Source organism: Uloborus diversus, chromosome 2, assembly GCF_026930045.1.
Source record: "Uloborus diversus isolate 005 chromosome 2, Udiv.v.3.1, whole genome shotgun sequence".
Lineage (NCBI taxonomy): Eukaryota > Metazoa > Arthropoda > Arachnida > Araneae > Uloboridae > Uloborus > Uloborus diversus.
This window is the reverse complement of record NC_072732.1, coordinates 220,342,235-220,414,323: the sequence shown is the minus strand read 5'-3', so window position 1 is coordinate 220,414,323 and position 72,089 is coordinate 220,342,235. Positions and strand designations below refer to the sequence as shown.

Sequence of the window (72,089 nt, the reverse complement as noted above, 5' to 3'; positions counted from 1 at the left end):
CAAATAAAAAATTATTAAATAGAAACAAAAAACCCGACTGCGTAAAAAACTAAAAAGAAAAATATATAAGCCCAGTAGTTTAGAATGTTATTAAGTACTACTGAATAACTACACCGTTGAAATAGTTTTATACCGTACACAGATAAGACAAATCATAAATTCAAAAGCAGAATAGAAGGATCAATAGTCGGGGCCAATTGAAATTTTACGGGTTTCCTTGACTGGTCAAAAAGGAATGTGCCCCGAATGTTGATCCGTCTATTCTGCTTTTAAATTTACGATTTGTCTTATGTGTGTATCAATTATAAAACTATTTCAATGAAATAGTTATTCAGTAATACTTAATAAAATTCTGAACTACTGGACTTAAAAAGTTTCTTTTTAGTTTTTTGGTTTTTACGCAGTCGGGGTTTTTTTTTTGTGTTTTTTGGGGTTTTTTTAAAAAATACATATTTTGCTGGTGACTTAATTGAGAGTATTATTACCTAGGTTTCATCTTTGCAGGACTTCACGTTCCGAACATACCATTAAAATCATTTTTAGTTAGAATTCTATCGTGATTTCTGTAGTGAATACTTACTCGCACACTTAAAATGTTGGTACCAATTAAAAAAAAATTCTATGTGTGATGGGGGCGTTCGCTTGACCCGAAAATTTATCGAGGACCGCAATATAACTTTTTGAAGTAAATTTGAAGTAAAATTCCAAAACTTTATTCACGCGATTGATAACGATTTCATTGTTGACAGACAAAGAGAAACAAGCTGAAAGAAGGCTTTTAAAAGGGTTTTCAATTTTTCTTTTTGATTCTGCTTTTCGACCAGAAAAACATTGAGCGATTATCCTTTTTTTTTCCGGGTTTTCCCATGGAATCTATAGAAAAAGTTCAATTGCTTTTAAAGTTTATGTATTGTCGCCTTAAAATAAGAGTAACACACCTATACCTAGAAAATGTATTGATATCTATATTAGGGTGCATCATTTGCCCGACTAGTCTAAAATTGTTTTGTCCCTAATTTAAAAATGTTCTCATACCACTAGATAGTATTCCTGTGAATTTTTATGAAAATCAAAATTGATTTAGGTATCCCACCTCGAGGAAGAAGTTTCTTTTTTAAGGTAAATGAACAATTATAACATCAAAAGTGACTCAAAGTGCAATACTGGGAAATAATTTTTAAATTATTTAATTTACATTGTACCTATGTTAACTTCAACTGTTACCATTTTTTCAGTAACTTTCCATAACATGTTTTGTAACTCAGTTTAGGTTCCTTATTTGTTTTCAACTTTCTACCATTTTCTTCTATCATACAATTGCTAATGCTAGTTCTTTAAGTTTTCTTCTTGTTATTCTACCATATGTGTTGTAAACCACTTCAAGAAGTTGATCTGTGCTATTTTAATTCATAAGGTCTATGAATTTTCGAAAGTAACACATTTTGAAATTTTTCAATAAACATGAGTAAATCAGCTGCTGTTGAATCAGTGACATTTTCTCCCCAAACAAAGCCTTGTTCATCTGTACAAAAGGTAAAAGTCAAAACCAGACAATCTTCAATGGTATTTGGACTTGGAATAACTCAAGAGGACTCGGAATTATATTGTCACATGTGTTTGATGATTTAAAAATTGAAGCATAGAAGTCACCAGACATATTTGTTTAAAAGCTTTCGCAAACATTATACATTACTGCAGTTTGTGGAAGAGAATGACGCTGATATACCTATGAATTTATCCAAATTTGATGACAGTTTATTCAGTGAGTCCGCAAGAAGATTAATTGACAAGTGCAAAAACAATGTTATCAAATTAGTTAAATCAAATGTTGTGTTTTGCAGAGGTAACTACTTAGAATTTGTTCAACTTTGTCTTTTATTCTCAGTAAACGATCCAATTGAGATAACTGCAGCAGACTTTAAATGTCTAGGAGCTTTATGTAAAGCAGATGGCAAAACTAATGTATTTAATCAAAATTTGCTTATTTCAACATCAAATCCAAGAACTACCAACTGGAAGAATAACTACACATCAACAAGTTTTAAAATTTAGAAATTTTGTTAATTTTGTCACTTTGGTGTATAGTTCATGGTGGGTGATGTGCACTTCTGTCTTCGATGCACTATGGAATGACTTGCAATTCTTTCATTTACTTATAAAATATAGCATTATTAATTCAGAAATTTCTGGAAGTGCAATTAATGCTTTTAAAAATCACCTTTGGTATCTGACAGAAGAAACTGCCTCTAGCACTATGGAGTTTTAAAGTGCCTGAAGCAGACCGACGTGCTCTTGCTGACAGTATATTAGCCATTAGACGAGCTAATCTTTCTAATCCAAAACACAGATTTGGAAAACCACAGTTTTCAACAGAAATTCATTTTTCTTCAACACTGTGATTTTGCTGGCATTAATTCCTGGTTTTTATTTTTAATTTTGAAGTTAGATTCAGGATTCATGGTGGAAGATGTTCAACAGTGGCCAAATTGTATTTCATATCAGACTTCAAAAATTAATTTGAAAGGAATAAATGTAGTAAACGATTGTGCTGAGCGAGGAATAAAGCTGACCAATGACTTTTTAATATCAGCTAAAACTTAAGGTCCTTACCGGAATATATTACAAGTACTTGAGTATGATCGAAGAAAACTACCAAATCTTCGCAAAAGGTGGAAAATAGATTAAAAACTAAGTTTTAAGCCAAACTTTAATATTTAACCAAGTAATTTTATGAAATGTACTATAAATTGACTTCAATAAATCAAATAATTCTCTCAATAATTAAATAAATGTAAAAAATTGCTTAGTATGTTATTTTTCAGAGTTTTCATAAGTTTCAATTGTCAGGTGGCACACATAGATATTGTTCAAAGTGGGAAAATTTCACACAAGTTATTAATTTTGTATGTAGAATAAAAGTAGCTTAGGGACAAAGCATTTCTAAGCGAAAAAAAAAATTGATGGGGCCTATGATGCACCCTAATCTATATGAATACACCGCATTTGAAATTTCTTAGTTGCCTTTAAAAAGTATTTGATGACATTTTTCTTAATTTCCTAACATTTTTTTCTTAATTTATTTCAAAATAGTCTTTTAAGGGTCATTCTCCAGAAAACGTAACTTTTGAACGCAAATATTTTTCAATTTCGAAAGCTTTTGTTTTATTCTTACATGAAAGTGTTACCTACTAGAAGTAACCATAAACAATAGCCCAGCTAAGTTCCAATTATTTTACTCATAAATAAAAAAAAATGCCTTGTTCTCGGAAATAAAAAAAAAGAAAAAAACTTTTAATGTTTAAAAATCAAGGCCAATTTAAAATCAAAGTAGTAATTTTGTTAACTGTGCAAACAATGAGCTATTTTAATGATAAGTGGGAATCTAATATTAAGCTCTCGTAATTAAAATACGGATTAATTAGTAGTTGTCCTTTTAGTTCAAATGTGTGTTGAAAAATAGTGTTTAGTAAATTTGAGAACATACTGGCATTTTATAATTGTGGTAGAATGATATATTTCCCCTCCGTCATTTATTTTCACCTCAGAATTAATGATATTGAGGTCTGTCGCGGAGGTGAGGAATTTTCCATTAATATAGGTCTAATGGATACATTTTTCAGGGCAATATGTTCTTTATAAAAATGGAACAACGTTTAAAAGCACAAAAAGGATAAAAAGTTTTTTAAAACGCAGACATGTTTCGGAGGCAATAACCTCCTTCCTCAGTGCGAAATGAACAAAACATTTTGTTCATTTTGTTCATTTCGCACTGAGGAAGGAGGCTATTGCCTCCGAAACATGTCTGCGTTTTTAAAAACTTTTTATCCTTTTTGTGCTTTTAAACGTTGTTCCATTTTTATCTAATTTACCTTGCACAAAGCTATCGCTTTTCAAAATATGTTCTTTCTTCGTTGCTATAATCTGCACATGTTAAGCATATGAAAACATGGTCACTTCTTTTTTTACATTAATTTACGACCCTGAAATTCAAACTCACGGAGGTGAGAAGTCACAGTTTTTAAGACAAAATCTATCATCTTCTTTTTCGACAAAAATCTCAGAACTTCAACTATGACTGAAAATAAAGGGGGCTTCCTTGTATCATGGAAAATAAAATTTGATGTCATTACTGCCCGTGTTAATGAGGAATGGCATTTTGTGTTTAGGTAACAGAGGTGAGAATTTTTTGTGTGACACGACTACTTATCCCAAAAAAACGAACTAAAACATAATATTAAAAAATTAAATGTACTTAAATAATTAGTATTTGAGACATTTGTGAAAGGAATAATAAATAAATATATATATATTTTTTAATTAAATGAGTTATTAAGCAACATAAACAGTCAAACAAAGGTGTATGACATGCTACCGGAGGTGAGAATTCACATAGTGTGAACCAAAAATGTACTAAAATAAAAATTATTATTAAAGAATTGTTGGCAGGTTTAAATAGATATATTTTTGATGAAATTAAAAAGCATTGTTAAATGAATTGTTCCTTAACGTTTTTTCTGTAAAAGGTGTGTGACAGAAAAGTTACACTTTTTGAAGAATGACACTAAAACAAATTTTGGCAGCAATTCAGTTCTACATTTTGTTTTTCTTCCGCGTTTTTGCTCTTACAAATGAACTGATTGAATTTGCTTGATTTTCAAATTTTGAAAGAAATCGAAAAGTAAAACACCAAAACCGTTATTTTTGATTTAAAAAATGATGGAGCGAATATATTAGAGCGAAATACAGCTCAGCAATATTTTTTTATTATTAAAAAAAAAAGTTTTTTTCGTGTTTTCCATTTTCTTTTCTTTTTCTTTCGTTGGAGTCAAGTAAGGCGTTTTAATTATCAAATGAATAAATTGAATAATTTTTTCTGCCTAAAAAATCCAACATTTTTGTCAATATTAAGTACTATACAGAGAAATTTATTTTGTTTCTTTTTTATGTATGTACTAATGAACTTATTTATTAGAACAAAGAACCTATTCTGAATCTGTGTAATTCGCTTTGTTACTGGCAAGAATTTGTTTTCGGAGCAGATAAAATTGTCTTTGATTTTTTTTTTCCTACGGGCACAGCACAGGCATTAATGTTAAAACGTTTGAATAAACAAAATTCAAAATATCCTTTCGTACACAAACATTTCTACTCGTTTTACGGTAAAAATTTCTCTCTTACCGCAAAATACTGTAAAAGAAGTAGCCCTTTGATTAGAAACAAGCAGCAAAAAACAGCGAGCAGTAAGTACTGAATAAAAAATTAAAGACAAGTCACATAATTTACATGCTTTATTTTAGTGAAGTCAATTTATTGTAATGTTACTTACTAGATGGCAGCACATAGAGAAATTTATCTCTTTTGAGGCGCCATCTCTAGAATCATTTTGCAACTAAATGGTTGAATTTTACATTCTCAATCGGAAGATTTTACTAATTTTCGCTGATGCTTAATGTTTTTTCCCGGCATCTAGAGGAAAGAATTAGTGTTACATTCAGGAAAAAATAATTCGCATCCTAGTTTTCAAAAAATAAAAAAATTTCATCTCTAGGAATGAATGATATTTTTTTTTTCTTATTCCTCATTCATTTTGTCCAATTTGTAAAAGTAAAAAATTTCAATTAAAAAAAAAATCTTGTACAAAATTTTTATTGATTTTTTTTTGAGGTTAAAGAAAATCTTAAAATAACAAGGTAATGAAATACATTGAAAATGTTTAATGTGAAAAAATTGATAATAAGAAAACTTGAAAAGTGCATACAATGCACTTACAAAATCGAAAGTAAACGAAAATGTTATCTTCCATACATGTATAACTAGAATTCGAAATATTTGCTCCGTCATCTTGAGTAATAGAGTGTAATACATTTTTCCCCCTCCGCAAATTTTATTTTTCTAAATTTAATGACCTTTCCCCACGTACTCTCATTTTAGGACCTTGTAACGACAAGAGTAATTTTACAGCTCAAATTTTCAAGAAACATTCTATTATTTCTCATGAATCAGAATACATTTGAAAACGTTCTACTTGAAATATAAATTGCTAACTTTTTAATTAGCAATCAAATTCCGATTAGTATTTCAATTGAGATAATTATTCATTATTTATTTCATTTTCATTTTTTTTTATGTTTTTTACTCGCATATTTTAAAATTTAATGTGTTTCGTAAACTATGTGGTAAAATTTTTTGGCAGGTATGAAGAATAGTCCAAGAGCCCATGATAGCCAGACATACGTCATAGTATAAAGGCCCAAAATTTTCCTGCGTAAGCGCACTGGAGCAGGTATGAAGGGTTCGCTATTAGTTAAGCTGACTCGCGCTGGCTTTGGCGGGCAAGAGGTAGCAAAGGCGCGAAAAAATGGTGAACAAAAACATCATAGTATAACGCGTGATTTTTTAATATTTTATTAGGGGTACTATTACGAGTTAAACCTTACAAAGCCAGACACTTAGCACGCTGGCTTTGCGCAGCCAGACACTTCAAAGCAGGGAAAAAATGGTGCACAAAAACATCATAGTATAAAGCGCGATTTTTTTATATATTGTAAGGGGTGCTACTAGGAGTTGCGCCTTACAATGCCAGACACTTCGCACGCTGGCCTTGTGCAGCCAGACACATCAAAGTTGGGAAAAATCGTGTCCAAAAACATCATAGTATAAAGCGTGATTTTTTTATATTTTGTAAGGGGTGCTACTAGGAGTTATGCCTTACAATGCCAGGCACTTCTCACGCTGGCCTTGCGCAGCCAGACACTCCAAAGTTGGGAAAAATCGTGTCCAAAAACATCATAGTATAAAGCGTGATTTTTTTATGTTTCGTAAGGGGTACTACTGGGAGTTACGCCTTAAAATGCCCGACACTTCGCACGCTGGCCTTGCGCAGCCAGACATTTCAAAGTTGGGAAAAATGGTGTCCAAAAACATCATAGTATAAAGCGTGATTTTTTTATATTTTGTAAATGGTGCTATTAGGAGCTTAATTCATTTAATTAAATAGCGCAAAAAAAACCCCCTCCTTGTTTCCCGTAGTGTGCAAGAAGTAGCGTTTGACAAAAAAAAAAAAAAAAACCCTCGATATTTTAATTAACTTAATTACGCAAATATGTAACGTAAAATGATACAGCGAAACGTCCGGCGGGGGAGGGATGATTCAAAAAAGAAAGCATTCCTAAGTTAAAAGAAGTAAATAAAAAGCAAGTTCTACCGTTAGCAAAAGCAAAAAAAAAAAAAAAGCAAAAAAAAGAAAGAAACGTTGCAGCGAATTAGATTCAATTACTCAATATCGAATCGAAATCTAGGCAGGACGTCACTGCAATTGGAAGGAACCTTTTCGCACTATTATGACGTCACAGCTAGGTTGTGAAAGGAAGAAAGTTTATTCCCCGTGGGCCATTGCTGGAAGATACGATGTGTTTTAAAAAATTGTAAAAAATGAGCAATTGCATATTTTTGGAAAAAAATTCTTAAGAAGGTGAAATGTTTTTACTACTACATATTAAATTTTCTGAAAGAAATCTCGCATCTTTTGTGGGATGGGTTTATAAAGATTTAAACGCAAAAAAAAAAAAAAAAAAAAAAGCGAAAAATAAAGGTTTTTTTTCGAAGTTTCAATAAAAAATTGAAAAAAAAAAAAAAAAAAATAGCTATCGCGTATATTTGAAAACTTTCTTCTTCTGAAGAGGGATAAATGTTTTGACTACTACATACTAAATTTTCAGAAAGAAATTCCCATACTTTTTGAGGGATAGGTTTAGAAAAAAATTAAACACAGGAAAAAACGCAAAATAAAGGGTTATTTCAAAAGTTCGTAAAAAAAAACCAAAATCTTCAAATTTTTTCGGCCCTCATATTTGAAATTAAATTCCCTGCACTAATGTTAAAAAATTATTTTCCCGGCGCGATTGGTTGGGGGTCTGTAACAAAAAAAAAAAAAAAAAAAAAAAAAAAAAAAAAAAAAAAAAAAAACATAAAACATTTAATTAAGAAAAAAAAATAATCAAAATAACAATTCTGTAATGCAACTAGACGAAAAGCAGGTGCGGATACAGGATTTCCTTTTGGGGGAGGGTCATGGTGGACTCAAGTAACATTTAGACGGTCTGAAATTTTCGGAAACTTTGAGGAAGCCCCCCCCCCCTCCCCGACCGTTTAGCTTTGCGCAGAGGCAGTCTCATAGATAATGAGGTTCTACCGAGGCGTGACTGTTGCTAGTTGAAAACTCCCTCCCCCCGCAAAAAAATTCAAATTTGCATACAAAAATCTTTAAAATAACTATTTATTGTTTTTTTTTTTTTTTCATTTTTTTTTTAAATATTTTTTTAATTTTGAAATGTGTTGTTACCTCTAAATTTTCGGAAACGGCAACCCATGATTTTCGAAAATTTTGGATCACAAGCACCCCTGGGTCATTCTTAAGAATGTGGTCTCACGAACGGCAATTTTCTTGAACTAAGTTAAATTAAATTTAAATAATTGTAACTAAAATAAATCATTTGGTCTGACCTCTGGGATTCATCTTGTAAAAGCCGTGAAGTAACAGTATGATATTTTCTGTTCTAACGGTGAACTTTGAATTTGTGCTGAAAAAAAGTTTTAATCCTATTCAAATTTAGCGACTTTGAACGGCATCTCAGATCAAGATCTCAGATACGAGTTCATAAAACATATAGGACATGTTGATATTTGTAGCGGAACCTGAAAGTTATAGGTCTGGGCCGGAAGTAAAGGATTGTTTGGCATAAAAGTTGTAATTAAACATTAACCAACCAGGGTCGGACTGGGTCCTCAAAAAGGCGCATACCCCAATTTTTCTGAAAGCGTATGTCAATGGGGGGGGGGGGGGATTGCGGAAAGGATATAGACGATCATTTTAGGGGAGCGATCAGTGGCGGATCCAGACGATCCTGTTGAGAGGGGCAATTGAGTAATTCATTAAGGGGGGGGAGAGGGGGGACTAATGAAAATAAATTTTTTTAAAAAGTTTAAGAACTGAAGCATGTTTTTTTTTTTTTTTTTTTTTGAATAATGTGCTTTGTTCAAAGAGTTTGAATGAAAGTTCTAAGTGTTTCGAGTATCACACACACAAGAATAAAAAATTGAAAAAAGAGTTTTACTAATATTTTAGATCTATTATCTAAATTAAACCCTTTAACTTTGGATTCGTTTGCAAACTCGTGAAGTTTTTTCAGTTGTTACTCAGGTCCTCAAATGTACTTTTTTCCTTATAAAAGAAAGGTTGCAGCACCAAAATGGCATCTCTTTTTACCAGTTTACGTACCGAACATAATGAAATACTAAAATTGCATTTGTAAGTAAAATTTGAAGATAGTTTTGGATTTGTTTGTTGATTGAGTTTTGTTTAATATTCGCACTAAGGAAGGAGTGTTTGCAGGCTCTCTCCCGAAAATTTTGGTTCGGAACCCATTTTTAGACTATTTGGAGGTTAACAAGTGGAAGGGAGGTTTGGGGGTCCCGTTCCGGATTTTTTTTTTTTTTTTTTTTTGAAATTTAAGGGTATATTTTCGAAAACACAATTATTTGCTATCTTTGTGTTCTTGGAGGGAAAGATGAGAGACATGAGTTCTCCCCAGTCGTTTATGATAGCTTCAAAAACGCAATTATAGTATTACTAAAAACCAGGGGATTCGGGGGCTTTCCCCCGGAAAAATTTTTGGAATTGAAGTCCTAAAAACGCAATTGTAGGCCACATTTGATGATGTAGGAGAAGACATGGGGTTCAGAACTTTTCAACAGAAACTTTTCGATGTAGGAGTTCCAAAAAAGCTGTTTTAGACGATCTTTGAATGATGTTGAAAGATGAGGAAAGAAAGACATGGGGACTCTTCTCCGGAAATTTTTTGAAATTGAAGTCTCAAAAACGCAGTTGTAAGCCATCTTTTATGACGTAGGGGGAAGGAACGGGGTTTGGAACTTTCCATCGGAAATTGATGGAAATTGGAGCTTTGAAATACGATGGTGAGCCATCTTTGGTAGCGTAAAGGGAAGGGATGGAGTCGGGAGTAAACCGTCAAATTTTCAATATTGAAACTTCAAAAACAATGTTAGTGGGTTTTCATTGACGTTAGGAGAAGGACTCGAGATCGAGGGCTCTCCCCCGGAACTTTTTCGGAATTGAAGTTTTAAAAACGTAATTGAAAGCCCTCATTAGCGACATTTTCGAAAAAGTTTTCGATTCCGGCGATTTTTTCGAAATTAAAGATGCAAAAATTCAAAAGTTTTGACAATCTTCGATGGCATTGGAGAGAGGGGGTCAAGGAACTCTCCCCTGCAAAATATTTGGAATTAAAGTCATAAAAATACAGTTGTAGACGATTTTTTGTGATGTGTTAGGGGTGGGGGAGAGAGAGAGAGTTTGGTGACCTTTTCCCGGAATTTTTTCAAACAATTTTAGACGATTTTTGTTTATTTGGGAGAGGAGAGATTTTGTGGACTTCCCATTGAAATTGTAAAAACTTGACTGTAGGCCATCTTTGTTAACTTTTAGGGGAAGGCACGTTTCACTAGTTTTTTCAATCAAGTGCCAAAAACGGCAATTTACAAAAAAAAAATAAGGAATAAATACATTCGAAATTTCTGAAGTCGCCCAGTGGTTTGATTTCGCATCTTCTGAGTGATATTTTTTTCACTAGGCGACATTGATGTCAAGTGGTCATTATGTTATAAAATGCGCACTGCTACATATCTATACGAAATTCAACTTTTCCACTATGAAATTCATTAAAAATAAGTGTAGAAAAACTCACTGACAAACGCCTAGACAACTGTATTCAAACGGCAACCACTACCGACTCTACCAACAATAATAAACTTGTTCATGTAATTCAAAAATGCAGTTAGACTAATTTCGATGATGTTAGAAGATAAAGAGAGAAGGTCTAGTGGCCTCCCCCCAGCTCCAGAATTTTTTTTTAAATTTTAATCCTAAAACGCTATTGCCGTCCATCTTTAATGACGTTAGGGGAAAAAATGCGATTCGAAACTTTCTTCCAGAATGTTTTCGGAAATCGAAGTTCCAGAATAGGCAGTCTTTTTGATTGAAGATTCCAAGGTCTCTCCCTTTTCTTTTCTTTTATTTCTTTTCTTTTCTTTTTTTTTTTTTTGAAACTAGAGTCTTAAAAACGCTCTTGTTGGTCATCTTTGGAAACATTACGGGAAGAGAGGGGATGGGATAGACGGAACTTTTCCCGGCAATTTCTCGAAATTGAAACTCAAAAGACGGAAAATTTTAGAAGATAACGTTAGGGAAAGCGGGCTCGGAGGAAAATTTTCGAAACTTCAAAATGGAAGGTATGAGAGCTTTCGAATCAATTAGAAAATTCCGTTCTGAATTTGCAAGATAAGTTTTTATTTTTGTTTTTCAGCGAAGGCGTTTGCATTGCATTTCATCATAAAAAGTAGGAAGGGCGCACCTGCCCTCGGGCAGGTTGGCAGGCGGGCCAGTCCGAGCCTGTAACCAACTGACGTAACTAAAAAATTATATTGCATATTAATTATAATAAAATAAACATTAAGATAATAGCTTCTTATGACGGTCACTGCTCTTTATTATATTTTATGTACTGATTTCTCTGTGAAGAAGGTTCATTTCATTCATATATCTGAGAATGACACATCCATCTTGTATGCAGTAATATACTATTACAACTTCACTTAAAAATGCGGCGAAAATCTAATTAAAAATTAAACATTTTCTGAATAATTCGGTTGACACCGATTGATTCTTTTCAGTTGCAGAAAAATCGGAGGTGGACGAAGACGTCGCAGTCTCAGAGTCTGATACAGAAGTTTTTTTTTTAACTTTGCAAAAAAAGACAACAATATTTTGTCACCCGAAGCTTCATTGGTTTTGTCATAGGAAGTCCTTTTCTTACAAAACGCGGCTTTTTTCTGCACAGTTTCCGTCTAATAAAAGGGGCTAACTTACGGGAAGTTTCGCGCAAACACGAAACTAAAATTTTACATTTCTTGCACGACACAAAATCCAAAACACTGATTTAAACTTTTTGAATTAACTATTTACAGCACATTTACAAATAACTCAGCACGAACAAAAACGAAACTGTCTAAAGATCACAACAGAAAGGAATAATAATTTACAGATACTTTACATAAAAATATTTACACACTCAAATGTTTTATCAATTAATTGCCTGCAGTTTTACAATAACTATCATAGCGATCGGGTGGCAGACACTTCTTTGTTACTTTTCATTTTTCGGCGCCTGATGAACAGCGCCGTAGAAAAACTGTCTCAAGTGCAGCTATATATCAATAGAAAAATGACATATGATGCCACAAAAAAAGGAATTCAAAAATTTTATTTATGGTTTCGTTCTGGTTTTTTTTTCAAGCAGTCATTTTCACTACTCAAATTCAATGAACCTTGTAATGATTGCAAAGTATTGTCGCAGATTAAGGGAAAGGGTCGCGACCGTCATGACCTCCCCCCCCCCCGCTCCTTGTATCCACTTCCCTTCATTGTTCTGCCCAAAAAAATTGAATTCGAAATTTTTTATTTCGATTAATTTTTTTATTTTTTCAAGCAAACATTCAAAAACTGTCATGGGTTTGGGGGGGGGGGTCATGATGACCCCCCTTGTATCCGCCACTGACGAAAAGGTTGACCAGTAATACGATTTTTCATGTCTGAGTCGCTCCTCGTAAATGTGATAAAGAGTCTATGTAGGTCTAAATAAAAGTGCGACAAATTGAGGAACGACCCTGTACGGCAGAAGCCGTACCTATACAACTAAAAAAGATACTCAGTAATTGCACTCTTCCCGCAAGTTAGAACAGGATTAAATATGTAATGTATTAGTGCCAAGAAATAAAAGGTGTTATTATCACATTTCATAAAAATACATAAAGTTGCTCACTTTTTTCCCAACTTTGAAGTGTCTGGCTGCGCAAGGCCAGCGAGCGAAGTGTCTGACATTGTAAGGCGTAACTCCTAGTAGCACCCCTTACAAAATATAAAAAAAATCACGCTTTATACTATGATGTTTTTGGACACGATTTACTTTGAAGTGTCTGGCTGCTCAAGGCCAGCGTGCGAAGTGTCTGGCATTGTAAGGCGTAACTCCTAGTAGCACCCCTTACAAAATATAAAAAAATCACGCTTTATACTATGATGTTTTTGGACACGATTTTTCCCAACTTTGAAGTGTCTGGCTGCGCAAGGCCAGCGTGCGAAGTGTCTGGCATTGTAAGGCATAACTCCTAGTAGCACCCCTTACAAAATATAAAAAAATCACGCTTTATACTATGATGTTTTTGGACACGATTTTTCCCAACTTTGAAGTGTCTGGCTGCGCAAGGCCAGCGTGCGAAGTGTCTGGCATTGTAAGGCGTAACTCCTAGTAGCACCCCTTACAATATATAAAAAAAATCGCGCTTTATACTATGATGTTTTTGTGCACCATTTTTTCCTCTGCTTTGAAGTGTCTGGCTGCGCAAAGCCAGCGTGCTAAGTGTCTGGCTTTGTAAGGTTTAACTCGTAATAGTACCCCTAATAAAATATTAAAAAATCACGCGTTATACTATGATGTTTTTGTTCACCATTTTTTCGCGCCTTTGCTACCTCTTGCCCGCCAAAGCCAGCGCGAGTCAGCTTAACTAATAGCGAACCCTTCATACCTGCTCCAGTGCGCTTACGCAGGAAAATTTTGGGCCTTTATACTATGACGTATGTCTGGCACCCATGGGCTCTTACTCTATTACTGCATTTTATAATTATGCGTTAATTTCCATTACGACCACATTAGTGCCTTCCAGCAAATAAGAAGATCTCTGTTCGTGGATTGCATGTTTTCATATACAGTGAAATCTCTTTGCATCGAAATATCAGTTTCAATGAAATAAGTTTTTAGTCCTGATGTTCAGATCTATGCGTCTATCTTAATATCTAATTAAAAACTTCTTTTCCTTGATTAAAAGAGCAAATCTTCAAAATACATGAAAAATTCAAAAATTAAGTATGAAATTTTACAAAATTTTCTTGCTAATAAGTATTTTAATAAAGATATCAATATCCCTTTTTGGTTCGTCAAAATAATTATAAAATACTTGAAAAATATCAAACGAATGCTTTTTCTCCTTTAACTATTGAAAGAAACCTATGCAGTAGAATTCCTATTTTGCGTCACTTATATTTAACGTTTTCTGTTTTAAGTGGTTTTTACTCGTCGATCCAGAGTTCTCTTCAACACTGTTCGAGCTATTTTTTCAACATATCCCTTCCCCGTTTTTTTATACGACCAACCTAAGCGCAAAAGTACACTACTGGCCATTAAAATTGCTACACCAAGAAGAAATTGCCAGAATGAAGCTAAATTTTGCACACGTGATATAAAATTGACATTAGAAAGTGATTACAAAATGAAAGCAAATTGATCATTTATGGTTGGAAAAATCTCGAATGAATGGAGGTTAAGTAAGTCACCTCTAGCGTGAATGTACGATGTACTTGAAGCGAAACAATCGGGCATTGAGACATAACAGTCTCCTACGATATCCTGCGTCATCTCGTACCACAGTTGCTGTAAACGTGCCACTCATTCGATCAAACTCATACGTGTTAGCACTCACGACGGGGCTCCCAGGAACCATTTTTTAACATGACAATGCTCGGTCAAACACAGCAAGGGTGTAAAGGGATTTCCTCTTCCACATTATCACTTTCTCTGGTCTGCGTGATGCTCTGTCTGCGATTTGTGACTTGTCACAAATTGAGCATATCTGGGATCACTTGAGACGGTAAATTGGACAGCCTGTAAGTTTGATCAAATTAGTGGCGCGTTTACAGCAACTGTGGTACGAGAAGACGTAAGACATCGTACGAAACTGCTGTACCTCAATGCTCGACCGTATCGGTTCTTAAATTCCAGCTAGAGGTGGCGCAACAGGGTACTTAAACCTCCATTCATGTGAGATTTTTCCAGTAATAAATGATCATTTTGCTTTCATTTTGTAATCGTTTTCTAGTGTCAATGTTGCCATCACGTGTGCAAAATTTTGTTTCATTCAGATTATTCCTTCTTGGTGTAGCAATTTTAATGGCCAGTGTAGTATTTGTAAAAAACTGAGAAATTGCTGTTTAAAGTTTTGCACTTCCATATATTTGATTCAGGTGTAACTTCAGACATTTTTGAAAACTATTTCTCATTCATTACCATAAAATGTATTGAGATGAAATATGTTCCAAAGAAAACAACAAAAACTAAATTTTACAAAAAAAGTGCAGATACGACTTTTGTGCTTCACAAAACCGCAGTATACTGCCGTGGGAAAGTAAAGCGCAGTTTCTGCAAATTTTTTATTTTGCCTCTTTTATATTTTTGTCATCTATTTGTACTATAGCTTCATTGTGCAAGTTTGCTTATTTGATTTCCCTCTGAAAATAAAGCCCACACAAAATAAATAAATAAACAAATAAACGTCAAATTCCAACATTTTCCTATTGTTAGTACGGAATCCAAAACGCGTTTCTTTCCAAATATCTCAAAATACTATTTCTGTAGATATTCAATCATGCTTCTGTGTTTCTGCTTTGCCTTCTAACGGCAGTATAGTTATATCACATTTTATCAGATAGTACACAAACGAAAATATTTTCATTTTGTTTAGATGCACTTTTCAACAAAATCAGCTTTATTGTCTTTACAGATCTTTGAATGACCCCAGTGTAACACTTTTCTTCTCATTTCGCTTTTACCCACCATTCCTATGCGAAAAACGATAAAGGGGAGTTAAACTTCATACAAGAATTTCGTTTTTTTTGGGGCAATTACGATTGCTTATTGTTCTCACTTGACTGTTTTAGGCGTCCTCTCTCATTTCATTTTCTCACCGCCACCCTCCGCACCATCACCGTCGACCGGCTCCTCATGATGCTGCACCCATGCTTTCATCTCCAGGTTGCGTCAATATCCTACATACACAACCACACACACACATACACAACTACACACACATAAACACATACACCTACACACATACACATACACAAACACATACACACACACAAACACATGCACCTACACACACACAAACACACACACAAACACACACACATACACACACACAAAAATATACACACAACTACTCCACATTCATGCCTGCACACAGACACAAACACATATGCCTACACAAACACACAAGCATGTACACAGACACACACACAAAACACACACACATCCAGGAGAGCTCATTATCGTTCATGCCTGCACACAGACACAAACACATATGCCTACACACACATACACATACCCCGCCCCCACGCACACACATTCATACACACAACTACCCACACACTCATACCTGCACACAGACATAAACACACATGCCTACACACACATACCCCCCCACACACATAAATACACATGCCTACATACACACACACACTTGTGATTGCAAAAAACATAATTTGAATTCAAGAGGTCAAAATTCAAATTAATTTTTTTTATTTCTGAGGATTCCCCAGTACACATCACGAAACAACAAATAGACGTTCAGCACGAAACAAGCTGTTCTTGGAGCTCGTTGTCATGAACGACATCCCCTTTCTTGATAACTTTATGAATCAACGAATTATGGCAGCCCATCTGATAGATCAAGTGCTCCCACCTGTAACAGAAGAGACATTTAGATCATATCGAACAAGTCAGCTGTATTTTCAAGTACTGTGTAAGTTGACCACTTGCGGTGAACTACTTTAGTGGTCAGCTTAAACAGGTGGTCATTTCAAAAGTTGATTCATATATGATAAGGGCTGATTCAGGGCGGTCATTCCAAGCTCGTCAGCTTGCGAGATCGAGATTTTCGCTCACGTGATCGGTTGTGACGTAGAAATGTCAAATATCAGATTCTAATCTACTCGAACCTAGCCGCAAGCTAAGTTCGAGTAGATTAGAATACTACTTGCAACATTTCTGTCACAACTGATCACGTAGCGAGAATCGATCTCGCAACTGACGGTTTAACACCGCTGTACCTGAAAAAGCGGTCAACTTAACTGAGGTCAACTGACAAGGGTGGTCAACTTCACAGGTTTTACTGTATCGACTGTGCTTCCCAGGACAGACGAGAGGTCACGGGGTCCGTCTCTTAAGGGGGCCCGGCTCGGGATCGGTGTGGTATACATTTAACAAGTTTTATGGCGTGGGGGGGGGGAGTGCCCGGCGACTGAACTGAAAAGCGGCCCGCATTGACTCTCGGCGACCCTGTGCTTCCTCGAAAATAAGCATCGGTCTTATATTAAAATTTGCTGCGAAAGATATGCTAGGGCTTACGTAGGAGATACGTTATTTCTTTTTCATGCACGATAATTAATTAGTTCAGTCTCAGGCATTCTTCGCAATCAGAAGTGCTCAATTCATTGACATATTATTTGTTCCAATTCTGGGAGTAACAACTCTTGCTTTTGGCACTCATTTTATCCAACTTATTACTTTATATATAAATATATATATATATATATATTATGTAACAAAAAATAAAATGCTAAACGTTTGTTTTTGAAGCAAAGTTTAAAAAAAAAAATACTGAAAATTGTAAGCAGCAGCAAGCACATTCCTTTGTTTCGTTTTAAACGCGCACATTTGTTGCCCTTATAGTTATTATTATTTTGGAAAAGTCTCCCAGCTATGGAAAAAATAGCATGAAAAGAAAAATAGTTCTCTTTAAATGTTCGCATTCAGTTTTGAAGAAATGTTGTTTTCTATGGTTTAAACCTCATTTCGGCAGAAGTAGCGGAGTAGGGAAATCCTTTTCATTTAGTAAATAATGCGTGGCAACTGCTTTATAAGCCATGTCGTTCACGTTTTGGTTGTTGTGATAATACGTAAGTACCGAGCATTCATGTAAAAAGTGCAGTAAAAAAGTTTTGTGATGGCTACAGCCCAGTATTCAAAGAAGTTGCTGTTGATGTACTGACCTGTTGGCATTGATGATGATCATGTCGGCGTTCTTGCCCTTCTCCAGGGATCCGTGTGTCTCGGACTTTCCCAGTGCCTTTGCGGCGTTGATGGTGGCTGCGTGGAGTGCTTCCGGCATGCTCAAGCCTAGCAGCACACACGATAAGTGCATCACGAGGGGCTGAAGAGAAACGGAACACTCGATCAGGTCCTTATCTTCTATATATATAAAAATGAATGTTTGTCTGTATGTCATCCATGAACTCAAAAACTACCCGGCAGATTTGGCTGAAACTTTCACCGTTTGTTATTTTTGGTACTGGGAATGTTTATAGACCAGTTCGAAAAAATCCGATCGATAGTTCCTTTTTTATTCCAATTTAAGTCACAATCCATTGGATAAATACGAATAAAATGCAGAAATTAATTCGCGTGAAAGATCTCATTGATAAGAAGTTAGCATTTTTCTTGAGTTTGAACAAATAAATTCTTTCTTTATTGTTTTATGGCTTTTCATGCAACGGGGGGATTTAAAACTTTTTCTATTTGATATTTTTAGCGATTGATTGATCTTGCAAACTGCGTGAGTACAAAATTTGAGTATAGTCACGGTTTCACTTGATACCTGGACCGATTATTATGAAAATTGCTATATATATGTATTTTTCCACGGAGAAGGTGCATAATATGCTCATTGAAGCCACTCGCCACCAGGTGGCACTGCAGAGTAGCAACTTCTGCCCCGTTCAACCGATTGTCATGAAAATCAGTATAATGATGTATTTTTTGTTGGCGTAGCAACGCGCGTCGGGTACAGCTAGTAAATACAATAAAATTTCGTTTACCTAGCCCTCGTTAACTGGATCTCTGATAATCAAGATAAATTTAAAAACTGCTTAAGGGGTCACAGTACCTTTCAAGCAATTTTTTTTTCAATTTAAGTAAATTATATTTTTCGTTGAAACCATAACATGCTTACTTACTTTGTAATCAATAATTTATTTCAAAATTTTTAAAATATTGCTTACTTTTTTTAAAAATTCAAAATATTTGGAAAAATTTCAATTTTAAAAAATCCCTAAGGCTTTTTTGTTTTTAAACTAATATAAAAAAAGCTTTTTGCTAAACGATCACAATCATCATCTCTAAAAATCTGTGCATTCATTTGCTTTTGTGTTTACTAGACAATTTTCTGTGATCAATTACGTAAAAAAATCGTAATTTTTTTCAAAAAAATTTGGTTTTTAAAGGTATAACATGCTCTAAACATTTGAGTAATTTATAAAATGCTTATCCAATGCACAGTTTTTTTAAATATATTATCCTAATTGCAAAAGTATTACTTTAAAGCTGTATCTTTAATAGAAAAAAATCCTTAGGGATTCTTATGACACGAAAACACAAAAAAACGATCATCGAGAAAAATCAATTTAAAGTTTTCTTTTTGCATAAGAACACATAGCGAGCATGACCTATAAACACTCATAACTTTTTCAATATTAGAACTAAAGCAATGAAACTTTTCCCCTGTGTTTGGACTAGTGTTCAGTTTCGAAATAAGCAATAATTTTTTTTTTGATCGTTTGGTCAATTTTTGAGGTACTGTAACCCCTTAAGGCTTTCACATCCGGCGTCTATATGAAGAAATAACATTTCCGGGCTTATTGGCCGTGGTCTAAAGGAAAAAGAAAACCAAGACGTTTCGCCAAGCTCTGCCGTTGACATTATCAGTGGATGAGTTCGATGTGACTGAATAACGAATGTTACATCGAACTTCATCCACTGATAATGTCAGCCGCAGAGCTTGACAAAACGTCTAGATTTTCTTTCTCCTTCAGACCACGCTAATAAGCCCGGAAATCTTCAGATAAAGTTTGTAGATTTTACAATTTATGTTTGCATAGAATTTTTTTTTTAAATTTTGTTATAGCAAGAACGCAACTATAAGTATATCACAAACGTTCGCCTTGTAATTTAATCGATTAATGATGAAGCATTTGCTTGACGTACTTCACTTAAACGCCATTTTTGCTTGAAACAGAAGACAGAGGACGAATTCTTTAAGAAATGATGCAAATATATATATATATATACATATATATATATACCTGGACCTCCATATATCGAAGTAGCAGAATTGCGGGAAAAAAATTCGATATATAGAAATTTCGATATGAAACGATCTTATTTTATCATAAAAGTAATCACAAAACATTAAAATAAAGCTAATAGTCGTGTATGAAACACAATTAATAATTTATACGATGCAATAAAACCTGTCAAGTTGACCACCCTTGTAAGTTGACCGCTTTTTTTAGGCGCAGAATTAGCCATTATCTATAAATAAACCTCTGTAAGTTGACCACCTGTTTAAGTTGACCATTAAAGTAGTGCACCGCAAGTGGTCAACTTGCACAAATTTCACTATATCATCAAACGAAAGTTGATGATGAAAAAATTAACAGAAATGATATTTTTACGCCAACTATACATCTTCATATTCTTCGGCAATTCAACTTGATCGCAACATTAGGGGATTTTCGTTTTAACAAATGTGATCGAGAGAAAAGTGAAAAATTAATCTACTTAACTTGACTGATTTTTACTGAAGCTAAGAAGACTAGAAATGATAATCAACAAACAAAAGGGATAATTTGAAACTGATTTTACAGTGTTACTGGTTACAGCTAAGTTTTGAAATAAACTTAAGGGAATTTAATAACTTCAGAACGGAACAACGACGTAACTACACACCTTTCAACCCCAGATTTCTTATGAGTTCCGTAGTAACCTTTAGTGGACGTAATTTTCTCCTCTAACCTTCATTTTTCATGAGACAAACAGTCTAAAGAGGAAAAAAAAATCTACGAATGTCTCGAAAAAAAATCGATATATAGGGATCTTTTCAATATATAGAAACTATTTTTCTATATGATGAACATAGAAATTTGCTGGGATTTCGATATATAGAAAATTTCGATATGTGGAAGTTCGATATATGGAGGTTCGACTGTATATATATATATATATATATATATATATATATATATATATATATATATATATATATATATATATATATATATATACAGTGGCTCCCAAAAGTGTTCGTACACTTTGAAATTTTTTAGTAAAACCAAAATAACTCGAAACTGAATTCGAATATGAAGTCCAATATTTTTTCACATCATTCCTATATCATTCTAAATACAACCTATTGGTTTTTTCAAAATATTGACGGATCTTCTTTTTGAAATGGGTCAGAAAACGAAGATACAGAGAAATAACACGCCACAAAAGTCATCGTACACTCAAATATTTTCGAATAAATTCATGATTAAAATTATCATATGCCGTTTTATTAATATTTTTGCATTGTGTTGACCCTTTTAAGTCATTTGGCTTTAATTTTTTGTTTATTTATTCCTTAATAGTGTGCTTATTTGTATAAAATGGCTGGTATTCGTAAAAAACCGCAAACACCATTCAAAATTTGAATTTTTTTCCCACAGCAGTGGTAAATTGGTTTGAAATGTCTCTAAATTAGTTAATTTATTTGTTTGTATAGTAAAGTGCTTGACAAAATGCTTTAAAGAAAGGAATCGGACCGAAAACAAGGTAAGAAAAGGTCAACCGGCAAAGTTGACAAAACGTGATCGGAGATTTAAAGTTAAAAAATTTATGAAAAATACACATTTGAGTGCTGTAAACGTTTCTGCAGAGTTAAATGAAACATATTACATTTAATTTTCACCTAAAATTGTTCGCCAAGTTCTCTGATTAGCTGGATTAAATGGGACCTCTTCCCGCAGAAATTTTCTTGGTCGTGCGAAAAACAGAAAGCTTACGCTTTTCGTCGCAAAATCAACTATAAATAAGCTAAAAATGTTTTAGAATCACGTCTTACTTACAGATAAAAATTAATTTAACATTTTTGGTTAAATTGTTGTATAACTGTAAGTAGAAGAAAAAATTAGACACTTAATCTTAAGAACTTATTTGAATCAGTTAATCAGGACGGTGGAGGTGTTCTAGTGTGAGGGTGCATATCAGCATCAGGACTTGGTAGTTTGTAATTTTTTGATGAAATAATGAATCATGCTGTTCCTTTAAATATTTTAAAAACCAATTTTGAACTCTTAGCCAAAAATTTGGTTATTGGAAACAACTTTGTTTTTTATCAAGATAACGATAAGAAGCACACGGTTTTCAACATTTGCGTCTAGTGCCACGAAAATTGTCCTAAAGTTTAGAAAAAAAACCCAAATCTCCAGATTTTAACTTAATGTAACGTATTTAGAGGTATCTGGGGGCTAGATTACGAAAATAGGGCTTTAAAACGAAAATAGAGCTAGAAACAGTAAGACTCGAAGTGTGGTAGAACACTTACTCAGAAATTACGCAAAAAAAAAGAAAGAAAAAGAATGAAATCTATTCCCAGACGTTTAAAAGGTGTTATGAATACTGTATGATATTCTACTAATTAATAACTTAATCAAAAGTTAGATTATTCAATAATATATAGACATTTTATAAAGTGTACGAAGACTTTTGTGAGATAAAATTTCCGGCACTTTTTGGTTTTTGATTTTTAAAAATTAAGTTTTAATATTTTTTAAAAACTTTTCATGTAGTTTTGTTAAAAATTTGATCATAGATCTTATAATAAATACCTATTCTGAAATATTAATTCTAACCAATTGATTGGGGACTATTTCGTTGAAAGTCGTAGGTGTACGAAGACTTTTGAGGAGCCACTATATATATATATATATATATATATATATATATATAAAGAACCACCGCTCGGTTCTTATTACGAATCTTGATTTTCGCAAGTTGCAGTGTTGTGCCGTGATAATCTACCACGTAGGAAGAGGACAAAGCTACATTCACAACATCTTTATTTTTACATAGAATATACCAGCAGGAACTTCTCTTAACTAACCAACTTGTTTAGTTGTGCCACGATTTTTATATAGGGAATATCATTAAAAGATTACAGATAATTATCCCTCGATCATGTGATCTCACGTGATCTATATAGGAGGAGCAGATTGCAATAACGAAATATTATTGGGCTTTGCACCGCAGACAGAGGCTGGCTTAAGTCTGGAGGGAAAAAAAGTGTCTGGTAGGTACTTTAAGGGGAATCTCATCTGAGCCCAGAACATAGCCATATATGGTATGAGAAGCATTTAAGTGTGTAATAAATAATGTCTGTGACTCATACGCGCTGACATATAAGTGAACAGAACTTAATATGGAAAAGGCCTAGCAAAGGATTTTTCATATTACATATATATATATATATATATATATATATATATATATATATATATATATATATATATATATATATATATATATATATATATATATATCCACTATAATATTAAAATCTGTTCGCGTCCGTCTGTCTGTCTGTCCGTCTGAAGATCAATCTTCTCGAGAACCGCTGCGAATCGAGAGTCAAACGAGATACCGATCAATTCGAAATTTTCCAAAGAAAACAATAGGACCAATCTCGTAATTGTGCGACTTTAATTAGCGGAGATATTAATTAAAACGTTAATTAACATAACGTTATTCAGGAATTTTTATTTCTTTCCTGTTGCCATTTTGCATATGGGTGAGCAAGTAAAATTCTAATAATTGTTTTAAAAGAGATTTTTTTGGCTGCTGTCCAAATCTTAAAACAACGTTTCCATCCAGAATTTCATTTCAAATTAGTTTAAAATTGGTTGCTCTATTCGGATATAGCCTTTATTTTATCGTCTGTCCTTTTTTTATTTTTTACATTCAACGTTCTTAACTCTTTTCCTCATATAAAAGTTGTTTCTTTAGCTACAGTGGCTCCCAAAAGTCTTCGTACACCTACGACTTTCAACGAAATAGGCCCCAATCCATTGGTTAGAATTAATATTTCGGAATGGGTATTTAATTATAAAATCTATGATCAGTTTTTAACAAAACTACATGAAAAGTTTTTAACAAATATTAAAACTTAATTTTTTAAAAATCAAAAACCAAAAAGTGCCGGAAATTTTATCTCACAAAAGTCTTCGTACACTTTATAAAATGTCTATATATTATTGAATAATCTAACTTTTGATTAAGTTATTAATTAGTAGAATATCATACAGTATTCATAACACCTTTTAAACGTCTGGGAATAGATTTCATTCTTTTTCTTTCTTTTTTAGCGTAATTTCTGAGTAAGTGTTCTACCACACTTCGAGTATTACTATTTCTAGCTCTATTTTCGTTTTAAAGCCCTATTTTCGTAATCTAGCCTCCAGATATCTCTAAATACGTTACATTAAGTTATAATCTGGAGATTGAGGGGGTATTTTCTAAACTTTAGGACAATTTTCGAGGCACTAGACGCAAACGTTGAAAACCGTGTGCTTCTTATCGTTGTCTTGATAAAAAACAAACTTGTTTCCAATAACCAAATTTTTGGCTAAGAGTTCAAAATTGGTTTTTAAAATATTTAAAGGAACAGCATGATTCATTATTTCATCAAAAAAATACAAACTACCAAGTCCTGATGCTGATATGCACCCTCACACTAAAACACCTTCACCGTCCTGATTAACTGATCCAACTAAGTTCTTAAGATTAAGTTCCTAATTGTTTCTTGTACTTACAGTTATACAACAATTTAACCAAAAATGTTGAATTAATTTTTATCTGTAAGTAAGACATGATTCTAAACTATTTTTAGCTTATTTATCATTGATTTTGGGACGAAAAGCGTAAGCTTTCTGTTTTTCGCACGACAAAGAAAATTTCTGCGGGAAGAGGGCCCATTTATTCCAGCTAATCAAAGAACTTCGCGAAAAATTTTAGGTGAAAATTAAATGTAAAATGTTTCTTTAACTCTGCAGAAACTTTTACAGTACTCAAATGTGTATTTTTCATGAATTTTTTAACTTTAAATCTATGATCACGTTTTGTCAACTTTGCCGGTTGCCCTTTTCTTACCTTGTTTTCGGTCCGATTCCTTTCTTTAAACCATTTTATTAAGCTCTTTACTATACAAACAAATAAATTAACTAATTTAGAGACATTTCAAACCAATTTACCATTACTGTGGGGAAAAAAATCAAATTTTGAATGGCGTTTGCGGGTTTTTTTACGAATACCAGACATTTTACAGTAATAAGCAATATATTAAGGAATAAATAAACAAAAAATTAAAGCCAAATGACTTATAAGGGTCAGCACAATGCAAAAATATTGATAACACGGCATATGATAATTTTAATCATGAATTTATTCGAAAATATTTGAGTGTACGATGACTTTTGTGGCGTGTTATTTCTCTGTCTCTTCGTTTTCTGACCCATTTCAAAAAGAAGATCCGTCAATATTTTGAAAAAACCAATGGGTTATATTTAGAATGACATAGGAATGATGTGAAAAAATATTGGACTTTATATTCGAATTCAGTTTTGAGTTATTTTGGTTTTACTAAAAAATTTCAAAGTGTACGAACACTTTTGGGAGCCACTGTATGTTTATTGATTGTAGTGTAAGTTTATCATTCACCGGCCTCATATTTTGGTACATTTAGGATGTGCGACTAATTATGTTTATTTTGTTGGACTTTTTCCCGTCACATGGGTGAGTTTTCGAATTGTAATAACTCTCTTTTTCCTTCCTGTTTCTATTTTTGAAATACAGTTTGTATCGTTAAAAGAACATGTTAAATTAAGATTGTTTGGATTTCTTTAAGTGAAACAGAGTTGAACAAAAAAGATTGTTTTTAAGGATTTTAACTAAAGCTAAATTGGAATCTGATGACTTGGTATTAAATTAATGCTTATTGGTATTTATTTAGTCTTGGTGCTTTAGTTTCACGTAATCAACCAAAAAGTGTGTGTCATTTTATGTAAAAAGTTGATTGTAATTGTATAAATATTTCAGATATAGTCTATCAGATGTAATTCATTTTAACGTGCACAGACACAGATTATAGTTGATAATGCATACATTTTCATCTTTTTTGTGCTAATTGAAAATACTCATAACTTGTATCATTGATAACTATGATTAACGTTAAAGAGATCTTTGCCAAAAATATGCTCTACTGGTGTTTTGCTAACCTTGCATTACGCGTATTTATTTACTCCTTAGCGCTTTAGAAACTGACGTCAGAGTAATACAAAAACATCAATTCGACATATCTTTCATTTTTTAACTAGCCCGTGCAACGCCGGGCACGCAGCTAGTTTATACTATTATTTTCTGTGTATATCTGTGTGTGTGTGTCTGTAACCCTATCACCTGCGGACTGGCGATGTCGACCAGGCCAATTCTGGTACCGTTGGATGCAGGACATCCAGAGGATGCCATTCCATGCTGTCTCACCCTTCCTAACTTTAAGGAGATAAGAGGCCAGAACATCCAGGCGTAAAAACAAGACAATCGTCGATTGTCATCGGCCGCAGGTGGCACTGAGCCACCGTGGAAGGCGAATGGGGGTTGGTTAGAAAAGCCCCCTAGTAATGCATTGCAGTTTTGTTAAAGCACTATTTTGTATCGGAATATACGATAAGCCCGCTTATTTTAAGGATTTGTTTTGCTTATTAGCCGAATCAACCAGCTTTTTGATCGTCTGGAATACTCTTCGTCCCAGTTAGTCGGGATAAATGAGTCATTTAGGGTGAATTAGGATCATTTGGTTTAGCTTTTTCCCGCATCATATTTTTTTAGTGTATTTGACTCCAAAAGAAACGGCAGAGGGACCGTGCTGCATTTTTCTGACAAGGTAGACCTCTGTCTACTTTTTACTTAACAAAATTTTTGGCAACACTGTATACGGTTCGAATCTAATCATTCTATAGTAACTGTTCAAAATCAACTCTCATATGCTGATTTGAAGTCATCGTCCAATGTTGCAATGAATTATGAAAAATAATATATTTTAGCAACTTTTGAATTTTCCGGATTGTGACAGCTTGTTTTGAACGCATTCCGGATTATTTGCATGCAATAATTTTTAAAGTTATTTTTAAACTAGAAAATTGCCCGTCAAGGTATGGCGGGTGAAAATTGAACGAAGCCATGGCCTGTTTGATGATAGTTTGACAGTTGAAATTTTAACCCTAACACCAGTGGATGAACCCTAAACTCCAGTAGGTAGCAATCATTGTCGACCACTTTTCTAGCAAAAGACACCAGTAAAACAGTTCAGTTACCGGATCCAGTTCAGCCTTGTCAAAATAGTCTTTCCCTGCATGTCAAACATTATTACCAAAACATATTATCAAATTATCATGCTATAGCACGAGTTTCATCGTGGATGACATCAGAGCGTTACTCGATCAATGAATTCGTTAATATATATATATATATATATATATATATATATATATATATATATATATATATATATATATATATATATATATATATATATATATATATAGAAGAGAGAGAGAGAGAGAGAGAGAGAAAACACTATCATATACTGTATTTATAATCTGGACAAGTCAACCAAAATGAACTTCAGTACTCAGTATGAAGTAGTAAGTAGACTCTGTATATATATATATATATATATATATATATATATATATATATATATATATATATATATATATATATATATATATACTGAACACTCTCTCTCTCTCTCTATATATATATATATATATATATAGAGAGAGAGAGAGTATTGTCGCAATCTATATAATTGAACATTAAAAAAATACAAGATCTGTCTTTCACACAAGCCGCGCAAGAAACGCACGGATACCGCATGCTGCCTCGGGGCTCCTACCCTTGCTATACGAGTTTTCGTTCAGTTTTTTACCACTAGAAGCACTAACACTATTGAAATATAATTGGGACCGCTTAAAAAATAGAAACTTTGGTCTATAAATGTATCCTCACCATAGCGAGGCAAAAGGCGTTCGGGTTGAAGTCGGAGCCGAAGGCGACCGGAACGCCCGCCTCAATCATCTTTCTAGCTGGGGGAGGCTTCAGTCGGAGGATGTAGGCGGTGGTGGGGAGGAGGACCGCCACCGTGCCACTGGAGGCCATGGCGGATATTCCGGCCTCCGACACCTCTTCCAAGTGAGATATGGCCTCCGCCTTCAGATCGGCACCCATCTAGAAACAAAAAGGATTGATGCCAGGTGAAGTAGTATAACAGGAATGACTAGCGGCATTGACATTGATTAACTTTTAAAGCAAAATTGATAACATGCATACACAAAAAAAACGAGCTGATGTGTGCATCACATAACTTCCTTTTACTCCAATTTAATGTCATTTCCCCTTTATTGGCAATTTTAATGTGATTCAATAGTTTACTCTAAATATCACCAACAGTGGCCAAATTGAAACAAATTTAAAAAAAAAAAATCGCCAAATTTGTCGCCAAGTTGGCGACCAAAAGACTGGCGATATATCGCCAAGTGTCTGACAAATTATAACACCACTTGAGTTTACATCGAAATTAACAATGATTTCCCTCCCAAAAAGGGGCAAAAGACCCCCTTAGAAACATCCGAATGCAACCAAAAGGGAAGGTGCACAACTAGACCCCACTAGGAGTCCACGTACCAAATTTCAACTTTCTAGGACATACCGTTTTTGAGTTATGCGACAAACATACGATACATACATACGTACATACAGACGTCACGAGAAAATTCGTTGTAATTAACTCGGGGTCGTCAAAATGGATATTTCGGGTGTCTGTACGTTCCTAGGCATATATCCACGTGTGTCGGGTCGAAAAAAAAAAAACTCAACATTCATTCAGGGGGCGAAAAATGGAAATTAAGGCCGATTTTTGAGTGAATTTTTTTTGCGAATACAATACTTCCTTTTTTGTAAAAGGACGTAAAAAAAGCAAATGAAGTACATGCCAATTTGTACGAAAGAATACGAAATTGCTCCAATTAAATTGTCCTGAAATTTATTTATTTATTTATTTATTTTGTATTTTAAACGAATTAGTTATTTGTCAATTTACATTACTTAATTTTTAATGTTCATAATTTATTATCATTAATAGTATAAACTTTCCTTTTCAGCTCAAAAATTTTCATCTTTACTAATAATAAAGCTGAAAGTCTCCCGATCTCTCTCTATCTAGATATCTGCCAGGATCTCTGTGACGCACATAGCGCCCAGACCGTTCGGCCGATTTTCATGAAACTTGGCAAATAATTAGTTTATAGCATGGAGGTGTGCACATCAAAGCGACTTTTCGAAAATTCAATTTTGCTCTTTTTCTACTTCAATTTTAAGAACATTTTTACCAAGCAAATGATCACAACGTGAACCATTAAATTACCAAATTATTATAACGTGGAACCGTAACATGGGCATGCCAATTGGCGAGAAATTCATCATCCATTTTTTTAAATATACAGGCGAACCAAATGACCTTTTCATTTTCTACTACGGGCAAAGCCGTGAGGGTACCACTAGTAACTAATAAATTGATTACTGTGAATTTAACTCTGTATTTAAACATTTTTTAGAGTTTATATTATGCTGGATTATACATTAAAAAGTTCATTGTATCAGAACATCGGTGTTTTTCGATCGCTGTATCGAAACCATCGAGGTTTTTCATCGATGTCACACCAAATTTGAAACCTGTTTCTCTAAAAGTAACTTTCTTGCATGGAGAATCCTTTTAGCGCGAAGCTAACAGCAGGGAAAAAAAAGGGATCTAGATTTGTTGCTGTAAAAGTAGCTTTCTTACATTAAGCGCTCTTCTGCCGCGAAGCTAACAGCAGGGAAAAAAGAGATCTAGATTTGTTTCTGTAAAAGTACTTTCTTACATTAAGAGTTCTTCCGCCGCGAAGCTAACAGCAGGGAAAAAAAGAGATCTAGATTTGTTTCTGTAAAAGTAGCTTTGTTACATTAAGAGCTCTTCTGCCACGAAGCCAACAAGCAGAGAGATGGAAACCTAAACCTGTAGTGTTCTGTAAATGTAGCTTCTTTACATGAAGAGTCCTTCACCCGCGAAACTATCATGCAGAGAAATGATGATCCGAACGCGTTTCCGTAAAAGTAGCTTTCTTACATGAATAGTGCATTCACCGTGAAGCGACAAAGCAGAGAATAGCCAACGGACATTTTTATGAGTTGCTTCGCCCAACACTTAAAAGCTCCAGCTCTGTTTTGATTCGAATAGCTCTATGAAACTAAGAAAAAAAAGCATTCTTTTTACTTCCTTTTACAAAAAAAAGGAAGTATTGTATTCGCGAAAAAAATTTCACTCAAAAATCGGCTTTAATTTCCAATTTGCTCAACCCCAAATGAATGTTGAGTTTTTTTTTTCGACCCGACCACACGTACATATGTACATAAGAACGTATAAACGCCCGAAATATACATTTTGACGTTTCCCGAGTTAATTACAACGAGTTTTCTCGTGACGTCTGTATGTACGTATGTATGTGCGTTAGGGTGGAACGAAAAAAACAAAGTTTTTATTTTCAAATTATAATAGTGCAGAAAAGTTGCGATTGGTGAAGACTTACAAAACAAAACAAAAATTTTTAAAATCGGATAATATCTTCCGATCCCGCAACGAGCCTAAAAATTTGAAAAAATGGAAAATTTCATGTGTTTTTAGCGATTTTTTAAAAACTTTGCTCCAACGTTTCTTTTTAATACTCTAAGACGGAAAAGTTACGATTGCTGAAGTCTTCAGAAATTAAAAAAAAAACATATTGAAATCAAATAATACCTTCTGGTCCAGGAACAAACATGAAAAGTAAAAAAAAGGGAGAATTTCTTCTTTTCTTATAGTGATTAAAAATAAAATTGTTCTTGTTTTTTTTCCCCCGGTGTTACAGGGAAAAGCCTTTTAAAAAACCCTATATTACACATAAACATTAATTTATTTCTTCACTTTTAAGGTATCTTCTAAACATGCAAAACTACCATTCTTTACAACAATGAAACATTTTCAAATAATAAAAAGTTATAAAATATTTACCAAATTTACAATCCAGCATACAAGTCTTATTGTTTGAAGTGTTACTTGTTAAAGCTAATTTATAATCAGATTTTTTGGAAAATTCGGGCATAATTGACCTAGATTTCAATGTTGCTCTTATGTAGCCATCTCTTTATTTAAATCCACGCACTTAGAGTGAAGCCTCCGTCACTAACTTCACAGATCTTTCGACAGCTTGCGTATGGCAGGGGAATAGTTTTATATCCCAGTCGGGTATAGTGCCTGTTGCAACAAGATTTTCAATGTCTTGTTAGGAACTTTTCGAAGAAAAGGTGGAGAAGATAGCTTTGTCGTGTTCCAATTAATAATCTCTGTGTAATCTTCTGCTTCGAAATTTAGAGATGGAATGACAAAGTTTCTAATGCTTTTGCCTTTAGAAGCAGACTCCCTGGCTTTTAAGACGTTTTTAAACGCTAGTTCTCTTAAGTGCCTCCTTTTATCAAACACCATTGCCATTAATAAGTTTTCGGGATGCACAAAGAAAGAGTTTCTTTCAATGACAGGGTAAACAACTTGTTTTAGATTGTCGGGTAAGTATCGACAGGTTTGAATTGTTCTGTAAACATGAATGGAACCATCTGTGAAATTTTTGCGGTTCTTTATTTCAAACCAGATCGGCATGTAACATCTCAAAATAAAAGTCACTATGTATTTTTAAGTCACCTGATGGGATCGATACACTTACGTACAGTCTAAGGACTCTATTTGCACAAGTGAGCCACCTAGAATGTGAGAGTGGACCGGGGTCACGATTTGACAAATCATTTGGGCAATTGCCACCCTTTATTGCCTGAGATATATCTAAAAGATATCTTTGATCCTTGCTCAAGCACTTTCTGTTTACATCTGGAATTGTACAGTCAATTGCTTGAAAATCTATTACTGGCAGTTTTTCGCAACCTCTGAGTTGTTCTCCAATTGGTCCAGAAAATGAATTTGGGCCAGTTGTTCCACCATCCAAATACCGAAAAAGATGGCGAAAAGGCAACTCAATGAAATGTAATAAACAAATAGCCCATTGCAATGGTCGTCCAATATAAATTTCAAATTGACGAATCGCGCCACTTTTCCACCCAGTATTGATTTTAGTACCATCGCAACCTACGATGGCTAAATCATCCAGTGAAATTCTTTGTTCATTTAGATATGAAACAATGCTATTCACTATGTCTTTGGCTGATCCAGAGTTTGGAGACACGTGGCCAATATGAACGGAATCAGGTTCTTTGATAATAGAATAATGCTCTTCTTTCATTGTTCGCCGAAATTGCTTTGATTCAGTTTAATGCCACTTTGCAGATCTTTTCTACTTTGGCTCTTTTCTCTCCTAATTTTTTGTCTATCAACAACTTTAGAAGTATCTGTTTCAGTCACTAAGCCAACGTCTTGAAGCACACTGGATGCTATGGCAGCAGTTGCACGATCAGATACGCCATAACGATCGCTACTTAGTGCCGTAGTTTTCAGCTTAATCCTCATCTGCCACCGGGTTTTCTTCTCTGGGTCGGTTGACTTGTAATCATTATCAGGTTCTCTCTTGACTGAACAACTTGGTTGTTCTTCATTTGAAAGATCAGATTCATCTTTCATGACTGAAACGCACTCAGTAACTTTTCGTTTTAAGGCATAGGCTTTTCTTTGAAATCTTTTTTTCAACCTTTTTGTTTCCTTTTGGTCCAAAGTTCCAATTTTTCCTATTCCATGTTTCCTCTGAAGATAGAGGAATCTTTGTTCAGAGATCGGTATCTTTTTAGATTTTTCACACATACATTTCATGCAAATTGGACATTCACAAATATCTGGGGTCTTTTTACAAGTGCAAATAACATTCATTACGCACTTACACGCAGAGACGTCAAAGAGTTTCCTTGCTTCACTTTTAAATTTATCAATCCTTTCTTTAAAACTTTGGTTTATCCTTGTCTCGGTTGTAAGATCTCATGAAATTGAGATATTTTTTATAGAAGATATCAATGAGCTGAGCAATTCTTTTCAGGGAAACTGTAGGAATCGAGGCCTTATCAAAGAAACATTTAACTTTTTTGCGTCACTATGTCCTTAACAATGGAAAAACTCACTTTCGTGTTATTGACTTTTCCAGCTAACTCAAATCTCTCTTGAAAGCAACTTTGAAGTACATTTTCATAAGTAGGGAGCTTATTTGTTGGCAAATCTCTCGGGTGGCCAAATATAGGGCACTCAAAGGACGTTCTCGTAATTCTTTTCTGCGAAGATGGATTCATGTTTGAAACACGTTTAGCAGAGCAAATCGACTTCACACGCACATTAGAAACATTGAGAAATACTGATTCCAGCACGACTGCTTTATTCATTTAAGTAAGATATCTATAGACACAAGCCAACTAAAAAGCTCATAAATTCAAGATCGTGAGGCACTAATGGGGCGTATTAGATGCATACACTGTACTGAGCGGCATAAATAAATATAAGTCTCGCGGGATTAAAGGACCATGTGAACAATTTCACAGGCAGGCTAATACTAAACTATCACATTTGTTTTATAAACAAACGTTCTTCCATTAGTATTTCATACCGAAATTATGAGGATCGTCAAACTAAAATAATAAAAAAAACTGAAAAAGGGCTTAAAGTTTACATTTTTTCAAACATGTAGGTTCGTTGCGCGATCGGAAAATATTGTTTTATTTTAAAAAGATATTTTTTTTTTGTTTTGAAGTCTTCACTAAACGTAACTTCTCCGTTCTGTAGCCTGAAAAAGTACATTGAACTAAAAATGTTAAAAATTCGGAAAAAACCCTGAAATTCTCAACTTTTTCGATTTTTTAGGCTTGTTTCTGGATCAGAAGGTATTATTTGATTTCAATTTTTTTTAATTTCTGAAGGCTTTACCAATCATAACTTTTCCGTCTTAGAGCCTTAAAAAGAAACATTAAAACAAAATTTTTGAAAAATCACTAAGAAAACACGAAATTTTCCAATTTTTCAAATATTCAGGCTCATTGCGGGATCGGAAGATATTATCAGATTTTTAAAATTTTTGTTTTGTTTTGTAAGTCTTCACCAATCGCAACTTTTCCGCACTATTACGATTCGAAAATAAAAACTTTGTTTCTTTTCGTTCCACCCTAATGTGCGTATGTATGTGTGTATGTATGTCGCATAACTCAAGAACGGTATGTCCTAGAAAGCTGAAATTTGGTACGGAGGATTTTGGAGGAGGGTGGACGGTTTCGACAGCGTAGCATTTAGAAGACTTTTTCACTTTCAGAGAAGTAGGAAAGGGGGTACAATGGGAAACAAAAGAACAAGGAGAATGGAGGAATATAATTAGCTGACCAACAAAGTATAAGATGTAATATAAAGATTTTGTTTTAAAAGTATGAAGATTTTTCCCAATGGTCTCTATTTTTTTCGAATTAATAACTTCATTTTCCCAAGACATATTCTTTTCTTCTGTTCAGCAAGAAAGAATGGATTTGAAGAATAATCTATATACTCAGAATTCTGGGATGGGTACGGGCTCTGTCTGCCTTGCCTCTGGTTGCGCCACTGATACAAAGAAAGAATAAACTGGCTCAGTTCATTCGAAAAGGCTTGCTAGAAAACATGATTCAAGCAAATTTTAAAACAGAAACCGTTAAGGAGGGAAACAATACAGCATCTCTACAAGATTCATATACCATACACTGAAATTGCCAATGTATATGTTAAACTGTGAGCTTTTAAAAGTGCGCAGCTTATTAACTTTTAGTGGAAGCTCAACCAGGACGTATGATACTTCTTGAAAAAACATATTTATTTAGTGCAACATCAAGAAGAGCCAAAGTTAAAAAGTAACTTGTTTATTATGGCTCGTATATACAATGACATGTTAAAGGAAATATTGAGAATACGCTCTTTACAATATTAAGTAGCTCATTATACTTTAAATGACTTCTGAAGCCAACATTGAAAGTCAAAGTATGAAACGTTAAACATATTGAGCTATGATATTCACGTCAAGAACAGTAAGCCGAAGCAATCGGCAGAAACGGACAGACTCAACTGAGCTGCCGAATAAGACAACCAAGTCTGACTTGGGTTGAAATTGAAAGGGAAGAAGGCAAAGTGCCGGGAGCCTAAATGCTACTGGCAATTTGCATATTCTGCTGACGCGATCTTGTTGCAGGAAGGAAAGAACGAATGAGAAAAAACTAATGCAAATTAAGGTTGCCAACACTTTTGGAAAATAATTTACCTCCTTTCGTAACAGTATACTTATTACAGGGTAAATGGAAAATACGGAGTCAAATTTTGAAAGGAGTAAGAGCGGAGATAACAAGTAAGAATCATACGGAAACATATGAACGAAAATGCAATGCTCACGCACTACATGCACATAAAGTCAGGAACTGACGTATGCAAAATAGCTCACAAAATTGTTACATTAAACGGACTTTTTAGTGTTTAAGAAATGCTTAAAGCGGTTATTTAAAGTTCATGTGCTAGATGAAAGCATGTCAAAGTGGCTTGCCATTGCAACGGCTGGTGCGTTGTCACTGCGACGCATGAACTACAGCTTAAAGCCACAAATTTCAACAAAAGGATTTAAGCCTTTCGTAAGGATTAAAGTTCAACTATCAACATCAACTAGACCTCTGGCCCTCAAACAATGAAGGACTGCGTGCCAGGCGCCTTGCCTTCAGAAGACAACCCAATAGATAGTGGTGCCATCTATGGACAGTTTGAGAATTTAGAACCAGGTCAGGAGCCGAATAACTTTCTGGTCTAGCACCCCCAGAGGTATCGTTTCACTTGGAGGACATTGTGACCACGAGCATATTTAACGTCGCCCAGGCACCAATAATGACGACGGTGGATCTTCGACCAGCGAGGAGCGAACCCGAGACCCTCCGACCCCAAGTCCGATGCCTTACCGATCAGGTCACCACAGCCCAGGATTAAAGTTTTGCGCAAAATAATCGTTGGCTCCTGTAACTTATACGATTCTTACTTGCTATCGTCCCTGCTAAACCTCTTTAAAATTTGGCCACACTTTTTCCGATGGCCCTGTACAAGCATATAATTTTATTATTTAAGAAATGAATAGCATTAACGATCAAGAGTGCATAAAAAGTAAATAAAACAAAATTACAAAAGATAGTGTGAGGGATTTTTCAATGACAGCACTAAACTAGAAACTAGCTTCATTCTATTTACATTTTATCTTTTCTTTATCGTTTATTGCAGTGGTGCCAACCTTTTTCTACTCGAAAGCCGACTTCCTGTTAATATGGTTTTCACGGGTCAAAACACATAAAAATTTCAAACTATTTAAAAATTTTCAAAATAACATAGGAAAATATGGGAGAAGAAGAAACACACAAATAATTGTAGTTATCAATTACTTGATGCTTCTTTAATGAAATGCATCTGTTTTTCGGATAAAAATTTTTGAATATTTTTCTCCAAATTTGTAACATTGTCATCAATAGTGTGTTTTCAGTAAATTACCGCCCATTAGCCAGGGCTAAAGCAGTTGAAACGAACCATTGCTTCGGTTACTCGTCTGGTCTGCTAATTCTATATTAGCTATCAGTTTGTTTCGCACTCTTGGCTTCCTTCAGTAAATTACCGCCCATTAGCCAGGGCTAAAGCAGTTGAAACGAACCATTGCTTCGGTCACTCGTCTGGTCTGCTAATTCTATATTAGCTACCAGTTTGTTTCGCACTCTTGGCTTCTATAAGAGGTTTTCCATCTCCAGCTCAGTCACTTTCTTATGCCGGGCTGATGAGTGCTAATAAGCACGAAACTGCAGTCCTCGACTGGAAATGACTGAGCTGGCGGTGTATTTCACGTAATAGTGTGTTTTGATTTGCAACAGAAAACAAGGTAACGGGCCACACGGATAAGCTTTGCCGGTCGGATGTGGACCGCGGGCCGAAGGTTGGACACCACTGGTTTATGGTAATTTTTTCTTTACTTAGTAATGTCTGATATTGAAATATCCCTCAGTACCTCTGCTGCGCCCACGGGATGTAGCTCGTCTCCATGGAAATTGAGTTGAAGGCCCAGAACTCGCCCGGCCTCCAGGATTCGTCGACTCTGCTCGACATCGAAGACGCCCTTTTCGCAGAAGACGTCAATGTTATCGACGGACATATCGTTCGTGGCCATCATGAGCTTGAGTGCCGGCAGTTGTTCATTCAAGACGGATTCCGTGGCCTCTTCTGGGGTCATACCTCTGAGATGGAATGGAAAAATATCCTTACAGGTTCGTTCCAGTTCTAGTTAACAATATAGTTACTAAGTGAAGAAAATAAATACAAATACAAAAGTGACGACCAGCAACATGCTCTGGGCCCAGCTAGGCTGGTCCTAGTCAATTTACAATCCCCAGTGAAGATTAACGGCCCTCTTAAAACTGTCTACTCCCTTGCTCATTACCACCTCTTCCGGTACGCTGTTCCAAGGTTCCACTACCCTGCTAAAGTAGTATTTTTTCCTAATATCCATGTTAGCCTGAGATTTAAATAGCTTTAAACAATGACCTTCTGTCCTGTTTCCTGTTTACAGTGCTAAACTTTCGCCCAGTAACATCTTTCATTTTAATAAATTTAAACAACTGAATCATGTCCACTCGGTCTCTTCTTTGCTCAAGACTGCACATTTTAGCATTCTAAGCCTGGAATCGTAGTCTAAATGAGAAATTCCATTTATTAGCCTTGAAGCCCGCCTTTGAACCCTTTCCAATACATTAATATCTTTCTTAAGATAAGGAGGCCAAAACTGAGCAAAACTCCTAATGAAGTCTTACCAAACTTCTATATAAGGGCAGAAGAACTTCTTTAGATAAGGGAAAAGGTCAGTCACGCCCCTGGCCGACCGGTACTATGCTTTTACTGAATTAACATAAGCTCATAATGTTTAAGTACTAAAGCCAAGAAAAACGGAAGTTTATATTGGTCGAAAGTTATGTTTTTCTTAGTACTATACTGTGGTGAATTGTTAATCATATACTTGTTTCCGAGGGTTACTCACGGCTTTAGCAGATATCCGGGCCTAAACAAGGCAAAAAAAGGAAAAAAAAAAGTAGCCGTTTCAATTGACCTTTGCCCTCAAAGTCATGAGTGAGCCACCAAAATATTTACGCTAACATGTACCTACTGTCTGACGACGGATTGTATGGAAAGACAAACATCCGTTTTACCGCCGGAAATGGCCGAATCTATTATTTTTTTACTGATGTCAGCTTTTGCAGAAGCAGAGTCTCATTCAAATGAGCTTAATACGCGCATCAAATTTTTACTTTTCTCCCTTATTCACATAGATTTGTCTTATCTGGACATTTGAAAATTCCATGCAATCCGTGGTTGGACAGTAGCATCAAGTAGTATCCACATTTAAAAGAATTGGCTTGGTTCACTCATTGCGTTTAAAGCAAAGCAATCATATATTTAGCTCTTTATTTTTGATGACCTTAAACTTTGACCTCTACTCTAGGACAAACAAATCAGTTTTTCAAAAAACGAAACCACTTTTTCTTATTGTAGTGCCAGTCCTGAAGTTTTTACGAAAATTGAAGACATCAACTATCAAGCCCCCATTCACTTTGGGCAGCTTTAAAAAAAAATTACTCGTAAGTTGATAATGTTGAATTCACAAATTTAACTGCATTAACTGAAATTTAATTCGATTTGCTGCCTATACTTTCAAGATTATAAAGTAGATGGGACACCTACATATATTTAAAAATTTAAGAAATACAAAAAAATAAGAATATATGTCTCCTGGGTAGGCTTGAAACACCAACTTTACATTTGAAAGTTGTAGCCAAATGCGCGACGGAGGCTTCGCTACAGAGGAATTGCTAAATGATTTTATGTAAACAAAGCTCGATGCATGCGCGTCAACGTTTTTTTTTTTTTTTTTTTTTTTTTTGTGTTGTTTTTCCCCAGTTCACTCGAGCCGCACAACGTCCCAAAAGAGGCATAGCTCCAAAACTAGCATACTGATTCCTAAGTTTTTTTTGAGCAATCACGATTGCTTATTGCTTTCATTTGACTGTTTTGGCATCCTATCATTTTATTTTTCTACCAGCACCCTCTGCAGCACCACCGTCGACCGGCCTCACGATGCTGCTCCTCTAGCGAAAACCGTCTCCAGGTTGCGCCCATATCCTACACACACACGCATACACACACACACACTCATGCCTGCACACATACACAAATACACACGCACACACCTACACACACATGCACACACGCGTACATACAAATTCCTATACACACACACATACCCACACACTCATGCCTGGGCACAAACACAAACCCCTACATACACACACACACTTGTGATTGCGAAAAACATAACTTGAATTCAAGAAGCCAAAATTCAAATTAATTTATCTTTTCTTTTCTTTTTTTTTTTTTTTTTTGTACCTACCTCAGTTTTTGTGAGCGAAGGATTTAGAATAGAGAATTTAACTCTACGGTAAGCTATTATTATATTTTTTTTGCATAATTTGCGTGACAAAATATTCGTGTTATTTTTTTTTTTGCTGAATTTTTAGAAGCCTTCTTAACAGGAACTAATATTGCAATAAAATTCTTAACTAACCATTCTAAATGAGTTATGCTTTTGAACACACTCTAGATCAAGCTAGGGGGGGGGGCGTCGTTGCTCATCCTGCGCGATTGAAATTTAAAGGGCGCTCTTTTAAGGGTACATTTCTCCTTTTTAGAGGGAGTGGCTCTTGCTTTAGGGGGTCTTTGTGGTATTTTGGGGATGCGCCATTGCTCTTTTGGGGATGGAATGGGCACCCCTGCTTCATTCACAGCATCTACTCACTTGGGCACTGCGTGGGCTCCACAAAACGTAGAAGAGATGTCGACCCGCGTTTTTTCCCGCGCTCGTTGTATGACTCGCAGCATCTTCATCTCGGTGATGGCGTCCAGTCCGTACCCGGACTTTGCCTCCACCAGGGTAGTTCCACTCTTCAGCATCCCGTCCAGTCGGTTCAACAAGAGGCTGAGGAGCTGATCCTCAGTTGCCAAGCGCGTTTTCTGCACTGTGTGATAGATTCCTCCACCGGCCTTGTGCACGTCCATGTACGTTGCGCCTGCCAGCTGGAATAATAAGAACAAAGTATTCAGGATCAGTTGCGGCAAAATGAAACACGTGGTAAATGGAAACAAACGCTATCACCGCACTAATGGTCATTTTTGAAACTAAACTGTAGGTTAGTAAGTGGACGGTAACACGAAACATGTGGTAAATGAAAACAAGCGCTAATATCACACTTGTGGTCTTTTTGAAACTAAACTGTTTTTGAGTAAAGGGTTGGTGACATGACACATGTTGTAAATGGAAACAAACGCTATTATCACACTTATTGTCAGTTTTGAAATTAAACTGTTGGTGAGTAATGGGTTGGTAACATGAAACATGTGATGGATGGAAACAAACGCTATTACCCCACCTTGTGGTCTCTTTGAAACTAAACGGTTAGTGAGTAAAGGGTTGGTAACATGACACATGTTGTAAATAGAAACAAACGCTATTATCATATTTACTGTCATTTTTGAAACTAAACTGTTGGTGAGTAATGGGTTGGTAACATGAAACATGTGATAGATGGAAACAAACGCTATTACCCCACTTGTGGTCTCTTTGAAACTAAACGGTTAGTGAGTAAAGGGTTGGTAACATGACACATGTGGTAAATGGAAACAAAACGATATATTATCATACTTGTGGTAGTTTTCGAACCTAAACTGTTGGTGAGTGAAGACTAAGTAACATATAGAAGAGAATCTGAGAATTTCATTTACTTCGAAACAATTGTGTAGGAGTCATCATTGTTTGCAGATGACCAGAAAAAAAGTTGTGTTTTAAAGTTTAGGGACCTTACGTTTTCTTTTCCAGCAGGTCTCCTAATACGACATAACTGGTTTCAACTATTTAGCAGTAAGTTACCGCTCCTAAGCCAGGACTAAGCAGGGCCTGATTACTGAATAGGCCAACTAGGGCATGCCCTAGGCAGTGGCGTAGCGTAGGGGAGGGGAGCAAAAGGGGCACTCGCCCCGGGCGGCACTTTGCTAGGGGCGGCAAATTCTGTAACACTACCTTTTTTTTAAGATGGCGCTTTGCAATGGATGGCGAATTTTGTCTCATTAAATTAACATCAAAAACGTTTTTTTTTTCTACTCTTCAGTTCTAAATTGTCTCAGGAAATTTTTCTCATTAAGCAACGAGCACAAAATACTGGATATAGTCCGGGAGCAAATGGTTTCCCGTGCGATTTTTGTGATACAATTATAGCAGTTAGTTTTTCTGAAAGGTATTTGCATGAGGAAAACGAATTCAGATGTTGCCACCCCCCAAAATGGTGCAGGGGGGCTGGGGGGCAGCTATAACTGCCGTGGGGGGCAAGTGATTTCCCGTTCAATTTTTGTGATACAATTGTGTGACTTAGCTTTTCTGAAAGGTATTGGTACGAGAAAACCAAATTTCGATAATGCCAACCCCGAAAATGGTTCAGGGGGGCGGCTATAACTACATTTGGGGGGGCAAGCTGTTTCCCGTTCAGTTTTTGTGATACAATTATGGGAGTTAGTTTTTCTGAAAGGTATTGACACGAGGAAACCGAATTTGGATGATGCTACCCCCGTAAATGCTGCAGGGGGCGGAGGGGGGAAGGGATTATAACTGCATTTGGGGGGCAAGCTGTTTCCCGTTCAAATTTTATGATATAATTATGCGAGTTAGTTCTCCTGAAACGTATTGGCACGAGGAAACCGAATTTAGATGCTGCTAACTCCGAAATTGGTGCTGGGGGGCAGGGGGGGCGGTTATAACTGCGTTGGGGGCATGTAATTTTTCGTTTAATTTTTGTGATACAATTATGGGAGTTAGTTTTTCTGAAAGGTATTGTCACGAGGAAAACAAATTTGGATGTTGTCAACCCCGAAAATGGGGCAGGGGGGGGCGGGGGCGGTTATAAATGTGCAGGGGGGCAAGAGGTATTCTGTTCAATTTTTGTGATGCAATCATGGGAGTTGGTTCTGCTGAAAGGTATTGGCACGAGGAAAACGAATTTGGATGTTGCTATCCCCTAAAATGCTGATGGGGGGCAGGGGGGGGGGTATGACTACAAACATAACACACTTATATATTCAAAATTTCTCGGTTTACAACAAGTTTTCAAAGTTTAATATGCTTAAATCCACTAATAACAACATTAAATGCAAAAAACTCCGAATTAAATTGCTGACACGTGTTTCGAAGCTATTAAGAGCTCCTTTTTCATTGTAAAAGATGTGAGTTTATGAATGAAAATTCATCCGACTAAAGACGATCTTTCCATTGATAATGGGTTCCTGGTAACAAAGTTTATCATTTCAGTAAAAAATATTAGGAGGAAGGGGGGGGGTCCCCCCCAAATTTTTTGTACAGGTGTTTCTTTCGGTTTCAGAATATAAAGAGTATTTTTGAACAAAACAAAACATTTATTGAAACCGTGACTTTTGTTTTATTATGCCAACATTATAAATTTTAGGTAAAATAACAGAAAAACTTCATTTTTTCCGTAACAATCATGTGCTGCCAAAATATTTAAATCGAAACAAGAATGTAGAATTATATTTACAGAGATCAACACATAGACACTCATTTGGTAACGTTTGAAATAAAAGATACATTTTAAATTAACCATTAAAATAAGTTTTTTTATACACAAAACCATTTCAGGAGAATATTTGATCTTTCTTTTTTTTTTTTACTATGCCAACATCATAAATTTATGGTAAAAGATCAGAAAATCAACATACTTTCCGGTACAATCATGTGCAACCAAAAGAGTTAAACAAAAACAATATTATGGAATTATATTTGCAGATATCAACGCATAGGTACTTAATTAACAATGTTTGAAAGAAAATATGCATTTAGATTAACCATTAAAATAAAATTTTTACATGCTTAACCATTTCATAAAAATATAGCTATCAAGAATTTTGAACAAAAAGTAAGCAATATATAAGTAAGCAATATATAAGTAAGCAATACTAATGAATAACAGCAATTAAAAATCCGTATCACTGTCAGATTCATCGGAACTGCTTCCCCCTTTCCAGTTAAAACAGTAATTTGCATCATCCAGATCTAAACATTCGCACATGTCCGTGCATGGAAATCCACTGCGCCTGCATTTGCATAAAAGTGTGGAGCATTTACTTTTTTTGCATGAGCATTTTACCAGTTCTAAAATCGCCTGTGGGGCAGGTTCCATGTTTGTCATCTGGGGAACAAATCTGTTGTCGTGCTTTTCCCAACCATAACCAGCATCTGGCTGTGGAATGTTTGGGCCCGCAATAACATCATTTTGCCAAATCATAGCTTGATAGTGTGCTCTCATAATAGCATAGCGAAGAGCTGATTGTGTTGGGGGCATTTTCTCTGATTCGGCTATTTTCTTTTGAAATAAAATAAACCGAACAGAGCCAACATCCGATTTAGAGCAGTTTGGCATATAAAGTTTACAAACATACCGCTCTAATGCAGCAAACGTATCGTCAGAGGGTGTAGAATGCAATCCTAAGTTTGCAAAGGCTTGCAAAATATTTGAATCGCATTGCTGCAAGACTTTCCAACAAGATAGTTTACCCTTCCCAGCAAACACTCCAGTAGTGTCACATCCAGTAAATGCATGAAAGCCAGGTAAGGCGTTTGCTTTTTCTTTCCCTAAAGCCTCGTATATTGGTTTGAGAGCAATATGTCTCTTCCCTTTACTGCTCCCTACAATGCACGAAGTTCTGGAGCATAGCATGGGGTATCGCCGTAGAGCCAATACAACAACATCCGTATCTGGCGAATGAATGTGTATACTAGAGGCACCTCGTAAAGTTGCATCAGCAGCGTGTAAAATTAACTTTGTGTCTGCTTCTTCGTGTGAGCTTCGTAGATGCTCCACCGAAACGTGGGTTGCTGCCGCTTCTTTTCGCCATGCCACAATGATTGGTAGTTTCAACTCTGAAAACCGAAAAATAATTTTATTTGCCAAATAGGCGGTTAATTTTTCTTTATTTTGCACACTTGATAACAAATTTCTCATTGTGATGTGTTTTATAATTGTTTGGTCTGTGATATGATAAGTGCATATGACGAGTTGCATTTTTCAGTGAAAGAGGAATGTCATATCTATCAAATACTACTTGCACTTCATCGTACGAAGTATAATATGCTTTTACTTTTTTAAGGAAATGATTAGCCAAATCTTCACATGTGTTAATATGTTGTGGCTTATCAAGGCTTTGAAGAAATGCCATTCCGTCTATAATTGCAACACGCATATGGTTGGGCGTCTCTGGGTTTTCGAAATCTTCATTCTGAATTAGGGATTCAAGAATGGCAAGAAGACCACTCTTGCTATTTGGTAAAAGCAAGTCACCTTCAGGTGTGAAGAGTGCACGCGGCACTACCGAAAGCTCGAAGTTGGATATAGCATCCCTGAGATCTGCAGTTGGTCTAGATTTTGCAACTAATAGCAATCTCACAAATAATGCACGGTCTTCTTTTAGCTGCAATACCTTAGTCTGAATTTTCACGTTTGTTGTTTTTCCATTACTTTTAAACATATTTAGTTTCAACATCGTCATTTTGTGCCATAAATTGGTTTCATTACTTTGAATGCGTGTTTTCACAAACTTGTCATAAGCTGCCTGGCCAATGACGTTTCTATCGCAAGTATCTTTCTTAATGCTGTCATTCATGACAGCCTTAGTCATAAAATTGGTGAGATCAGCTGATGATTCTTTAAAGATATTACCTTGGTTCTGTAGCACCTCTGCGAGAATTTTTACATTGTGCTCATGTCTGTCTAAAAAGGGTTTTGTGTCTTCGTGGTGTCCTACCGCGCTGTTTTGAAACAATGCCAACCGCTGCTTTGCATTCTGCAGCAAAAACAGCCATAGCAGGTGCAATTAAAAAAAATCTCGTTCTAGCTGATGGAATTCGTGTTATACCAATTAAACCTCCACTCACTTTCATTGTACGGTTGATGTGTTCTAGAGCATGATCCGCCCCAATAGCACAGAATGGTATAACGTTTCTGTTCACGACCCAATTGCCTCTTGAAAACTCGTGAAACAACTCTGGATTAGTTTCTGGGAGAGCTTGCATTTCTGCCAAATATAGTGGAATCATACGAGCATAATGATGCTTATCGTGAGCGAAAAAGTATTTAACTAGTACGTCAAGGGAGTATAAATGAAGTTTCCAATCACCAGTTCTAACAGACTTTAAAAATAAGCATAAATCTAACACCATTTCTATGTACATCAACATCACTTTTGCGTTCGGAATTTTCTTGAGTTTTTCATCAAATAGTTCCATTTTTGCATACACATCTTTTGATTCAAGAAGTTGTTTAAATTTTTGAATTTCCTTCCTTATTGACTCTTGGGTTTTAATGCTACTGCAAAAGGCGTGTTCTAAGTGTGCAAATGCTCTTTTAATGTCCTCTTTCATGTTTGCTTCTTGTGCATAAAATTCTTCAATGTAGTGTGAAAAGAGTGCCTGAACAGTTACTAAGTGTGCTTCAATTCCTCTTCTTACGTGTTTTCCAAGAAAAATTGAACTTGCTGTTGCCGATCCATACAAGCCACTGTAAATCCATGCCATATCCAATCCACTGTTTTCTGCAAAAGCGCCAATACACCGTAGCGTTGCCATTACTGTGTGCAGTTCCCCTGGTCTGAGCACAATGCAATCAAGGTCATTTCTGCTCATTTGCAGCTGTTTTGCTGGTATATACAAACCCATATCCAGTGTAATGACTGTCTTTCTTCCATTCCCCATTACTGAATAATTAATATTTTGAGCCTGAAGTAAAACAGTAAGCAATGTGCTCCATTCAGTGGATGGTGCATTGATCAATGGTGCAACATGTACCCTAGTAGGTGGTAGTGCATTATTTGAGTATGAATTGTATGCGGACCAGGTAGGAATCTGGTTGATCGAGCAATTTTGACCTACACTGCTGTCTGCCTCACTAACTATATTTTCTGTTGCAGTAGATAATGTCTTTGCTATGAGCCATGACTTAATTTCCTTAACACTAAGATTGTCTTTGATTGAAGAAAAATTTGTATATGACGGAGAATTTGGGGCTGGTTTTGTTGGCATGCTGCATTCTTTCAATGAGTTCCCTTATGAGTGACATCTTGGTAACAACTTCGATGCCATGATGCCTTGTTGTCAGCCAGTATTTTTGCAGTCATTCCACGCAAACGGATATCAGATGAAACATACTTGACGTTTTCATATTTAGCATTTTCTAGCACACTCTTTAAAACCTTTTCATGTGTGGTAGGGTTAATGATTAGTCCTTCGGTGGATTTCTCTTGACATATAATACATAATGTATAATTAATTCCTATTTTTAGCTTTGTATTTGGTTCAGTGAGATCCATCTGAAAGTGACTAATTGCTTACTAAACTAATAAACGACGTGCGTCAAACTTCTGCATACAATATTTTTATTTTAAATGAGCTAGACTAAAATAAGAATCCCTTCTCCTCTCTTTCTTAAAAATAAATGGTACAACGTTCCCTTGTTGACGAATTTCCATTTCATGTGACTCCAGAGAAAAAGTGGCCAATTAAAGTGTCCAATAAAATAGATAATACTGGTGACAGCAATAAATTTCTGTTTTGACCATTTAAAGAGATCTGCTCTTCCCTCTCTGAAACTTGTTCGTGAGAATTTTCTTTCAGAAGAATAAAAAGATACGGTGTGCTTCATAGAGAAAAGAGATATTGTAAAAAACCAATAGTATCACGATCTGATTAGGAAAATGAGACCCATCAAGTTGCTTTGTAGAATAACTAGAGACATATAGGTTGTAAAACTGGACATGCCGATTCCGTGAGAGCTGGATCAGATTTTGACATTGTTGCTTTTGGAAAAACTGACCGCCAACCAAGAATTGAAGATACACTAGGCCGCAATACAAAGGGAAGGAAGAGATAAGCAAAATTAAAGGCGGCGGCAAGGAACTCATGTTAAGCTCTCGTAACAATGCCTTTGTCCTCCGCTTCTATGAGTACAAAGGAGAAAGGAGAAAAAAGACCTCCTTCGACATATGTTTGTTTCTTTAATGTACGAGCACCATGGTGTTGGAAATTTCATCCAAGCGCTCCCACCACTTAGTTAAAATTTACTTTAAAAAAAAGGAGAAAAACTCAAACGAAAAAACATTATTCTTTCAGAGCTGGGGCCGTCAAAGCCGTCATTTGGGTGGGGGGGCTTAACACTGCCCCCCCCCAAATGATAGGCCTGGGTAAAGGGTACAAATTTATTTCGGAAGAGGAAATATATACAAAGAATAATAAAGTACACAAATACAATTTTGCATTTTTTTAATCAACGGGGGGGGGGGGAACCCCCCTTCCTCCTAATATTTTTTACTGAAATGATAAACTTTGTTACCAGGAACCCATTATCAATGGAAAGATCGTCTTTAGTCGGATGAATTTTCATTCATAAACTCACATCTTTTACAATGAAAAAGGAGCTCTTAATAGCTTCGAAACACGTGTCAGCAATTTAATTCGGAGTTTTTTGCATTTAATGTTATTAGTGGATTTAAGCATATTAAACTTTGAAAACTTGTTGTAAACCGAGAAATTTTGAATATATAAGTGTGTTATGTTTGCAGTCATGCCCCCCCTGCCCCCCCATCAGCATTTTAGGGGATAGCAACATCCAAATTCGTTTTCCTCGTGCCAATACCTTTCAGCAGAACCAACTCCCATGATTGCATCACAAAAATTGAACAGAACACCTCTTGCCCCCCTGCACATTTATAACCGCCCCCGCCCCCCTGCCCCATTTTCGGGGTTGACAACATCCAAATTTGTTTTCCTCGTGACAATACCTTTCAGAAAAACTAACTCCCATAATTGTATCACAAAAATTAAACGAAAAATTACATGCTCCCAACGCAGTTATAACCGCCCCCCCCTGCCCCCCAGCACCAATTTCGGAGTTAGCAGCATCTAAATTCGGTTTCCTCGTGCCAATACGTTTCAGGAGAACTAACTCGCATAATTATATCATAAAATTTGAACGGGAAACAGCTTGCCCCCCAAATGCAGTTATAATCCCTTCCCCCCTCCGCCCTCCTGCAGCATTTACGGGGGTAGCATCATCCAAATTCGGTTTCCTCGTGTCAATACCTTTCAGAAAAACTAACTCCCATAATTGTATCACAAAAATTGAACGGGAAACAGCTTGCCCCCCCAAATGTAGTTATAGCCGCCCCCCTGAACCATTTTCGGGGTTGGCATTATCGAAATTTGGTTTTCTCGTACCAATACCTTTCAGAAAAGCTAAGTCACACAATTGTATCACAAAAATTGAACGGGAAATCACTTGCCCCCCACGGCAGTTATAGCTGCCCCCCAGCCCCCCTGCACCATTTTGGGGGGGTGGCAACATCTGAATTCGTTTTCCTCATGCAAATACCTTTCAGAAAAACTAACTGCTATAATTGTATCACAAAAATCGCACGGGAGCTAAAATTTGACCATTTGCTCCTCGACTAATACTAACATGCGTGCGGATCATTTATCACTGGACCTGAGATAGTAGGACGAGAAAGAGAGCGTTCAACCTCGTTCGAGAGGATTTTAAATCATGAAGATCGACAAGCAGTCAAGGGCGGACTGGGTCCCCCAAGAGGGCGCCAACCTTGACTACCAAAGGGCGAAAAAAAAAAAAAAACCCCATCGAATGTGCACAGGTGGTTAGAGGGCGTGAAAAAAGAAAAAAAAAAGTTCACACGTTCGAGGATGCAAATAAAATAAAATAAAATGTTTAAAAGAAATTGAATATTTTGCATCTTGAATTCAAGTTATGTTTTTCGCAATCAAGATTCACGAATGTGTGTGTTGTGTACGTGTGTAGGGGACAGACTCCACCACCACTGGCCACCACCCAGTTTTAGTCTCGCTCGCTGAGGCCAGTGGAAGGTGGAGTTCATTGTGTTAAGTTTATGCTTCAGTTAAGCCTTAACTTAGTAGCTTGAGATGAATGCAATGAACGCTTGGAATGAACGCAAACGATTTCTAACCATGACTACGAAAATTTGGCATCTTTATAAGGCGCAAAATAAATAAGGAGGCTCGTAGGTTTGAGGGAGCAGGGAAAAAAACCCGAGGGTGCGCAGGTTCGAGGGCGCAAAAAATACAACAAAAGGCGCATAGGTTCGAGGGCACAAAAGACAATGAAAGAGGTGATGTTGAATGTCGCAAATGTTTTTAGGGTGAAAAAAAAAGTGCACAGGTTTGAGGGCGTAATCCCTACCCCTCAAAAAAAGCGAAGGCTTAGAGACGTTCGAGGGTGCATCGGCCAGTTCGCCCCTGTAATAAGTAGTCATTGCCTTAACTAACTCCGAGAGTGTGCCTCCACGTGTTTCCAAAAACCTTACGCGCCAGTGGTTTTTTTTCGCTCCCTTGATCCTGAGCGTCTTCGTTTTTTTTTTTTTTTTTTTTCGCTCTCAGAGGTGACCGCCACCGTTTCCCTCCCCCTTTTCTTTCTTTGCCTCACGAACCTGTGCACCAGTTTCTTTTTGTACCCTCAAATCTTTGCACCTTTTTTTTACGGACTTGGGATTTGGGAGTCAAGGTTGGCCCCCTCTTAGGGCACCCAGTCCGCCCCTAGTAGAAAGATCTGTTTTTTGGGTCCAAAACGTCAATTTCAAACAAAACGAGCTGATGTGCCTCACATGACTTCCTTTTACTCCAATTTAATGTCATTTCCCCATTATTGGCAATTTTAATGTGATTCAATAGTTACTTCAATAGTCAACCAACAATGGCGAAAGAAACCAGATTTAAAAAATATATATATGTAAAAAAAAATCGCCAAATTTATCGCCAAGTTAACGACCAAACTTTGCAACCAAAAGACTGGCGATAGATCACTAAGTGTCCGCCAAATTATAACACCACTTGAGTTTACATCGAAATTAACAATGATTCCCCCCCCCAAAAAAAGGGGGCAAAAGACCCTAGAATGCAACCAAAAAGGGAGGTGTACAACTAGACCACACTAGGAGTCTGCGTACCGAAATTCAACTTTCTAGAACATACTTTTCTTGAGTTATGCGACATAATACGCACATTCGTACATACAGACGTCACGAGAAAACTCGTTGTAATTAACTCGGGAATCGTCAAAATGGATGTTTCGCGTGTCTATACGTTCTTAGGCACGATCCACGTGTGGTCGAGTCAAAAAAAAAAAAAACTCAACATTCATTCGGGGGTGAGTAAAATGGAAATTAAGGTCGATTTTTGAGTGAACATTTTTTCGCGAATACAATACTTCCTTTTTTGTAAAAGGAAGTAAAAAAAAATTTTTTTTCGAAAATGCTTTGATTAAAGGAAAATATTATCGCTCGTAGTTCAATAATTTTTTTCAAAAAATATTTTGATCAACAATATTTCCTGTTTGACATAATATTGTATTAAAATGTGAAACATCTTTTGGATAGTAAAATCTTATTTTCGTTCTGTGTAATATTAAAAATGTCGTTTTTTTTCTGTGTGGGGGGGGGGGGGGCATCTAGCAGGAGAATGCAAGAGGGGAGACAAATTTGGTGCCTGCCCCGGGCGGCAGAAACCTACGCTACGCCGCTGGGCCTAGGGCCCCCACATTTTAAGGTCCCCCAAATGGCTAATTTTTTAAAAAACCCAATAGCTAAAACTGTTTCTGCCGATAGATAAAATTGTAAGGGTTGACCACACAGGGGCCCCGAAAAAGCATATGGCCTTGGGGGCCCCCTGATATCTTAATTGGGCCCTGGGAGTAAGGCAGAACTGTATGCAATATACCTGTACGATGCTCTTGTGTAGGTTATGTGGACTCATTCAATATCAATATTGAATGAGTCCATATATATTCAATATTATTCAATTTGCAATATTCAATATTCAATAGGCAATAACTCATTTCGAACAAAACAATACATTTATTAAAAACGTGTAAATATAAAATCCCACAATGAACTAAAGAAACTGAAAACACCGCCTTAACCACTAACAGAAAATACAACTGACAACAACTAACTAACTAACTAACAACTAACTGGCAAAAATAATCAAAATCAGTTTTTATGACATAGGGGCACTTGTGCGCACCTACTTGACGCACACTGCCAACGCGCCCTCTACTTTAATATATGCAAGGGATTTAACAATACCAGAAAGCCCGGTTATCACATCCAGAGACAGCAGTTGCGTTCTAATTAGAACTCATCAGTCTGAAACGGTGAATAACCGAGCTGGAGGCAGATGTCATCTCATTAAAGCCGAGTTTCTCTCACTAGCGAATGTCCGCAGCATATGGCGCGGCTCGACTCGTGAATTAAAAGCAATGCTGGAGGTGATAACTGGGCTGTCTGGTACACTGCATTTAGTTCTGCCTTAACCCTGGCTTATAGGGGCCGTAACTTTTTTTTTTTTTTGAGCAATCACGATTGCTTATTGTTCTCATTTGACTGTTTTGATGTCCTATCTTTTTATTTTCCCACCGCCACCCTCTGCAGCATCACCGTCGACCGGCTCCTCACGCTGCTGCTCCTATAGCGAAAACCGTCTCCAGGTTGCATCCATGTCCTACACACGCGCGCATACATACGCAGCTACACATACATAGGCGTCGGAACCGGGGGAGCTGAGGGAGCTTGAGCTCCCCCTGGAATATTTCAGACCGGCTTAGCTCCCCCGGAAAAATTCTTGCACTGCTGCTTTTTGCCGTACAGTGTTTACCTCAAACCTGATTTCAAAAATGTGATCTGCCTTTTTTGGGAATTTCGGAATTTCTACCCAATGAACAACAAATGTAGTGCAGATGGAGTGGTCAGTGCACTTGAATTCACCTTCACCTTTTTTTTCACTGTTTAGACACTCTTGATTGCCGAAATGCGGGAAAGTGGACTCTACTCCGCGGCCTGCGAAAATTAGTACCAGTCAGAGGCGTAGCATAACCGAACATTTTGGGGGGGGGGGCGCCATAGCCATCACCAAGAAGGCCTTTGCTACCCCCCGCCCTGTTTTTCTGAAATGGCGTCACCAATTTCATATTAGAAATGAAAAAAAAAAAGCAGAAAGGAAACCTTTACGATCTTAAGAACATGTAATAGAAATGATAAATGAACAAATAGAATAAAAGTGTCAAAAAGAGTTTTTCTGCAAAATTTGAAACAAAATGCAATTTCTGAATATTATTTAGGAACATCCAAGCAAGGTTATGCATTATGATTTACCTCTGAGGAGCGCTGAAACGTACGTTTCGAGCATATTTTAACGAAAAGAAAGTATTCACTGTTTAGTACAAATCTATGACAAGCGTCAGTCAAGTAAAAAATGAATACGTAAATAAACATAACTTCATAGGGGCTGCCGGTATTTTTAAATTTTGTTTTCTTTTTCTTTTTTTTTGTAAAAATATCATCATGAAAATAGTGATTAAGTAGAGAAAAATATATGTGCCACCAAAATACATTTTAATTAGAGAAAAAGTTGAAGCAGAGTAAGGCGAGATTTAAAAATGTTATGACTAGTCACACCACTGCTAGTGTGCTAGTTCTAAGTGTTTAAATACAAAAGGCGAAATTAAACAAAAATTTTATAGCGATGTTCTGGAGACATGACATCTAAAACAAAAGAAAGTGTGAAAACTAAGATAAGTCTGAACTACCAAAAAATTCAAAATATTATTATTATTTTTTTTTTTTTTTTTGACGGAGGCCGCAAACGCTTGTATTTTAAACAAATAAAAATATAAGGCTAGAAATTGAAAATTTCATTATGAAAAAACCAAACCACTGAAATAATTTTGGAAATGAATAGCAGCGGAGAGCGAAGACACATTGGCTTGGTTGGATAAAGCAGCGTGCTAATGAGGGAAAGGGTGGGAGTTCAAATCTGGGCCGAAAAATATCGTTTTAATGGGTTTTTGTTTGTTTCCACTAATATGCAAAATTCTAAGCTGTATATCTGTTGTTAAAATCAAGAAACAAAACATTGATTTTAAGAGGGTAAATCGAAGTTTGACTTTGCAGAAGGATAAATTTCAATTTATTTTGCTGCTTTACTACGCATTGCTTTGGTCTATAGCATCTCGAGGTTGCATTGAAATCAGAAAATTCTTCCTTTGAACTCGAATAATTCGCGTGGGTCAACTAGTCATCTAAAATTCCGTTTCTGGAATTTTACTATTGGAAAATTGCTGAAGATGGATCCCGAACCTCTCCTCCAGTAACATAGCCAACTATCACCTAAAACTGCGTTTTGACAACTAACTTCGAAAATTTAATTAATGAGTTTCAGCCCCCCCCCCTCCCTCCACCTCCGCCAATATAATTTAAAATAATCTTAAATTTCGTTTAAGACCTTACCTTTCAAATAATTACTGGGGTAAAGCACCCGAAAACTCACCCCTAACATCATTAAAAGTCAAATAAAATTGTTTTTCTAGCTCCAATTTGCAAAAATTTCCAGTCTTCATAACGATATAAAAGATGGCACACAGCTGCGTTTCTTAGATTGTTCATTTTCGACAAATTTCTGGGAGGGGGGCCCCGGATTTCTCCTCTAATTAACATCTCCGAATAATGTCTAAAACTGCGTTTTCAGAGCAACAATTTTGAAAAAATTTCCAGGAAGAACCCTAAAATAGTAACTCCTTAACGTAATTAGAGAAAAAATATAAAATTTTTCAAGTTTCATTTTCGAAAAATGCCGAGGAAAACGCTCCCAGGCCACTTTTCCACCCTAGCATTAACAAAGATCATCTAGAATACATTTTTAAGACCACACAAATTAGAAAAAGCATCCTATTTTTGATTTTTGAGCTAATTTCTTTATAATTCTAGAACAAAAGATTAAGTGTCTAGCAAGCTGGGAGTGATGAGTCAGTTTGGCATTTAAATATGAATAGCATGGGTGCTCCAGATATAACTATAAAATATTGCTAAGGTTGTTTGTACTTGTTCAAATAATTTCAACTTTCCAAAAACTTATTTCATTTTAAGTTATCTGACCCCTCAGATTATACTTTACGAAGTTACAGTTATTCTTGTTTTTTTTGCTTTCTAAATTACGATTTTTTTCGTCACTTACAGATATATTTTCATGACAAAATTGTTACTTTTCATCTACTATTGCAGAAAAAACCCCCAACAATATTATTATATTAATATTTTATAGTTTCTATCAAAGACTTTTACAAAAACTTATCTGAACAATATAATATATAACGAACACTTCATTTTAACACATTTCCAACGTTCTGTTTCTCCGCCCTCCTGTTTCACCTATTCGCCTTTTTCTAGTTCTCAGAAAATAAGAAATTCTTCTAAATGCTACACTGTCGAAGCCTCCCCTTTCCTCCGAAATTATTACAGAGCACCTCAAATTTTGTTTTCAAGGCTCCAATTCCCTGAAAATTGCCGGAAGAGAGTCCCTGGATACCTTGCCCTCCAATAACATGGGAGATTATGTAATGTTCCGTTTTTGGGACTTCAATTTAAAAAAATTGCTGGGCCCCTAACGCCAACGAATATGATCCACAGTCGCGTGTTTTAGCGACTACAATTTCAAAAAAAATAACGAGAAGGAACCTCTGAACCTTTTCTGATAACATCATTGAAAAACGCTCTCTAGTAGGACTTCAAGTTTAAAAGTTTCCAAAGTAGAGCCCTAGTACAATCTTTTCCTCTGACATCATTGAAGGTTGTCTACAATTATGTTTAAGACTCCAAAATCGAAATATTGGGCGGGAGATGTAAATCGATTCGAAAAATCGATCGACAATCTTCGAGTCATATTTTCACTAAAGTCAACAAATATGGTATACAATCGCGTTTTTAAGACATTAATTTCGAAAAATTTTCAGGGAAGGTATTCAAACCTTTTCTCCCCTTAACATTACCAAAGATCGCCTAAAAATTCGTTTTTAGAACAAGAATTCTGAAAATTTTCCGGGGGAGGATCCCCAAAACTCCTATATTTCTACGTGCTCATCATCGAGTACTGACTGACCATCTTTCAAAACCAGAAGTTCTATCACCTCATTCTCTCCACAAACAATTGATACAAGATAAAAAAGAGATGGAAGCTTCGAAGCTAATTTCATATGTGGAAAAAAAATTTAAAGTCCCCCCCCCACCAATTATTTAAAGGGGCCACTGCTTCTGCCCCTTACATAACAGACACTTCTCATAATGTGTCCCAGCTCCCCCTACTTCTACAAAGTTCCTACGCCTCTGTACACATACACACGCACGCACACACACATACACACAACTACCCACACATTCATGCCTGCACACTGACACAAACACATATGCCTACACACACATACACATACCCCCCCCCCACACACACATGCACACATTCATGTACACAACTACACACGCAATTATGCCAGCACACAGAAAAACACACATGTTTACACACACATACACATACCCCTACACACAAACAAACATACCCCCACACACAAACACACACGCCTACATACCCACACATTCATGCCTGCACACTGACACAAACACATATGCCTACACACACATACACATACCCCCCCACACACACATACACACATTCATATACACAACTACCCACACACTTATGCCAGCACACAGACAAACACACATGCCTACACACACATACACATACCCCTACACACAAACACACATACCCCCACACACAAACACACACGCATACATACACACATTCATGACTGCACACTGACACAAACACATATGCCTACACACACATACACATACACACATTCATATACACAACTACCCACACACTCATGCCTGCACACAGACACAAACACACATACCCCCTACACCCACAAACACACATACCCCCCCCCCCACACACACAAACACACACGCCTACATACACACACACAGTCGTGATTGCGAAAAACATAATTTGAATTCAAGATGTCAAAATTCAAATTAATTTTTCTTTTTTTTTTTGCGGTGCGTTTTATTGTGCGGATTACTGATACCTATGATTTTATGATACAGTAGAACCTCTCCATTAGGGACACTAAGGGGACCGGAAACTTTGTCCCTTAAGTAGAGGTGTCCCTTATTCGGAGGTGGATGAATTGATGCATGCAGTATATTAACTGGGTATAATTTCGTACTAGACATATACTATTAGCTAAAAATGCTAAAAATGATGTATACTGAATAAAATTCAAATCAAATGAAATTTCAAAGGTCTTTTTGATAATTAAAATTTAACAAAAAATTTGAAAATGGTATAGCTTTGTAACCTTCATGAATTATTTTGAAGTCATTCCATGACTGAACATGAATGTGCATGAACTTGTTTGATTTCACGGAATTTAAAATTTAATATGATTTAAATTTCAGTCAGTGTTCACATTTTAAGTTTTTTACACGAAGCTATTCATGGGCCGTTAATTATCCTTCGGCTGTGAGCCTACTTGAAAAAAAAAAAAAAAACTAAGAGGAGAAAACACGCATGCAAATTTTAGCAAGAATTTCACAATACATCATCTTTGTACAAGTTAATGTCAAACTTTCATTAGTTGAATTTTAGATTCCTTAACTCCAGTAAAGTCAATACTTCGTATGATACATTTATAAATTAGTTGTTTAAGTTTTCTCTGTAACTGTCCCTTAAATAGAGTGTCCCTTATTCAGAGGCAAATACATGGAGGTTCCAATTCCAGGGACTGGGACCAGAAAAAATGTCCCTTAAATAGAGGTGTCCCTTATTTGGAGGTGTCCCTTACAGGAGGTATTATTGTATTTTAAATTTTTTTTCGAAATTTCAGGTTGATATGCTATATCCGGAGTTTGCGCACTCTAAAGTCCCGCCCCATTCGGTAAGCACTCTACCACCAGTATACCAGAAAGAACAGGTTGCTTTCTAATGGATTCACGATTCAAATAAATAGAAGGTAGTTTCTTACGATTACTGGAGAAAGGGTTCTAATAAAATGGGACGTGGCTTAAGAAAATGCGAACCCTAGAGTTTTGAAATTCATTCGGCATTAATGTGAGGAGAGAAAAGAGTGATTGATAAGAGTCAGTGGCGCACACAAGGGAGAGATCCAGGGAGTCCGGACCCCTCCCATACCGATAGGTCTTGCTTTTTCCTCCAATTGATTACGATTCTACGTATTTTGTACGCATAACAATTTCAAGCAAAGGAAACAATAATTTCAGTTACAAGAAGTGAAAAATAAAACCCTCATGTTAAAAGATTTTTAAAAATAATGTGCACTTTTCTGGTAACGAATTGCCTAAAACAAGCAGAATGGTGATTATAAATGAATACACTGTAATAACCATGTTTTTAGTTTTGTAATTACAGATTAAAATGAGATTCTATGAACTTCTATACTTATATAGTGCTTCTACAACGATGAATTTGATTTGCTGAATCATTTTTTAAGTACGAGAAAATTAAATGCATAAATTATTTTGCTTTCTGGTTAATTCTTCATTAATTCTGGTTAAGTACAATTCATTAAATGATGTTAATTATTTATTTAATAGTTTATTTATTTTTTTTTTTTTTTTTGTTTTTTGTTCCCGATAATCGATTAAATCAAGTTAATATGTTTGACGGCATATTGGGGTATGAGATGAGAATGAGATTTTTGATCTTGGACCCTCCCCTTACAAAAGTCCTGTGTGCGCCACTGATAAGAGTAAATGTTGCTAATTGATGACATACCAACCTGAAATCTCTGAAAAATATTTAAACAAAATCTATAAATCATTTTGCACTAAATGTTGAAATCAGTAGTCCCAATATTTTGCGGAAAAGTTTTAAATGTGGTTCAAAATATTTAGAGCCAAATTTTCGACTTAAATTTAGCGACTAGTTTGGGACGGAGTGAATATTATTGTATTATTCCCCCCCTCTCCCAATTACTTTAAATTTGTTGATGCTTTGAAAAATTTTTGGTCTTTTTGTCTCCGATCTTGTGCTTGTTTTGCTGCTTTTCTTCGCAATCATATACTGTTACAAGTTCAGGAAACTTTTATGGTAAATGTTAGGTTAAAAATAGAGTGTTTACAGTACAGAAAAAAAATTACAGTAAATTGTACCAAAAGAAAAAAAAAGATTGCATTCCAATTGATACACCACGTGACTTACAATGCGAAACACATAACACCGTGTTTATATCTCACTCGGTGTGTTCCAACGTGTATGGTGCCCCAACTTGTATTGTCAGGCACAGTCCACAGTCGCCTGCCAATATGAAGGTCCTGAGTTCGATCCTACTGCGCGCACTTTGCGTTTTTAAACTCTTGTTTATTCTACCGTTAAATTTTATATTAAAATAGGATTTTACGATAAAAGTTACTGACAACATAGACACCAGTAACTTTTACCGTAAAATTTCAGGATTTTTTTTAACAGTGTAACTCATTTCAGTTTGTTACACTTGAAACTCGACACCCTGTTAGTTCTACCTAGATAGTATCGTCATCGTTCCAGCCTTATTTCAAAGCACAGAAAAACGGGAGATTATCTCAGAAGAGAAACATGTTTCTTACCTTCATGGCAAACTCGTTTACTCGATCTCCAGCCCAGACGGGATGAGTATGGGCATCCACGAGACCTGACACAGAAAGAAAGAAGAGAGGATACTGTCATTAGAATTTGAAAATATGTCCCCTGCCTTTGTTCCTATTTATGATTGGTTACGAAGTTAACCAAACTAGTCTAGCGACTAGTTATGTTTAGACAAGTTATTGAGCAGGATTTTGTACAGGTTATAAAACTTAACTGCAACATAATTCAATAGAATGTTGTAAGAATTTTTTTCATGGAAATATACTGAACATAAATTTAATTTAAGCTACAAATAATACAAAAATAAAGAAAAAGAAGCAAAGAACCTTTTAAGATAAATAAATACCTTTGTGCTGAACAGTAAAGTAAGAAAAAACAACGTCAAAAAAAGCACAAATTGCCAGTTACAGCAGACACGTGTTTCGACGTTACAGGGAACGCCTTTTTCAATGCAAAAGGTAATGAGCTTATGGATGAAAAGACATCCTTACTTTAAAGAACCTTTTACCAAATATTTTGCTTTTAGTAATTTAAAATTTAAAACTTAATAGATGCTAATTCTATTGCAGATAATGTTAATTTGAAAAGAAATTCGGGACCCTGGGTCTAGGTCCAGTCGGCCCGAGCGGAAACCAGAGATTAAGTACTCCATGTGTTATAATTAATCTGAGGTTAGGACTTTGACAGATCTTTCTTGGCTTTTTAACCTAATATTATTTTACAATGGCCGCACCCTGTTTAATTCATCAAAAAACTGAATCGCTCTCAGCCAGTGGTTGGAAGTAGCGCGCTACAAGTAGCGACGCTACTGTAGTAGCTACATTTTTTAGTAGTTTGTAGTGTAGCGCACTACTTTTTAAAAAAAGTAGAGTAGCGAGTAGTTCGCTACAAAAAAAAAAAGTAGTTTGTAGTGATTTCTGAAAATAACTTTTGAATAAAGTTTCAAAAAAAAAAAAAAAAAAAAAACGCGTTTTCAAACAAATCTGACTGGTGCAAGTCTTTTGCGAGTAAAACTTGCACCAATCAGATTCGTAAGACTGAAAAATACAAGCTGACCTCTGATATATTATTTTGACGCCACGCGTTCTATCTGTTTGACGCCATTAGTTTGTTTGGCATAGAAACTTACACATTTTCACAATATTCGCCTTGAATAGAGCATGGCTTAGAAAGAAAGAAACGAAGTTTTTCCCTTTCATGCAAACTTTGCCCCTTAAGCAAAATGCTTTCAGTATCAATTCCATTTGCACATACAGTTGGATCTCAACTTACGCGAGGGATGCGTTTCAAACTTTAGATAAACAGCCAGCTTTGTGAAATTATGTTTTATCAACTTAATATTTAGAACGAAAATAATGCGGAGCGGCGATTTGTACATTAACAATATGACGTTTCGACTAGTACGGTGCGAGGAATTTTGGCTTTCAGTGATGCTAAAAGGAAATTCCATTCACGAAACTAATATTTAGTACCCAAGAAAGAAGGTGATATAAGCCCTGCGCTTCCGCTCCGAAAATTTTCGTGTTGCGGGTGAGGAATTCGCGTCAGCTGCAAAATTCGTTTCTCGAGTAAAACTCGCTATATAGACATTTCACGTTTGTCGAATTGCGTTGTAGCCCGAGACCACTGTTGTTAAAAATTGCACATTGAAGTAAATAAGCATTTTTAGTTATGTTTCATGTTTCGGATAATTAGTAGTACCGTTTGGGATATTTTCCCTATTTCTATACTTTTCTTTTTTACTGATTAAATGTTGATATATTAACATATTAAAAATCAATTATTAAATGTTGTGAGTTTTTGAGATTATTCGGTAAAATTGAAAAATGATTTTATTTCATTTAATCAGGGGCGTAAGAAAATAGATGGTGTTCAGGTTCGGAACCCTAGCTTGAAGTGCAAAAGCAATTAATTCCTATGAAATATAAGTTCCTTTAAAATCAACTCATATAATGAAAATTCAAGTTTTTCTCTTTCGTTTAAAAGACACTTTTCATCATCTAAATCAATTTTATGTTTATGTATGTCTATATAAAATTTAAATCAAATTAAGACTAAATTTATCTCAATTTCAAGCAGCCGAGTTACACTTCTTGAATGAAATACTATTTACTGTCGGGAAAGGATTAAAATTTTGAAGGTTTAATTCCTACCACTTTAAAATTCTTTCTTGCAGGGAATATTCGTGCAAATGGTAAAAAATGTTTGGATTGGCGAATCGTTTCAGTAAAGGCAAGAAAAAATATATAATTTATAGCAATACATTTGACCTTCCTTTTACGCGGGGGTTACGTTCCACGGAAATGCCGCATAAATCGAAATCGCGTAAATTGAGACCTAATAGTAGTGTTAAAATAGGGTTAGGTTCCGTAGATAAAAAAATACTTCATTCCAGTGATGACTAATTGTATAATAAGTTTAATGTGTACTTATATCGATTATTATGCACAACATGCATAAAGAAAACATAAATTAATTTCATGTTCAGTTCATAAAAAGGAGCTGGCTATGATAGTCTTTTGGCAGTCATTAAGAATTTTGCTCTGTAATTCTTTGCAGAGCATTGACGCATGCGTGATCACTTGCGTCATTTCCATGATAGAATCTTCTTTCACTAAAAAATCAGAACGATCATTTCTATTGTCTAGGAAAGGCACAACATTTTAAAGATGAACGTACTTGGTTATGCGTCACCGAAGTCGGTATCCTCGTTGTTTTTTTATCACTCCTAAAAACTCTTCTTCCAGTAAGTTCTGAACTGTGTGAGTTTAATAACTTTACTTCTGGAAAGAGCTCTGGGACCAATTGCAAAAAATGTCTCCAGTGGCCCAAGCTCGATTATTAGCATGCCAAAATGCAGTTCATTACGTGCAATCTGCAATCTTTTAGGAGTTAGGATTTTGAAAGAGGGGAAATTTTTATCTGTTTGCATTGAAGAAACAGCGTAAAACCGAAACTCATCCGCGTAAAATTAAATAAAGGTGTCAAATCTTAAACCGCGTATAATCGAAACCGCGTAAAATAAACCCGTGTAAAACGAGGGTCTTCTGTATTCCATGTTCAAATGAGCCAATATATCAATCTGAAAAATTTCATTCAATCCTCAAACGGTGTGTATGTGTATGTTATTTATTTATTTATTTTTTAAAAAAGTAGTGAAGTAGCGACTACATTTCAAAAGTAGTTTGTAGTTGCTACATTTTGGAAAAAGTAGTTGTAGTTGTAGTTAACTACATTTGTGTTAAAGTAGTTGTAGTTGTAGTTCGCTACAAAAAAAATGTAGTTTTTCCAACCACTGCTCTCAGCAAGTATCGATGAGCGCTTAGCTGTACGGCTGACTCGACGTTATCACAAATTTGCCATTTCAACTGCGCTTGCGCGCGGACTTGGCTGATTTCGAAACTCTTGCTCAAACTAATGAAAAACATTTAAATTTGTTAATATGAGATAAGAACAGATAAAAATTAGAAATTACAAAGCTTTCTTTGATTTAGTTTTTACGCCTCGGTAAAGATTGAGTTTTGCGTCTTAATTATTTATGGATTCTGAGTCTGATTTTTCTATCAAACAAAGGCCCTTTTCAGGGCCAAATTTTTAACCTCAGAAGAGCGTACTCGACCTGCAGCATCACTTCCAATACAAAGCGGAACCCTCAACCGAAATACAAATGTATAATACTAAGCTGCTTACGCCTAACGTAAAATATCCGCAAAAGACGGATATTTGTAATATTCCGATCAGTTTTGAAGTACATAACGTGTTTTACGTTTACGTTAAATAAATATTTCCAAACCGATAAATATTGAAGTGTCATTTTTCTCATTTCTTTATAAAAATTATCAGTTATTCATATATATAGTTTCATATAATGTATCCCGAAATTGCTGTGAAAATACTCTAATCGCATTCATTAATTTGTTGGGACTCTAGCACAACTTAAATATAAACAAGCAACACGAAATCTTAAAACAGAAAGCCCAAAAAGCCAAGTCCGTGCGCAAGCGCAGTTGAAATGGCAAATTAGTGATAACCGGGATTTAACGTCGAGTGTACGGCTGTATCTCTCACTGCTTACCTGGTATGACGCATTTTCCTTCGGCATTGATTTTCTTCAGAAATTGAACATTTTTATATTTTTGAGCGATGGCTTCATCCGTTCCGAGATCGTGGATGTTGCCACAACTAAATAAGAGAGAGAAAAAAAAAACGAAGTTTGAATTTTGAGCTCTTGAATTCAAAATATGTTTTTCGCAATCACGAATTGCGATAGGACCCTACTCGTTGGGTTTCTTGTTTCTACTAATGGCTTTCATCGCAACCATAATTTTAATTCAAGCCGTCAAAATTCAAATGAATGCCAGGGGGTGGATGCAGGATGGGATGTTATGTGCTGGATACTGTTTTTGCGTTTAAGAAAAAATGTATATACTGTCGAGAAGGTCGAGTATAAAAAATGGGAAGGGACATACTCGCGGAGGTGCGTGAACCAGAGGGTACCCACAAGGGGGGATTATGGCGCAAGTTGCGCCATCAAAATTTTTGGGGGGGATTTTAAAATTGCTTTTTATTTATTTATTTATTTATTTATTTATTTTTCATTTAAATTAGTATTTATTTTATTTTATTTTATTCTGTTTTTTTATATCATTTATTTAGTTTGTGTGTGTCATTGGCGTAGCACAGAAATTTTCTAATAAAATAATAATAATGATTAAAGATATTTAAATACATAAATAAATAAAAATATTTAAAAGAATAAATAAATAAAAAATATTAAAAAGAAAAAAAATAAAATTTATTTTTAAAAAAATAAATAAATAAAATAAAAAAAGAGCTATAAACAAAAGGGGGGGGGAGAGAGTTGAGGAAAATTTAGGGGGGATTTGCGTCATTGAACTTGGGGGGGATGGGCACCCCTGAACCACAGGACAAGGACGCCACCTCCGAGGAGGAGGTATATGCTGGCGGAGGCACGTGCACTAGAGAAGTTAGCATTATAAGCGTAGAAAAATAAAATCAAAGGACATCGACTAATGTCAAATGAGAACAATAAGCAATCGTGATTGCTCAAAAAGAAGTGACTTAATAAGTGTGAGTTTTACATTTTTCTCATGTTATTATGTCATTAAAATTAAAATGAAGACTTCGAAATTTAAGGAGGGGGTCTATCTGTGGCCATCTGTCAAAATTTTCGGAATTTTCTAAAGGAGGTAATTCAACCAATAGCGGTATTAAAATTGAACTGCAAAAAAAAAATCAGTTTTAAGGAGTGCTACCTATCTAATCCCCCCCCCCCCGCATCTCATTGACCCCATCTTTTTTTACTGCACCAGCGCCTATGGTTTCTGGCCGTCTAGGTTAACAGAGTGAAACTTCCATACAGCAGTCCCTTGGGGGTCAGGGCTTAATTTCTACCATAAAAAGTGCGGGAGCCCTAAAGTACCTACAACTTTTTTTACGCGTAATAAAATTTCGATTATGATGTTAACATTTGAAAAGACAACAAAAAATGTTTACATTTGAAAAGAAAAAAATGAAAATAAGTGCGGAAACTCAGCACCCCCCCCCCCCCCTCTGAGTTCCTATGTAAATTAAGCTCTGGTTTCAATGCAATTTCAGCTGTAGATCGATATATCGTTACACCAAGAGATGATATATTTTTCTTTAGAAGACAATGTATAGCTGTTAGAAACAGTAATGATGTTTTCAAAAAATAAATAAATAAATAAATAAACGTAAACAAGTGTAAACTGGACAATAGCTGGTGACCTATTTTTATGACTATTTCTAGGAATTGTGTATTCAGTTAAGCATTTTAAACAGGCTACAGTCATCAAAGATAAGGCAAGAGGGAGAAAAAAATGTTTTCTCCCTTTTTTTGACTATAAGATGAATTTTCGTTTTGGAAGAATAAAAAACAGCTACTGTTCTCAGAAATAGACTCAGAAGTCCAAAACTGTGCGGGATATCGTTAAGTTAAAGAACGATTTTAATTATGTTTCATGAAAATTCATAGGGACTGTAAAATAGACTTACTGTTTTGTTGGATATTAATAAAGCAAGATTTTACTGTAAATGTAAAGGGTGTATGCAAAATCCTGCACTGATAAAAAAAAAATTGAAAAAGAGAATAAATAAAATTTTAGCTTTAAATATATAATTTTATTTCACAAAAAATTCCAAACTACCAAGTCCTGATGCTAATATGCACCCTCACACAAGAACACCTTCACCGTCCTGATTAACTGGTCCAACTAAGTTCTTAAGATTAAGTTCCTAATTTTTCTTCTCTTTACAATTATACAACAATTAAACCAAAAGTGTTTAATTCATTTTTATCTGTAAATAAGAAGTAATTCCAAAACGTTTTGAGCTTATTTATCATTCGTTTTGTGACGAAAAGCGTAAGCTTTCTGTTTTTTCCACGGCCAAGAAAATTTCTGCGGGAAGAGGTCCCATTTAATGCAGCTAATCAGAGAACTTGGCGAACAATTTTAGGTGAAAATTAAATGTAAAAATTTTCATTTAACTCTGCAGAAACTTTTATAGCACTCAAATGTGTGTTCTTCATAAGTTTTTTAACTGTAAATCTCCGATCACGCTTTGTCAACTTTGCCGGTTGACCTTTTCTTTAAAGCATTTTATCAAGCACTTTACTATAGAATGGAATAAATTAACTAATTTAGAGACATTTCAAACCAATTTACTGATACTGTGAGGAAAAAATTCAAATTTCGAATGATGTTTGTTGTTTTTTACGAATACCAGCAATTTTAAAGTAATAAGCACAATATTAAGGAATAAATAAAAAAAAAAAAATGAAAGCCAAATGACTTTTAAGGGTCAACACAATGCAAAAATAATAAAAAACTACTTATGATAATTTTAATCATGAATTTATTCGAAAATATTTGAGTGTACGATGACTTTTGTGTATTATTGTGTCTCTGTCTCTTCGTTTTTTGACCCATTTCAAAAAAATTCGTTAATATTTTGAAAAAACTGCAGGGTTTTATTTAGAATGATATAGGAATGATGTGAAAAAATATTGGACTTCATATTCGAGTACGTTTCAGTTTCGCGTTATTTTGGTTTTGCTAAAAAATTTCAAAGTGTACGAACACTTTTGGGAGCCACTGTATCTGCGTGCGAATGTTTCATTGTTCTGACGAGATTTAGAACATTTTCAACTTCGTGAAAGTCACTAGCGCAGCCAGAATTTACTCCCGGGGGGGGGGGGGTGTAAGTGATTGGTCACAAAAATCCTTATTCCTTATATGGATATGAACTGTCATAATAGAATTGAAAATATTTGTCAAAATCAAAGATTCTTGGGGAGTAGGGAGGGGGATTGAAATGGAAAATTAAGCTGCCAGTTGAGTAGGAAATTTTTCGTAAATACAATGCTTCTGATACAAGGAAATATTAAAAATATTCACTATTCATCTGGATTGAGTGCAGCTAAAAACGCTTATAATTGCTATTTAGTTAACTTTGAACATTAAAGCAAAAAATAAATTGCATCAGATACTGAAAAAAAAATTCGCTTTCGAATGCAATAAAAAATTTTAAACTTGGATAAATTTGTTTTTTTTTTTTTTTTTTATTTATGAAAAAAGAAATCGATAGTTAACGAGGTAAATTAAGAAAACTTTCAAAAAATCGAGTTAAAAACGTTCGTAACATCTATCTTAAGTAACTCAAGAACTTGAAATGAAATGCATGTTGTGTAAAAAAAAATCTTAGCTATCTTTACTAATAATAAAGCTGAAAGTCCCTCTGTCTGTCGGGATCTCTGTCTGTCAGGATCTCTGTGACGCTCATAGCCAGGGTTGGCCGGATTGGACCCAATTGGGTTGGACCCAACGGGTTTTTTTGAAAAAACCCATTTAAAAAAACCCATTATTTAGCCCACTTTTGGGTTTTTTTAAAGTTTCTGAGTTTTTTAAAAAATTAATTAATTTAAATACTTTTACAACTTCTTTTTTATTTGTTCTGCACCACAGACAATGGACATAAAAAATGAATTTTGAACTTTAATAGCATTTAACTCTTAACGGCATTAAAAAAATACTTCAAAGATTAATAAATATATATTTAACTTTTTTCTTTAACTGGTCAATAAATAACTCAAATTATCTTGACTAAGTCCTGTCACTTCTTATTTTCTCAATAGTTGTAGATTGTACAGAGGAAACTACTCTAGCAAAAAGACTTTCATGTGGATTATTTTCGGAAACCCAACATGTCACAAATCTCGAATAAACTAGGTATATTTTTTAGAAATTAACAGGCTTTACGAACAGTCGGACGGAAAACGGAATAGGATGTACAGTATTTTCATTATCTTACGAAAAAGTTTTAATATTTCTTACTCTGTATACAGACATAGAAAAACAGGCAACATAAAATTCAAAGAAATGTCTTGATTAAGCTGGAATTCAATAAATAGGGATTTAAACTACTTGAGCTCCTACAGCAGTTTTGCATAACAAAATGAAATACAGTAAAGTAAAATGCAAAAAATAAATAAATAAATAAATAAGTAAATAAAAAAATGTAGTAATTAAAAATGAACAATAGAGTTTATCACTCAAGAAGTAACTCTGCCGTAACTGTTGGTAATCATGGAAACTAAAAAATCTGAAACTTCACCGTTCTTGGGTTTCGTCGTCTTTTATACTTTTCTTCAGAAAGCGCTGAATTTTAACTAGTTTTCCAGCTTTTTTTACCCCAAGAAAACTTTTGCACTTCGTCCATATACTTACGCTACAATATGCTACAAGTCCCCCACATTTTCTTTAAAAAAAGTCAAAAAACCCACATTTCTTTCAAAAAACCCATCTTTAGTTGGGTTTTTTTGGGTTTTATTTAAAAAAACCCAAAAAACCCTGGGTCCATGGGCTTTTTTAAAAAAACCCGGGTTTTTGCCAACCCTGCTCATAGCGCCTAGACCGTTCGGCCGATTTTCATGAAATTTGGCACAAAGTTAGTTTGTAGCATGGGGGTGTGCACCTCGAAGCAATTTTTCGAAAATTCGATGTGGTTCTTTTTCTATTCCAATTTTAAGAACAAAATTCTCATAAGATGGACGAGTAAATTACGAAATTATCATTACGTGGAACCGTAACATGGGCACAAGCCAATTGGCGAGAAAATTCACCATACATTATTTGTAAATATACAGGCGAACCAAAGGACCTTTTAATTTTTCTATTACGGGCAAAGCCGTGCGGGTACCATTAGTAAATTAATAAAAAATGTTAAGAGTGTTAAGACATGGATTTTTTTTTTTCACACTCAAATTAAATTTCTAGTAATGAATGAGATTTTTTGCCCCAAAATTGAAACAAAGATAAATATCAAATTCTGATTCTGAGACAATAATTAAATAAATTAATGCTAGATAAATACACACAATTCCGAAGTGCACAATTTTAGTTTCAAAAACTATGTATTCCATTTTGTAGGCCTACGTTCTACGTTTAAACCAGGGTTGCCAGATTTAAGAACAGTAAATACGGGACAGAGTTTCTAGAAGTGAAAAGAGGAGGGGGGGGGGGGTATTTTTGAGGACAGTTACTGGATATGGTGTATTTTTAAGGGGTGCTTTCCGACGTAGGACGTCTCTTCATGATAAATCTGAAAAATTCAATCGTAACAAAGCATTAAACCTTACAAAATGTCGCCGATCAAAATATAAAAATCCTTTTCAGTGTGATTGATGACGCATGCGCAGAGATATATTTTTTACTATTTATATTAGTTAATGCGGCAAGAGGAAGCAATCATTCGGCTCCTCATGGTCTGCCGCCAAAACAAAAACCAAATTAAAACGAAGATTACTTTTGCGTTTGCTGCCACGTGATTTTCTTATTATTCTTCATTTCACATTTTTTATTTTACTTTACTTTTTTCCCTTAAAATAATGTCTCGTTTTGTAAAACATTGTTATTAGCTAGAATACGGAACTTGAAGCGTCCCGTATGGAAGTTCCCTGGGACGCGGGACAATTTTCCAAAATACGGGACTATCCCTTGAAATCCGGGACGTCTGGCAACCCTGGTTTAAACAGACACACATTGTGCTTTATTATTAGTAAAGATGAACCTTGACGTCATTGATTATTCCTGTTTATTATTGTACCTCCCCCCCCCCCCAGTATTTTACGGGGGAGGGGGGTCTGCGATAGTTCCAGGCTTATAAAATTCTGTATAATCCAGAAAAAAAAAATGAAATCTAAAGTCATGAACTTCAGATTTGACGTACCTGTCGACAACGATGCTGATTCCAGTGCCATCCGTCTGTTCTAAAAGGGCTACTCGACTTGCCGCCTCACCACACACCACCCTCTCTCCGTTCGCGACCACCTGCACGACCTGTTTCGCCGAATGAACGAGCAACTTGAACACTTCAGTCGCAGCCGACATCTCTCTCGTCTGTGAGGAGGGCACACTTTTGCTGTATGACGCAGAGCGTTATCTGGGATGAACTCTGACCACAAATAGATAAGGCGAGAGATGCCGATGGAAAGGAGTCATTCGTTTTCTAACGGCACGCATTCTCTGAATAGATGGGGTGCCGAGATTAACTTTTCTTCTGTCGATTCACATAAATAAATGTCATTACAACATATCCCATTCCAAGACGAAATCTGATGTAGCGCAAAACTCGTTTCATCGAACCTGATTTTAACATCGTTCATGCGAGACCTAAATCATGCCGAGATATTCTTTCTATACAGAATAGGGCTTTAAGTCGGTCCGGGACACATTTTGAAATTTTTTTTATTATATACTTTAGAGTTTTGAAATTTTTCGCACTGATTCACCATTTATTTAATAAGCAAAATCATAATATAAATATGAAAAAAAAAATTTTTTTTATTTAAATTTAATTAGTTTAAAAAAATGGGGTTGCTTTAAAATGCTATAACTCAAAATACTCTTGATCAATTTTCAATTTTTTTAAAATAAATCACGCACAAATATCTAAGCTTTAATTTTTATTCGGCGATTTTAAAAATATTGATTCAATAAAAAATAAAAAATATTCGAAGAAAAATTTCGAAAAATTCAAAGATACTTTTTTTAAAAAAAATCATAATTTTTGCAGTAAACGTTTTTTTTTTTTCAAATTCGCCGAATAAAAATTAAAGTAAACTGTTTGAAAAAGATATGCTCCAAGTTTCATTACTTTATCTTTATCGGTTCCTGACTTATAAGAGTTTGAATGCAAGAAATCGGGGAAAATTGCATCATGGAGAAAAACGCGTTTAAAGTTTTAAAGTTAAGTGCACATTAGTTAGGTGCATGCAACAAAAATAATTATATCTTTCGTTCTATTTAAGATAGAAACAAGATTCAAACGTCGAAACAAAAAAGAAAAAATGGAGTAATTTTTCACATGATAAAAAAAAATTGCAAAATTTGACGATTTTTGTGTTCCGGACCCCCTTAAAACAATGAGCTTACCTACATAAAAAATCCTAAAATATTTAAGATATAGTTTCGACCTTAATTTACAAGTAACAATCACATTTTAAACATTGCTTTGAAGAAGGGAAACACTTAAGGATTAAGTAGGCTGGTGCTGCCCGTATTATTATTGGTTTGAAACACAACTGCTCCACAGAAATAGTTCTTTAAAAGGTCGATTTTCAACCTCTTCGCGTGAGATGCGAAGGGAAGTCTCGTCAAACATCACAACAAACTTTCCAGATTTAGTCAATACAAGACCTCAAAATACCTAAACAACGAGATGTCTTATCAAATACCAAAGACTTTTTAGTCAAGTTATATGCCTTAACTCCTATTTTCTGACAATATAGAGTCATACTCTCTCTTTAGTATCTGAATCTATCGGAGGAATTTCCAGGTATTCACTCTATTACTACCTTTCTGCTAATGCCAATAAGACAGAACTCGCGTCTGACCATCTCAGAAAATGGTCCGTCTCAATGGAAGTCATAAATAAATTCCATAAAAGAGACATCAAGATATTCACCGACGGCATCAAAATCGCTGATATTGCAGGCAGAGGCATAGGCGGCTTTTACAAGGGGGCAACTGTTCCCCCACTTTTCAGAGTTAAAAAGAAACGCTCGATTGAAGAATGATTTTCTACAGGTATATTGCTTTATTTCACGAAAATAGAAACTACAATTTCCAAATAATCTGCGGTAGTCTTCCATCCCGATTCTGTTTTAGCAACATTGAGTATTTTCTAGAGCTCATTCAATGAGTAGGTAATGTGAAAATCTATTAATATGAGGTGAACATCGGTAGTGATTCAGTAGTAGTCACATCAAGGTTTATACTTAAAAAAAATAGGATTCTAATTCTCCCAATGAATTCAAAAGTGCCAAAACGCGCACGTTTGAATTTAGTGAGAAACCTGGAATCCCCTATTTTTTCTAATATAAACCTTGAAGTGGCTACTACTGAAGCACTGGCCACTACTGGCGGGTTTATCTTATAGCTCAATATTACAAAAAAAAAAAAAAAAAAAAAAAAATCAACTTTCAGAGGGCGCTTCCAAACTCCCACACCTCCTTTGAACCCTTCTTTCCCCCTCTTTTTTTTTTTTTTTTTTTGAGCACCAACCGTCTATGGGTATCGACATAGTAACCCTTCACGAAAGAATTTCTCCTAGTCAACGTAGTTCAGACATCTGCTCCATTTTCATTCCATTGCTATACTGGCAATCGAAGTGCGTATTGAGACAATTCTGAAAGAAATAATGGAGAGCTTTTGGATACTTACCGATTTTTCATCGACAATCATCTCAAACTGGAACCACTTAGGTGGCAAAGAGGCAGGATCTCCATCATCAAGGCCCGACTAACTAAAAGTGAGGCCCTAGGCCCGAAATCATTTGGAGACCCCCTGACTACTCTATAGCGGAATTTAGTAGTTGATTTATAGGTTTAGGGCGCGTCAAAATGCATTTTTTGGGGCCTCTCCTCTTTATTTACCACACAATTATGTAAATCATTCATCATGAGCATTTATGAGCCGCCTTCGAGACCCCTCATAATTATGGTATAGTAAATTCGCTGCTGGCAGGAGGAATAAAAATTCTCCTTTAAAGAAGTTTTTTCCAATTAACTTTTTTTTTCTTTATTATTATTTTTAAAAATATATGAATTTTTCGTATAGTTTTAATGCTATGCATAATTCTTTAAGTAGTTTGGGGCCCCAGGCCAAGGCCTGGTTGGCCTGTGCGGTAATCAGGCTCTGCACGTCATACATTAAGAGAAGCTCAGATTTCTTTTTAACGTGATAGCCATTGATAATGAACCCAATTTAACGCGGATATTTATGGCAATGAACTGGCAGTTAATAATTAAGAGCGAGGGCTGTATGGAGCTCTAGCTCCCTTCTTCCAAAATTTCTCTCGGAATAAATCTCAAACTTAAAAAGATCGTGAATTGTCGGCTATGCTCTCCACTCACCACTGATATTAGGATACTGTCGGGTCTGCCTTTGTGACTTTCTTGTGATAGAAAATCCTGTTCTAGCCTCTCGCT

General features: G+C 35.5%; 1 protein-coding gene and 1 pseudogene across 1 annotated transcript; one reads left to right on the top strand and one right to left on the bottom strand.

Annotated features, from left to right (window-relative positions):
* The first annotated feature begins 8,150 nt into the window (after positions 1-8,150).
* LOC129217848 (U4 spliceosomal RNA) lies at positions 8,151-8,311 on the top strand (annotated as a pseudogene).
* An 8,181-nt stretch (positions 8,312-16,492) lies between these two features.
* On the bottom strand, positions 16,493-68,968 carry LOC129217703 (probable imidazolonepropionase). The gene is made up of 7 exons (XM_054852040.1): positions 68,828-68,968; positions 58,540-58,604; positions 39,752-40,029; positions 36,917-37,142; positions 27,840-28,058; positions 17,954-18,114; positions 16,493-16,644 (listed from the first exon to the last, which is right to left on the bottom strand). The coding sequence occupies exons 1-7, from the start codon at positions 68,856-68,858 to the stop codon at positions 16,530-16,532; spliced, it is 1,095 nt and encodes a 364-aa protein (XP_054708015.1). The 5' UTR covers positions 68,859-68,968; the 3' UTR covers positions 16,493-16,529.
* Between the last annotated feature and the right edge of the window lie 3,121 nt (positions 68,969-72,089).

Bases quoted from the DNA above. Each gene is read 5' to 3' on its own strand.
- LOC129217703 (XM_054852040.1), bottom strand. From the start codon at position 68,858: ATGGCACTGGAATCAGCATCGTTGTCGACAG. The intron at 28,059-36,916 runs GTACTGAGGGAT...TTTTGTTTCTAG, and splicing joins ATCCCGTGGGCGCAGCAGAG to ATGGGTGCCGATCTGAAGGC. The intron at 18,115-27,839 runs GTGAGGATACAT...GTTTCTCTTCAG, and splicing joins ACGCCTTTTGCCTCGCTATG to CCCCTCGTGATGCACTTATC.